Source organism: Engystomops pustulosus, chromosome 2, assembly GCF_040894005.1.
Source record: "Engystomops pustulosus chromosome 2, aEngPut4.maternal, whole genome shotgun sequence".
NCBI lineage: Eukaryota > Metazoa > Chordata > Amphibia > Anura > Leptodactylidae > Engystomops > Engystomops pustulosus.
In genome coordinates, this window is record NC_092412.1 from 123854728 (window position 1) to 123919661 (window position 64934).

General features: G+C 41.8%; 1 protein-coding gene and 1 long non-coding RNA gene across 2 annotated transcripts; both read right to left on the reverse strand.

Moving 5' to 3' along the window:
* Positions 1–30371: 30371 nt before the first annotated feature.
* Positions 30372–37605, reverse strand: LOC140116593 (uncharacterized). Its single transcript, XR_011852838.1, has 3 exons — positions 37579–37605; positions 33298–33370; positions 30372–30492 (listed from the first exon to the last, which is right to left on the reverse strand). It is a non-coding gene; the product is annotated as an uncharacterized lncRNA (long non-coding RNA).
* A 7629-nt stretch (positions 37606–45234) lies between these two features.
* On the reverse strand, positions 45235–59663 carry KCTD7 (potassium channel tetramerization domain containing 7). The gene is made up of 4 exons (XM_072136233.1): positions 59254–59663; positions 54241–54410; positions 47310–47488; positions 45235–46188 (listed from the first exon to the last, which is right to left on the reverse strand). Exons 1-4 carry the CDS (start codon positions 59401–59403, stop codon positions 45812–45814), a joined length of 876 nt encoding a protein of 291 aa, XP_071992334.1. The 5' UTR covers positions 59404–59663; the 3' UTR covers positions 45235–45811.
* Positions 59664–64934: the final 5271 nt, after the last annotated feature.

Genomic DNA, 64934 nt, shown 5'->3' on the forward strand with positions numbered 1-64934 from the left:
GACAGGTAATTGTCTTTTGTTGTTGACAAGAACCTGCTGCCTTTGAAGGACCCCGGGCGATATCTGGGTAATTGAAGTCTCCCATGATAAGCACCTTGCTTTGAAGCCGCATCCATTTCACTTATCAGCATTTCCTCTGCTGCCTCCATTATATTTGGAGCCTTATAACAAACCCCTAGTAATATTTTATTATTCTTTTTCCCTCCTCTTAGCTCAACCCATAGGGACTCCACATTTGCGTTACTGATGTCATCTCGCAGGACGGGCTTGAGGCAAGAATTCACATATAAACAAACCCCTCCACCTTTTTTATTTATACGATCCTTTCTAAAAAAGACTATAACCATCTATAGTAACAGCCCAGTCATAGCTACTGTCCAGTCATGTGTCGCTGATACCCACTATATCATATTTCCGCTCCAACATCAAGAGTTCCAGTTCCTCCATTTTGTTTGTGAGGCTTCTGGCATTTGTGTACATACACTTTATATGGTTTTCCCTGTCTGTATTCCTTTTGTCCTTATTCCCCAATCTCATTCCAGCCCCCCTTCCTCCCCCATGGACTATGACTCTTCCCAGCTTTCTATGTACACTGTCTATTTGCCCTGCACAAGTGTAGTTGCCCTCCCCCCAGGTCTCTAGTTTAAACACTCCTCCAACCTTCTAGCCATTTTTTCCCCTAAAACAGCGGCCCCCTCCCCATTGAGGTGCAGCCCATCCCTACTGTAGAGCCTGTAGCCGACAGAAAGTCAGTCCAGTTCTCCATGAACCCAAAACCCTCCTTCCTACACCAACTTTTGAGCCACTTATTTACCTCCTTGATCTCCCACTGCCTTTCTGGTGTGGCACGTGGTACAGGCAGTATTTCGGAGAAAATTACCTTTGAGGTCCTTGCCCTGGGCTTATGGCCTAAATCTCTGAAATCATTTTTAAGGACCTTCCACCTACCTTTTACTTTGTCATTAGTGCCAATGTGGACCATGACCGCTGGTTCCTCACCAGCCCCTCCCAGTAATCCGTCAACCCGATCCGCAACATGCCGAACCCGAGCACCCGGCAAACAACACACTGTTCGGTATGCACCGTCTTTGTGACAGATTGCCCTGTGTGTTCCCCTAATAATCGAATCTCCCACTACCAGCACCTGTCTGACCTTGCCTGTGCTCCCATTACCCTTCTTACTGGAGCAGACATTCCCCTGGTTGCTAGCGGCCACGTCTTTCTGCAGCATTGCTACCCCAGAGCTGATATCCCCCTCATTCGCCAGCCTGGCAAACTTATTGGGGTGCACCAGATCAGGACTAGACTCCCTACAACTCTTACCTCTACCCCGCCTTCTACATGTTACCCAACTAGCTGCTCCCTCACTCTGCACCTCCATACTTCCCTCCCCACACCCATCTTCCCCAGAGAGTTTGTGCTCCAGGAGCAGCAAACTTCGTTCCATATTATCAATTGCCCGCAGCCTTGAAACTTGCTCATTTAGATCCAAAATCTGAGCTTCCAGATGAGCAATTTTCACACACCCCACACTGCAGTATTCCCCCTCGAACGGCTGTTCAAGGAAAGCATACATGGCACAGGATGTACACCGTGTAGCAATGCCACTTATGGAGTCCATTATTCAAATGGGGATTACAATAGAAATATGCACAGAAAGACCATCAGTGATGGTCAGTATAAAATTCCAGAGTGTGGGTGGGAACTTCATGAGACCTCTAGCTCTGTGAGGGCCATGAAAGGGGAGAATCTCTTCTTTCAAATGAATCTAGAATTGTGTCTCTAGGTGCCATGGATCCAGAGATAGTCAGGTTTAAAGTGAGAATATCAGGTGTGATTCTTATATATAAAAATCACTCCTGACACGATTTTAACAGTTAATATCTCCGTTTTCCTGAAACTTAGAAACACAACTTTAGATTCATATAAAAGAGAAGACTCTCTTCCTTCATAGGAAAAGGGAAGTGATGTTCTATGTGTCAGAGAGCCAGAGATATAGCCCTCTGAAGTGTCCCCCCCTCCACATTCTTAGCCGGTGGCTACAGGGAGAATTTGCTGCACACAGGAGCTGCTGCACCTCACAGATAATGGAAATATTCACTTTATATGTTACTACATTCTGATAAGGGATAATATCAACTAATATCACTATTCATGTTTTCAACCCTCTCCTATCCAGAACTATATAAGAACAAACTTTCTCTCTTATTGCCTTTTATTTGTTTTGTTTTTTTTGCGAAAATTGACTGATACAATGAACATTCAATCCTCTTGTGGCAACATATTAAGACCGCGACCCAGGACATGTCCATAAAGCTATATGTAACACCAAAAACACACATGTTCTGGAATAATGTTTTTCACACCATCCTCCATTATTTACACCTATGTTATGACGCTCTCACTTAAATTCTTATGAAACGCTGAGGGTTTCCGTTATTGTGCGGCTAATACAATGGCGCACATCTAAAAGTGACTTTTATTATCTCGTTAGCTTGGTTTATGGATATATAGTTATTATTTGGGTTACCATTGTGTAAGGAGCATACAATAATAGATCTGTGTGATTTCTGCAAAAATAGTTTGGTGTCCCCTGTGGATTTAACATACCTTTGCAGCATATTTTGGTGAATATACACATGTGGGGTCTGTATGATCTCCTCACATCTTACTGTTTTAGGAAAGTATATTTTCTTTATATAAGTATTCTGGATTTGTACATATTTTAGAGGAAATTTTGAATTATCATGCAATTTTTGCATTTTACTACCGTTTGCTGCAAAGTTTTATTGCTATATTTTGCAGGTTGTGACTGTCTTAAAATTTCTAGCTGAAAAGCAAATATTTAGTTATTTCAGTTTTAGTAATATTATGATGATTTATTTATGTGAACATATCAATATGAGGCATTTGTGAACTCATGTCCATCTATTACATTTCGCAGATGTGAAGGTAAATATTTTCAGTTTGGAGCACATTTTTTGTCATCAAAGTCATATTTTAAGTATTTTTTATAAAATGTTTCAGTTTGAATCAAAATTGCATGAAGGCGCCTATGTCTAGAAACTCTTTAATGCAATTTTGAAATGGGGCAAGTGTCTGCTTTCAGAAAATATGTGCTTTGCTGCAGTTTACTTTAATTATTTTTGCTGTAATTTTGATTTTATTTGTAAAAGTCAAAATTATAAAAATTGCTCTGGCCAATAACGCGACAAAATATACAGAAATGTCTGGCAGGGAAAGGGTTAATACCCCTTCGTTGAATTCCCAGGTAAAGATGCGTATCATCTATCTCTCTATATTTCTCTTCTACTGTATTTATCTCGCATATCCATCTACTGTATATATCATCTACTTTATAGTTCTGCATCCCTTATTTATCTTCTATCATACTTAATATAATTAATAATTCATTTATTTTTATAGCGCACACTGATTACACAGCACTGCTCAGAGCTTGCCAGATCAGTCACTGTCCCCATGGGGCTCACAATCTATTCAACCTACTGGTATGTTTTGGAGTTTGGGAGGAAACTGGTGGAGCCGGAGGAAACCCACACAAACACAGAGAGAACATACAAACTCTTTGCAGATGTTGATCAGTGCTGCAAGGCTGTAGTGCTAACCACTGAGCCACCGTGTTGATACAGGTGGCACACACCAGAATGCAAGAGGGCTTGGTTTACAATCCTTGATCCTGATGGTAGATGTCCTTTACCACTAGACTATGCAGCTACCTATTGTCATCAGAAGGATTTTATCTAGCTAAGAGCTTCACTAGAACGTTTACACTATTACACAAGCTTAATGCACAGGTATAAATATCTATCTTCTCAGATATCTCTCCATATATGACTACATTATCATTTTCATTTTAAAGCATTAAAACATTTAAGGCAAAAATAAATTGTATATTTTATATCAATGCTACAAGTAAAACCTTTACAATACATATTATAATTTCTCATAAACTAAAGCTCTTCTCACAAAACATGTGATGCACTTTAGCGATTGCATGCATTTCAATGGAAGCACATTAGCGATAAGGCTGAGCCCCACTCATTTGCATTGCGTTGCTAAACATGCCCCATATAATCATACTCTTGAACCTTTTCTTGAAAATATTGGGGGACATTTACTTACCTGGCTGCTGGAGATCCCCAAAATTGCATTGCTCAGGTCCGCCAGAATTCACAATCTTCTTTCCGGTGTATGTAAGTGCATTGGATGTGCCAAAATTTGAATATTAAAACTCGCGCTCAGTCCGACAGCCCGCGCCCCCCCCCCCCATGAGAGCCTGCTAAAATTCAATCACTTGCGACACAATACCGAAAACCATGAACAGTCCGACAGAACTGCATTTCACTAGTGGGGCGAGGCTGCCCGAAATTTAATTGGTGAGAAGTGACTGCTGGGGATGTGCCTTTACTGCCTTAATAATAATCACTGAATGCTCACCAATCAATGTATCATCTCGGATGCTTGCATTATTGCTTTGTGGAGACTCTGTTTACATGTCTATGCAGAGTGCACATAAAGCTCCTATACTGATAAATAAGAGAGACTTGTAGAAGGTTATTGTGACTCATCCCGCTATCCCAGCTCCCTGTGTATTTCAGTGAGACAGAGGGGGAGAAAATAGACACACTGGAGGCTGCCATGACAGCTGTAATGAAGGAGTGAGAAACAGAAAGATGCAAAGTGCAGCATGTGGATAACAGGGAAATGCTAAAGCTCTCACAGCAGCGGGAGTGGTTAGGATGTCTTCGGCCGCAATAGGCCCAGGAACTGGCTCCAGAGGAAGAGTCCCGTGAAGGGTCTTTGGGCCGGCTGGGCAGAGACCACTATTACGGTCTCTAAGGCTTAAAAGAACTCCGGTTCCTCAGCAGGGGGTAAAGGTCTAGGACCAGACATAGTGTTGATGACCTCTCTGCACAAAGTCCACTGAAGCTCTGGCCTTGCGATGATGTTTGACAGGAAGTCCACTTCGCGCCAGAGAGTGGAGTCAATGTTCTTCCCGCCAAGAGCTGTGGCGGGCTCTATTTCTATTTCTATTTTGAGGACATTCTGGCACCATTCTTTCATGGATGTGTTTTTGGGCAAGACTGTGAGTGAGACGATTCCCTTGAGAAGAAACCCCACACATGAATGGTTGCAGGATGCTTTACAGTTGGCATGAGACAGGGGATTCATCAGAGAAAATGACTTTACCCCAGTCCTCAGCAGTCCACTCCCTGTACCTTTTGCAGAATATCTGTCTGTCCCTGATGTTTTTTCTGGAGAGAAGTGGCTTCTTTGCTGCCCTCCTTGACACCAGGCCTTGCTCCAAGAGTCTCTGCCTCACAGTGCATGCAGATGCACTCACACCTGCCTGCTGCCATTCCTGAGCAAGCTCTGCACTGCTGGTAGCCCGATCCTGAAGCTGAAACACTTTTAAAGAGAACCCGTCATGCAAAATAACCCCCTAAACTAAATATATTTTCATAAACTGCCATTAGAGAGCATTGCCTCTATCCCTTCATTGTCCCTCTACATGCCTGTAAACCTAAGCAATGAGGTCCTAAAGCTGTATGCAAATGACCTGTGAAATGTCCAATGAAGCATTAGCATATTCAAGCTGTCCACCTTATTCATGAGTGGGCGGCACAGACACACCCCCAGTGCATGACTGACAGCCTGTATAATGATGTGAGGCTGTATAATGATATGCTTCCTGGTGCTGGTGGCCACTCCCCCTGCAGCCTGCTTTACTATACATTACACACAGACATGAGCAGGGGGAGGAGAGGGGAGGGGTAACAGGGGTGCCTCTGACCATGTGACCAGCCTCATTTATTTGATAAAAAATAGATGATTCTACAATGAATAATGTATGAAATAACTAGATAAAGGCTGGGATGGGATCCGTGTGAGCTGCTCCAACAGGTAGTAGTGACAGGACAAGTGACACAGACCTGATGACAGGTGTCCTTTAAGAGACGGTCCTGGCGCTTGCTGATCCTTCTTGGGTGCCCTGGAGCCTTTTTGGCAGCAATGGATCCTCTCTCCTTGAATTCCTTGATGATGGGATAGATTGTTTTGTGCAATGCAATGATGACTGCACGTGTTTCTTTAGAGATAACCATGGTTAACAGAAGAGAAACAATGATGCCAAGCACCAGCCTCCTTTTAAAGTGTCCAGTGGTGTGATTCTTACTTAATCATAATAATCATAGACAGATTATTCTCCAGCCCTGTCCTTATCAACACCCACACTTAATGTTAATGGAGCAATCACTGAAACGATGTTAGCTGCTCCTTTTAAGGCAGGCTGGCAATGAAGTTGAAATGTGTTTTGGGGGTAAAAGTTCACTTTTTAGGCAAATATTGAATTTGCAGTTTATTGCTGTTAAGCTAATCACTCTTTATAAAATTCTGGAGTATATGCAAATTGCCATTATAAAACCTGATGCAGTAGACTTTGTAAAAATCAACATTTGTATCATTCTCAAAACTTATGGCCATAACTGTACTTGGTGGAATACAATTGGTTAGAATTCACATACCATTAAGGATCTACAGCTGCTAATACCTAGTGCTCAGGTTCTGGAACCTTCCTGGAGGGTTCGCGACTCCCTCTGTCAGCTCCTATCCTGGAGAGGGCGCTGTTCGCAACTACTCCCTTGCCCATGTATTGGCAGGGGTTTTGCATATGCATATATAAATTAATGAATAAAATCATAAACATGCTAGGTACTGCCACCTCTCAAAATGTCTGATGTATTAAAATATAAAAATAATAACTCCATACAGTGAACACCAAATCGCTTTTTACAACATACCATGTGCCAAAGTATAGAAAAGTTTTGTGTCTACAAATATGGTAAAACAAAAACAAGTGTTTTGGGGCAGCATTGTGGCTGGGTGGTTAGCTTTACAGCCTTGTAGCACTGGGGTCCTGGGTTCAAGTCCCGTCCAGGTCAACATCTGCAAAAAGTTTGTATGTTCTCTCCATGTTTGCGTGGGTTCCCTCCAGTTTCCTCCCACCCTCCAAAACATACTGGTAGGTTGAATAGATTGAGACAGAATATGTTGCCGCTATATAAATAAAGGAATTAAAATTACAAAAAAATATATTATTTATTATATATAATTCCTACTACCTGATTCCCGGCCAGCAGTGTGTGGTGAGTCCTGGGGAGGGGCAACTACAGCATGTGTGTGCCTGTGTCTCCTCATGCATTCTTACTCTTCTTCACACCATTCCTATCCCTCCATTGTATCTGTGCAATGCACGTGACAGGAAGTGGGGAAGAGTGAGAGAGCTAATGGGTGTGGAGAGGAGGAGAAACAGGCACACAAGGCTGCAGCTGCCCCTTCCCGGGGACTCACCACACACTGGTGGCAAAATTGAATTCAACCAATATAATCTAATTCACAATGCTGACAAAGGCATTTGTAGAGTAGACTATTGGAACCTGTCAGCAGCTTAAAATTACATTCATGGTGACAGGTTCACTTTAAGTACAAAAAAAATCACACTCAGAATAAATTTAGATTTTTTTTATAATTATTCCAATGTTTCAGGTAGTTTTCAAAATTGTACTTCATGACATTACAATAATCAGTTCAAGGATCAACTAAGATCACGAAAACAGCAACATTATGAGAAAATATTCTATTTTTTCTGCCATGGAAATTTACACTTTAACCCGAGGTTTATTTTATTTATAGTAAAACTTCTTGTTTCTGTATTCCTGATGACCCTTTGTTAATCTTAAAAACACAGACTTCTACCATCTCTGGGTGGTAATCTCTATTTACAAAAATTCATCTCATCATATACAAAATGTCAGACTGCCACCTAGTGATCTCATACAGACACAGCTGCGTTTTCTGACCGTGAAGTAAATATTATAGTGGGAGACATGAACAGCATGTAAGCATTTAATCCAAACATGTTCCTAATCAATTTTTAATACAAATCAGGGAAATGAAGGTGATGTTTGCATTGGCTTAATAGTTTCAGGGCTGACTTTGCTTTAGATATCCACCATGAAATAATCTTCTATTCTTTTCTACCAGGTATACAAAAAAATGAAAAGCCTGACAGACTTTATGGGGCTTATTCACTAAGGGTCCGCGGCCGCACTTTGTTGGATTTTTCGACTTTTTGGGGAATTGCGCCGCTGTGACAGGTATTTAAGTAGGGATTGCGCTGCACGTGGTCGGATTGTGGCGCGGCTTTGGTAGCTTTCATGCGACAGAAATCAGGGGAGGAGCATGCCATATGACGATCTGACTGATTTGGATTGAGCGCAGGATTTAACTTTCAGATTGTGTTGCAAGATCAAGCACTTACATGGACCAGGAAGAAGAAGGTGAACTCTAGCGGACCTGAGCGGGGAAGTGACACATGCAGGATATCAGGCACAAGATAGTAGTAAATTGTGGCAGAGTGCATTCCGGACAGACAATGCACTTTCAGGGAACGCGTCAGAACGGTTAAGTAAAATGGGATCTAAGAGGAATTGATATGTCTTGTGGTCTATGTTTTTTCTTAATTATTTTTCCAGTACATGATTTTGGTGGCAGTACCTATGCATTTATAGCTTACAGAAGCTATAGTGACCTTAGACATAATAGCCTGGTGATGTCCTCTACTATCTATAAAAGACATCACTTTCACATTGTGCACAGGTAATTGTGCAGGAATGGCAGCAGATATACTGGGATCATTACTAGTGATGAGCGGACCTTAAATGCAAGTCAGAAGTTCATGTTCAGGATGAGGTTCACCCGCGGCGCAGATTTAGCACCCGTGTGCTAAATTTATGGGAAAAAAATCTATATAACATAACCAACAATGTTATTTAATTGTAAAAAGGCATCTAGACCCTTCTTGAAGCTCTCTGCTGTCCCTGCTGTGACCACTGCCTGAGGCAGGCTATTCCAGAGATTTACAGTTCTCATAGTAACTTCTGGTGATTAAACCTTTCTCCAGACGGAGACAGTGCCCCCTCATCTTTTGATTTGATTTAATCTGCAACAACTTCCCACCATATTTTTTGTATGGACCATTCATATATTTGCAACATCCCCCACCGGGGCCTAGCCCTTGAGGTGAGGCCTGGAGACAGCCGGGGCCCGCGGTACCGGAGTGGCTGGCGGTTGCGGCCTAAGCACGCTATTGTCACGGTGCTTGGTACGGGGGAACCGGAGGGCTGTCCTACAGCCTGGCAGGTCTCCAGCAGGGTGGTGTTGGCAAGAAAAGATGAGGGAGAGGCTGCTATAGCGGATCTCCCTGGGGCAACCCCTTAGTGTCCCGAGTGTGAGTCTCTGGGTGATGGACAGGGTGCCGGTGATGAGGGTAGTTGTAGTAGCAGGGACCAGACGGAGACAGAGGTTGAAGGAAACAACTTACAGTTCGTTTATTGCAACCGGCAGGAACTGCAGAAAACGTGTCTTTAACAGGTGGAGTACTGGAGAGGTATTTGGAGGGAGCCACAGGATGTAGTTCACCAGCCTGGATGTGGAGGGCAGGCTGGGAGGCAGCTGTGTCCTAGAGGATGCTTCAGCTCGGTCCTGGATCTCTTCAGGTATCACCCTTGAAGGTAGGATGATACCCCTTTCCTCACTACACTAACTCTAGTCTAATCTTCCACTTCAGGCAGGGGCTAGGCTCTTCCTGCACTGGTCTGGTATGCTAGAGTCTCTGAGCTGCTGCTCAGCTAACTACACTCTGCTTGCGTCCTGCAGACCCAGAGGGCCTGACTAGGACCGGTCTCTTCTCCCTTCTGGGAGAGACTGCTCTCTTCTCTCTCTCTGGGGAGAGACTCCTCTAGAACATTCTGCGCTAGGGGGTTTTGTTACCTCCCTTTGGTCAGGTGGTGGCTGCTCCTCCAATTACCTCTCAGTGCACAATCACAGGATGTAACACAGACATTGGTCAATAGCATCTTGCATTATACAAAATACTTAACCTCTGCCTTGCCAGGCAGGATTAACCACTGCAATTTCCCCTTGATCCTATAAGGACCATGTAGTGTAATGTGGTGTTACCTACAGATGGGACGTATTCGCAAGCACTACCTCGCCATTGCATCGGCGAGGGTGTTGCATACCCCGGGGGCAATTGAAAGAGCCGCCCTCGGCTCGACTACAGTTGTTTTGGGGCACAGAGGGGGCTAAGGGCACTTCTGGGAAGTGCAGGCTATGTGAGGTGTAGGGACAAACCGCCCATGGTCCTGGAGACAGGCACCTGGGTTGGTGTCGGACTAAGACAAAAATATAGCTGTATGACAGTTGGTCGCTGACGCCATTAAACCGAACTGTACAGTAGGAAAGGTGTGGTGTCATGTCCTGTAATCCACTCCTTGCACCAAGGCCTGTGTATTTGTTGTATCAACGCTTCTTCCCTGGCGGCAATTATATGGTGTCTATCTGCATTGCATGAGCATATGCGACACGAGTACCTCCTGACTGACAACCTTACCCAGGTATGAGTGGCATCCAGGTGCTAGCTGTGTAACACCCCCGGTCCCCTAAAGACCCGCAGTTTACGGACTACCCCCATGTGCAAACCTCAGTTTGAGGGATCAGGTAGCGGTCAGTGTTTTACATAAAAGGCGGTCCGACACAGCCACACTACAACCTGAAAAGCCTATGAAAGGGTTAATGCAGACTACTGGCAGATATGACAGTGTGCAAAGATTTTTTGTAAACTCACATTGGCTTAGCAGCCCAATGGGTACACATCTTATAACATAACGTTACAGATAGATAGGCTACTCAGAGTAGCACGGTAGCAAATGTCTCTTTTCCTGCAAAGGAAAGGCATAAAAAGTGCATGCAGAATGTCCATACCTAAAAAGGAAGGCATTAAGTGCAAAATGATAATAAATTACATTGCAACTTTTCCTGGAGGTTGGCAAAAGTCTCTCAGAAGGTCTCTACTGACAAAGTCCATCTTCTGGGTACAGCCCTTGATGTGGGGAAAAGTGCAATGAAGACGCAAAGGGTCTCCTCTATGGGTAGAGGGACAGGGTCCTTTGAAGAAATCTCTGCTGTGGCAGAGGAAGGGTGCTATCATAGCACATAATCTCTTGACTGAGATAAATAAGGGTAAGAGTCTCAGGACTGTCTCTGGCTCTTTGGGGAAAATGGAGTTATATACACACAATATGTACAATGGACAAAGTACCTGGAGAGGGCGACAGCCCTTCAGGGATTAGTCAGTATCGCTGGGTTCAGCAAAGACAGGATCCAGCTCCTGCAGGGAATCCTGTGCATCCTCAGCGGGAGTAGGTGCCGGCTGGGGACACCCGGTGGCAGCAGTGGGTACTGCAGGTGCAGCGACATCCTCCGGACCTTCAGGGGGAGGAGCGCTGTCGCCCGGGGTGTCGGCTGTTCCAGCCGGAGGCTCAACTGAGCCAGGGACCACAGAGGGGTCCAGGAAAAAGTAAACGGAGTCCAGCGGCCGCGCCGCGGCTCCTTCCAGCTCCGGTTCTTCCGGGGCCGGGTCATCACCCCATTGGTAACCGGCAAGGGGAGATGCGGGCCTAGATGGAACCTCCGGACAAGGTCCACTAGCCGGGATGTCCTCTCCCACAGAGGAGCCGCGGGACCTGACAATGCTCCCAGCAGGGGAGCCGGTGGGGGTGGCGCCCTGTATCATGCCCGGCCCATGGATGGCAATGGGACCCGTACTCACGATTACCGTGGATGGGGCATTCACATGGGTCACCGCCCGGGGACTCGCAGCCGAGGAAGAGGAGGTGTTCGGGGACTCCGGCCACTCGTCGTCCTCATACCAGTCATCCTGCGGGTAGTAGCGGTCCTCATCGGAGTCGGGGATCCGGATCACACCAGCCGCCCAGGGTCCTCGGGGTCCTTCCTGCAGGGAGAACTCGATACACTCGCCTGGCTTGAGGTTGTGCAGGCTCTCCGGCAGATCAGGCCTCTTGACGGACCGGCGGGGTATAAATACTTCCCGTCCGGTATAGTCCTGGGTAGCGAAGCCATAGCCCTTCCGCTTGTCGAAGAACCGGACCATGCCGGTGGTGCGATTCTTCTCGACCCAAGCTCCAGCTGTAGATCGACCGGCCATGTACCGCTGGGCCTCCTTTTCTCGGCGTCGCTGGTCCGAGACAGCGTCTCGGAGTCGCCGGCGGGCGGCCTCACCTCGGCCTTGAGGCTGCGGAGGTTTCGGTGCTGGGGCTCGTGGCTCCGGTTCGGGTTCGGATCTCCTCTGACGACAGGTAGGTGCCGGAACAGGAGCAGGAACCACCGGAGGATCAGGAACCACTACAGCGGGGCTAGCAGGCCGCGCAGCAGGAGGAGCAGGCCTCGGAGCAGGTGGAGCGGCAACACTAGGCCCAGGCGTTGGCTCCGCAGGAGTCGGGGCCTCCCCACGTGGCGCCTCCCCGTGGACCCGCGGTACCGGGATGGTAGCCGGGATAGGGACGAGGAACCGCCCGGGTGGAATTTGATACTGCGTCACCGTTTGGTAGCATGTCCTGGTGACGAAGGCCCGAGTCAATCCTCGGTGCAGCCGATGTCCAGCGGAGGGTCTTCGGACAGGCTGCGCAGAGACCACCACCATAGTCTCCAATACCTCATAAAACTCTGGACGCTCCACAGGAGGGAAAGGCGGAGGACCCCACATGGCGTTGTCCTCGCTGCTCAACATCCACTTGAGATCTGGCGCTTCTCTGAGGCAGGGCAGGAAGTCCGCCTCGAGCCAGTGGGAGGAGTCCGAGTCCTTCCCGCCAAGAGCTGTGGCGGGCTCTAATTTTTCCTGCGCCACAGGAGGCGGGGTTCGCGCTCTTCGCGCGTGGGTGGAGCTTGATGCGTCATCTGGGTTTCCCGCCAGTGAAGGTTTTGGCGGGCTGGAATTATTTGCTGCGCCACAGTTTCTGAGGTAAAAATCTTTAGGCGCAGCAGCGCCGGATGTAGCAGAGCTGGTACAGTTCTTGCCAGGATTAACCTCTGGAGTGCGGGAGCAGCGCTCGACCGCACGTGGCAGCAGTATAACACAGTTCATTCCAGAAACGTACAAGTCCTTAGGCCTAAACCCGGATGGCAGCAGGGTTAGGCAGCACAGTCTTTTAATAAAGGAAAGTCTTTAATGCCGTAATAAGGCACAGAAGTCTATATCCTGTTCGTGACGCCACTTGCAACATCCCCCACCGGGGCCTAGCCCTTGAGGTGAGGCCTGGAGACAGCCGGGGCCCGCGGTACCGGAGTGGCTGGCGGTTGCGGCCTAAGCACGCTATTGTCACGGTGCTTGGTACGGGGGAACCGGAGGGCTGTCCTACAGCCTGGCAGGTCTCCAGCAGGGTGGTGTTGGCAAGAAAAGATGAGGGAGAGGCTGCTATAGCGGATCTCCCTGGGGCAACCCCTTAGTGTCCCGAGTGTGAGTCTCTGGGTGATGGACAGGGTGCCGGTGATGAGGGTAGTTGTAGTAGCAGGGACCAGACGGAGACAGAGGTTGAAGGAAACAACTTACAGTTCGTTTATTGCAACCGGCAGGAACTGCAGAAAACGTGTCTTTAACAGGTGGAGTACTGGAGAGGTATTTGGAGGGAGCCACAGGATGTAGTTCACCAGCCTGGATGTGGAGGGCAGGCTGGGAGGCAGCTGTGTCCTAGAGGATGCTTCAGCTCGGTCCTGGATCTCTTCAGGTATCACCCTTGAAGGTAGGATGATACCCCTTTCCTCACTACACTAACTCTAGTCTAATCTTCCACTTCAGGCAGGGGCTAGGCTCTTCCTGCACTGGTCTGGTATGCTAGAGTCTCTGAGCTGCTGCTCAGCTAACTACACTCTGCTTGCGTCCTGCAGACCCAGAGGGCCTGACTAGGACCGGTCTCTTCTCCCTTCTGGGAGAGACTGCTCTCTTCTCTCTCTCTGGGGAGAGACTCCTCTAGAACATTCTGGGCTAGGGGGTTTTGTTACCTCCCTTTGGTCAGGTGGTGGCTGCTCCTCCAATTACCTCTCAGTGCACAATCACAGGATGTAACACAGACATTGGTCAATAGCATCTTGCATTATACAAAATACTTAACCTCTGCCTTGCCAGGCAGGATTAACCACTGCAATTTCCCCTTGATCCTATAAGGACCATGTAGTGTAATGTGGTGTTACCTACAGATGGGACGTATTCGCAAGCACTACCTCGCCATTGCATCGGCGAGGGTGTTGCATATTTATATAAATTAATCATGTCCCCTCGTAGATCGTCTCTTTTCCAGACTAAATAAATCTAGTTGTTTTAATCTTTCCTCATGACTGAGACCCTCCATACACCTTATCAGTTTTGTGGCTCTTTGTTGAAACCTCTCCAGCTCCAGGGAATCCTTTTTATGGACCGGTGCCCAGAACTGGACAGCATATTCCAGGTGAGGCCGAACCCATGCCTTGGTAATATTACATCCTTATCCTGAGCGTCCATATCACTTTTGATACATGACAAGACCCTACTGGCTTTAGAGGCAACTGATTGACATTGCATGCTGTTATTCAATTTATGATATACTAGTACCCCCAGGTCCTTCTCAACAAGGGACTCTCCCAGATTTACTCCACCAAGGACATATGTTGACTGTGGATTATTTGCCCTCAGGTGTATAACCTTATATTTATCCTCATTGAACCTAATTTGCCAAGTAGATGACCGAACACTCAGTTTTTCCAAGTCACCCTGCAGCCTATGAACATCCTCCATAGACTGTATTACACTACACAGCTTGGTGTCATCTGCAAAAATAGACACCGTGCTATTAATTCATTTTAGGAGATAAAATGGGGCTTTGCCTTGTAGGAAAAAGTCTGTGCACCAGAAAATTAAGCCTGTGCGCCATGAAATTCAATATTTTGGTGCGACAAATTAGACCAACTAATAGCAAGTGCAAAGTAAAACTTGCAGGTCTTATACAGCAGCAGCTTATTCATCCAGCATCAGACACAATGGGGCAGATTTATCAAGTGTCTGAAAGTCAGAATATTTCCAGTTGCCCATGGCAACCAATCATAGCTCAGCTTTCATCTTACCAGTGCTCATGAATATTTTAAAGGGGAGCTGTGATTGGTTGCCATGGGCAACTAGAAATATTCTGACTTTCAGACACCTTGATAAATCTGCCCCAATGATTTATCTGGTTCAGCAGACAACTGTCTAGTTCTATTTTGAACTGGTCTAAAAACTGACACATTAATACATCTGCCCCATTGTATTAAAATTCTCAGTCTGACATTTTGTAATACAACATTTTGTATAACCTTAGAAACATAATTGCACAATACATGAGCAAAATCATGAAAACATACAGAACTACATACTGCACTTTGCAAAATATTTAGGAAGGTGGGGGAAAATACTGCATAGAAAGAATGCTTTTATTTGATTTCGATTTTAATTAATTTTCCTTTTTTTAATGGATTTAAAAATTGTTCACTTCTATTTTTTTAAATTATACTTTGCAGCATTTTGTACCTAAAATCTTTTCACAGTACTTTACATATTTCTTCCTCAGAGTTTATGAAAACTCTGGCTTTTTTCATAAAATCTGGCTTTTATGAAAAATACTATATTCAACTAATGGAAAAATACTTATGAATCGGAAGAATCTTCATAATTGTAAGTAGTTCTGAAACCATTTCTATATTTTTCAAGGCTCTGCATCTAGTTTCATAACAAAAATGTGTGAATTGCCAGTTATCCATTTTCAGATGGATAACTAATATGTAAATCTAAGTATATATGTATGTGTGTGTATGTCCGCTAAAGGAATCTTTACAATCAAGAAATTTTGCAAAGCCACCTCCTCTTACTCAGGGAACATCGTAGACTATGTTTTGAGTGGAAGTTTTCACAGTGCGCTTTCCAAAAAACTTAGTAACCTAACCGCCAAACTACAGTAGCCATTGTCTGTTGTGGTAGTTAGGCTGTCCGCTAAAGGAATCTTTACAATCAAGAAATTTTGCAAAGCCACCTCCTCTTACTCAGGGAACATCGTAGACTATGTTTTGAGTGGAAGTTTTCACAGTGCGCTTTCCAAAAAACTTAGTAACCTAACCGCCAAACTACAGTAGCCATTGTCTGTTGTGGTAGTTAGGCTGAATAGCAACCAATCACAGCTTAGCTCATATTAAAGGCAATGTGCACAGTAACACCATATCGAGTCCTAACAGATAATCCCTCTAAATTTTGTCAAATTAAAGTACAAAATTTAAATGAAGGGGTTTACCTGAGAGTCATCACAATATAAAAAAAGAATATATGTATGTTGACTGTCCCATTACTACAGTCTTTCACTCACTGCCCAAGGTCCACATAGGGCCCCCCCCCCCCCCCTCCAGACCTGATGTGGCTGGGATTGCCAGTCTGGGTGAAATACCAGGGGAAAGCTTTTATTCAAGATGCAAAACAGTTGCTCAAAATTATGTAAATATCTTAGAGGTAGGAATATGGGTGGGCCACATGTGATATGGAAGCCCGTTATTCCTCCATACCACACAATTTTTTTAATACATATTGAGCATATAATATAGCACATATAGTGAAGCTTTATTTTGACAGTCACAGAATTTTTGCTAAAACATTTTTATTCACAGTCAGATAAAATGTGTCTTTATACTTTGAACAACCCATGTCCCTTTTCGCCTTGTACATTGATATGTGAAGTTGACTGAAAGGGACATGCATAATTTTAAACTGTCTCTTCCCCTTCCTTAGACTTATAAAAGAAGCTAACCTAATCAAATTTCCAATTAGGCCTTTAACAGCCCATATCTATTTTTTTTTATCAGAACAATAAGATCCTTATCTTTAATATAATTATAATAATAATTCCTTTATTTATAAAGCGCCTACAGATTACGCAGCACTGCACATAATATGCCAAATTGGTCCTTATGACACCAAAAGCATGTTTCTAGATACTACAAAACCAAATATCGGGGCATCTGAAGTGACACACTTCCAGTAGCCTCTAAACTTAATCTCTGGCAAAATATTCTAATATTCACATGACTCTGTAGGAATTGACCTATTGGTAAACAGGAGATTTCACATTAAAAATGGGAATTCTAGAAGGACATTTTATAAACTGTATAAATCGGTGTAAACAGATGCATTTTGCCTTCTTCCATGTTCCTCTTTCCTACCCTACGGCTTGGTTGACTTACTTTAGGTCATTGGGGCAGATTTACTTACCCGGTCCTGTCACAATCCCCGAGGTGCGTTCTCCGACAAGGATGAAGTCCAGTGCGATTCTTCAAGATCGTGCGTCCATTTTCCTGCATGTGTCGCTTCCCCACTGAGGTCCTTCTTCCCGGTGTATGTGAGTGCATTGTCTTGCGACATAATTTGAATTGTAAATCCCAAATCCCGCGCTTAGTCCAAATCAGTCGGATTGTCCGTCGGCCACGCCCCCCGACTTGTGTCGCATGGAAGTCGGCTTGATTGTGCCAAAATCTGATCGTGTGCGCCAAAAACCCCACTTAAATGTGGCGCAAATCAGAAATAGTTGGGAAACCCGATGAAAATGCGCTGTGCAGACTCTTAGTAAATGTGCCCCATTGTGTTGAGCCAAACTTTGAATGTTTTTGACGCAGATAAGACAAACCTGTTTCACTAACTTACACCTCCCTCTGTAGACACATTCAAAGTTTGACACAAAGCATGTCTCATATGATTAATCTGCCACATAACGAATTGAGACAAATTCTAGCATAAATGTCAGCCAAGCAAATCTCTCGTATTATGTTAAATAAATAATAATACACAAGTATTAATTGCAAAGGTCATTTAACACCCCTCTCCTCCTTCGCCTTTATTCATTTGTCACTAAAAAGTACATTCAAAGCTTCAACTTCTGTTTTATCTTCATAGAAAGGAAACCACACTCTAGATCTTATCTCTAGCTATCCTTCCTGAATATCATTTCTAAGATTAGAGATTGGTCTAAGTGGGCACTACAAACATGACTCACAGGAAACATTTACAAATGTCAAAATGCTTGACAGCTATTTTAACACTAGCATATATCACACTCAAATGGAATTTAGCAAATTTTCTATCTACCTCTAACAAACTGGGGGAGGGGGGGTTACAAACTTAAATTTGATTAACATAGATCTAGAGGTTGAGATAAAATAAATAAGATTTCAAGGCAAAATGGATAAAAGTGGCTTTGTGGTGTTTTACAAATAGACAGCGTACGCATTTTACATTTTAGCAAGATGTCATCAGCACATTAAAGGAGTAAGGGTGCATTCATTTGGCCGTTATGGGGGCCGTGATCTGGTTGCATGATTTGTGACCATATCATATCCCCCATATACTTGTATGGCTCCTGATTATGGTGCGGTGAGCACACAGTGGGGCACATTTACTTACCCGGTCCAGTCGCGATCCAGCGGCGCGTTCTCTGCTCTGCATTCGGGTCCGGCCGGGATTTATGAATGTAGTTCTTCCGCCGTCCACCAGGTGGCGCTGCTGCGCTGAAAGTCATCTCATCGCGCCGGAATTCACCACCTCGGACCAAGTGAAGGTAAGCGCTCCCCAAGCGACACTTTTTCGGTTTTTAAATGCGGCGGTTTTTCCGAATACGTCGGGTTTTCGTTCGGCCACGCCCCCCGATTTCCGTCGCGCGCATGCCGGCGCCGATGCGCCACAATCCGATCGCGTGCGCCACAATCCCGGGGCAATTCAGGTACAATCGGCGCAAATCGGAAATATTCGCGTAACACGTCGGGAAAACGCGAATCGGGCCTTTAGTAAATGACCCCCAGTGTGTCACGCCACTCCACATCCTCGGGTGGCTCATCTGCTGCCGGTCTGCCAATGATGGAAGGAGGGGTGAAGAGCGATCACCTTCACCTCCTCCTCCTTGCCCGGTGCTCGTCCGGGATGCAGTCCAGGCAAGCACGTGGCCGTCTAAATGAACCCTAAGTTAGAAGACTCCTGTAAGACAATGTACACTGGAGATCAAACAATTCCGTTAATGTCAAAGTCATTGTGGAGTCCTAAGTGAATATATGAAACAGATCCTTACAGTGGCCCACATTTATCAAAACTAGTGCAAACTGCACCACGCGCAGACACTTTATAAATACATGTGCAAGCTGTTTGCACCTTCTTTTCTGTGCAAAGTCAGGCAGAAACCCCTATAATAAATGTGAGCCAGTGGTCCACAGTTCATTTTAGTGAGTAAATCAAGTTTTATTTATTTGGGTCTGATCTTGTCTTATTTGGGTTATTTATTTTCTAGTGTACTCTAGTGTATTTTTTTCTAGTTTAACGGGCATGCGCCACAATTATGTTGGACTTGCGAAATCTAAACGAGATGCACTGTGTGAATGCACACTGGAACACCTCTTTAGGTGCACAGTATTGTGTCAAACACTTCATAAATACATGTGCAAGCAGTTTGCACATTATTTTAAAGTGTTGAATGCTCTTAATTCATCCGTTTAGTTTTCAGGATGTGCACATAGCTGCACCAATTACTTGGTGCAGTTTACTTTATGCTGTTGCAACAGAATTGTGTCCCATATCAGTTACAAATATTTTGCAAACTATAAACACATACTACCACACCCCTTTAAGTGCACAGTATTAAAAGTGTAGGAAAAATGCATCCGCAACACAATTATGGCACATTGGCATAACAAATAACTTTGCAAGCTGCAAAATCACTTTTGATATGAAAACGTGGACAAAAAACATGCACAGACACAATAATATTTCTGGCCTACGTTTGTCAACAAACTAGGGAAAGACTGAACCAAAAGTATGTAAAGAAGTCAGCAAAAGGTGGTGGAGGAAGTGTCATGGTTTGGGGAATGTTTTCTGCTGCAAGAGTTGGACATACATACAACTACATTGCAAGTGAGTCCATGCAAGTGTGTATCAGAATCTTCAACAATACTTCTTCAGCAATTTTCATGCACAACACCCTTTGTAGCACAGCAAAATGAGTAAAGCAGTTCCTTAGACCAGAAAACATTGAAATGGCCAGCCCAGAGTCCTGATCTAAACTCAATAGTGCCACAACAGTCACAAAACTGTGTAAGAGACTGGAAGAAGAGTGGATCAGAATCCCAGCAGAGCAGAGTGAGAGACTAGTGATGTCCTGTGGCCGCAGATGTGCTGAAGTCATTCAGAGCAAAGGCCTGTGCACTTCCTACTGATTGGGGAGTATTGTAACATGCAGAAAAAATGTCCTTTAATCTTTGTGCTGGAGCCATTGCTGTTCTCTAATTATGATCATCTCGTTGTTTTCAAAATAAAAATTTTATGTTGATATACGCATGGTTTACAAAATTAATGGCATGGTTTACATTTTAATTAGCCATTGTTCTGGACTACATTTTTAATGTGTTATGAACGAAGAAGATTGATTTTATTACTTTGTGGTGCTAAACTATTTAATGACTCAGTGGGGGGGATTAATCAGAAGTGTCTGAGAGCAGAACTGTTCTAGTTGCCCATGGCAAACAATAAGAGCTCAGCTTTCATTTTCCTTGGGACACTGTGGCCCCACTCACTAACCATGGGTTGGGGCTTGAGGGAAAAACATTCTTCCGAGTGTAGCTCGGTGTGTTGTAATCTAAATACAATAATGATCACAAGACAATCTAAGGCATCTACGTATATATGTGGGCCAATAGAGGTGGCCTTGATACATAATACTTGATACATAACCATAGTAGGCAAAGCAGAAGTCAAAACACAGAATAGCAAACAAAATAGAAAGAGCACTAGATACACAGGTAACTGAAATAACCAGCATGGTATGATGGGAGTAGGCAGGTATATAAGGCAGTTCCCAGACATGCCTCCAGCAGCACACTGGAGGAACTGTCAATCAGGCTAGTAACCCTTGCTGGGCAGGGCTGAAATGCAAGGAGCAGGGTGTGGCTCAGTTAATCCAAGCCACAGTTCACGCACAAATTAACACCACCTATTCTGCCGACTGGGGATAGTGTAATGTTTTGGCATGAATGTTACACATGGTCAGCCCCCTTTGGTCAGTATTGAGTAGAAGCACCTTTTGAGCTCATACAGCCATGAGTCTTCTTGGGAATGATGCAACAAGTTTTTCATACCTGGATTTGGGAATCCTCTGCCATTCTTCCTTGCAGATCCTCTCCAGTTCCCTCAGGTTGGGTGGTTGTTCTGAAGCCACTGCTTTGTTATTTTAGCTGTGTGCTTAGTGTCATTTATTGTGTCATTATTTGTCTTCTTGTTTTTTCTTTTTTGAAACATTTTTGTGGCGCATTACAATTTTTGGCACCACCGGACATTTGTCTTTCGTCATTAAGATACGTTTAGCTTCTATTCCAGATGTGCTTAATGTCAGAAATGACATTTATCATTTCAAATAGTTGCAACATTTTTTGGCGCAAAAAACTCCAGACGAAACCATACTTAAGGAAAACTTAGAAAGTGGAAAGAAGTGACTTAAGACATGTGTGCAACATTTGTAACACAAGGAAAAAGTGAGATGAGACAGAAAAAGACAGGCAAAAATAAGCCACAACTAACAAAGATAAGATAATGACCCCCATTGTGTTGTTCGCAGTTAACCTTCGGCCCAGTCTGAGGTCCAGAGCACTCTGGAAGAGGTTTTTATCCAGGATATCTCTGTACTTGGCCACATTCATCTTTCCTTTAATTGCAACCATCGGGCCTGTCTCTGCAGCTGAAAAACACCTCCTTAGCATGATGCTGCCAAAACCATGTTTTACTGTTGGGATTGTATTTGGCAGGTGATGAATTTTCTCCACACATACTGCTTAGAATTAACACCAAAAAGTTCAATGTTCATCTTATCAGACCATATAACCTTATTTTTCATAGTCTGGGAGTCTTTCAGGCTTTTATATGTCTTGCACTGAGAAGAGGCTTCCGCCGTCAGATGCTGCTATAAAGCCCCTACTGGTGGAAGGCTGCAGGGATTGACTTTGTTGAAATTTCTCCTACCTTTCTACTGCATCTCTGGAGCTCCACCACAGTGATCTTGGGGTTATTCCTTACCTCTCTCACCAAGACTCTCTCCCACAAATGCTTTGTTTGGCTGGATGGTCAGGTCGAGGAAGAGTTGCGGTCATCTTAAACTTCTTCCATTTAAGAATTATGGAGGCTGCTGTGCTCTTAGGAACCTTGACCAGATATGTGCCTTCTTACAATTCCATCTCCAAGCTACTTGGTCAGTTCCTGGTGTTTGTCTTTCCTTATCAATTCCAATCAGTTTAATTAAACACAACTGGACTCTAATGAAGGAGTAGAATCATCTCAAGGAGGATCAGAAGGAAATGTATAGTATGTGAGTTAAATATGTCTGAATACTTATGACCATATGATATTTCAGTTTTAATAAATTAACAAAAATATCTATATTTCTATTTTTTCTGTCAACATGGGGTGTAGAGCAAAAAAAATGACTTTCTGGAATTTAACAATTGGCTTCAATGAAACAAAGAGTAAAAAAATTTAAAGGCATACCCATAACTTTCATACCATACTCTCCATACCCACTGTATTTTAAAAAGAAAATTGTCCAGTTTCTGGGTCTGACCTTAAACAATAGGACAGTCCCCTCGACTAGTTCAGCAGAATTACAAAGACAGTTGTATAGAAATAGAAAATAGGGAAGGTTGGTTATTTATTTTTCAACTTCAATGTATTTCACATTTGAGCTGCATGAGTTATAATGTGGTGAGTTTCTGTCTACATACAGAGGAAGCTAATTTTCTAATCTAATTTTAGTTATACAAAGTTTCAAGGATTAAAGCACTGTGAGAAACAATTTAGACAGCTTGTTTAATTTAATATTGAACTGCAGCTTCCATAAGATTTTCTTCAGAAATATTTTCATTTACATGCATATTTCACCAAATCAGTAAGTGATGTACTCATAGTATTGTAGTAAAAAAAGGTTAGAATAAGACACCAGTCCATCAAGTCCAGCCTTAACATTATACTACATCGATCCAGAATTAGGTAAAATCCCTGCAAGGCTGATGCCAATTGACCCAAAGCAGGGAAAAATTTCTTCCCGACCACTAATATAGCAGTCAGGATAACTCTATGGATCAACAGAGACCACTAATATTGCAGTCAGGATAACTCTATGGATCAACAGAGACTACTAACAAAAAGTTTTATTCCCATACAATGTGATATTATTCCATCCAGGGGGACACTCTTGAACATGTTCCAATTATCAGCTATTACAACTTCTTGTGACAGAGAATTCAAAAGTCTGACTGCTCTTACAGTAAAGAATCCCTATCTATATCGATGGTAGAACCGCCTCTCCTCTAGGCAGATAGAATGCCCCCTTGTCCTGGTCACAGGTCTAGATATAAAGTGATCTTTGGAGAGATCTCTGTACAATTCAGGTATTTGTACATTGTAATGAGTTCTACCTTCAGCCGTCTTTTTTTTTAAGCTGAATAGCCCTGAATAAGTTCTGTCATCTATCATTGTATTCTAGGCCTGTGGATAGGGTCTAACCTGTTTGATGGGAAAACCCCTTTCCCCATGTAATGTACAGGATAGGTTCTTTAGGTTTATTGAAATTGTATGTAAATTGTAACAGGTATATTTTGTAAGTATAATTATTTTTGTAGCTGTGTTTTTGTTGTCATGGGCAGCAATGGATTATAAAATAGGTGGTTTGGGTGGTAGCCTGGGGCCCAAGCCTTCGGGGTGGCCATGGCCACCAAAGCTAACCAACAAATCTGCCACTCAGGATGATAGAGGATCTGCTCTATCTTTTGCTTCTCAGCTCATGTACGGGACCGTGGAATCCATGGCCTTGTGTATGATCCCATAGAAGAGAATGAGTAATTGTACTAGCTGTTAAAATAACCTCTGCTCCATCCTGGGAAATAATAATTAGGTGTAATAATATATTTTTTTAGGTTCTTTATATTCATTATTAAGTTCCTTTTTGTGTTCATCTAACAAAGTTCCCCATCAGGTGAGCTGGAGTTTCTCTTCTGGTTATGCCCAGGAGAGTTCCCTATTATGTCCGCTATGAAATATGAGTTTGTTGAAAGAGTTTGTAAGTTCATTAAAATTTATACAGGTTTTAGAATGTTTTAGAAAATTTTTAAACATTTTAATCTGTTGTACAGTAAAAAAAATCTTGCCAAATTCATTTTTTCGCAAATAACTTTTCATACGCGCGCTGATGTTCTGAGATTTAAATGGCCAGCGTGCTGATAATTGGTGCTGGCCGGCTGCCCATTTTGTTAAATTTCCGGCCCCTTCTTGTGTCCCCTGACGGATCTTTGTGCTCTTATGCCTCAGAGAAAGCTATATTCCAAACCCTGTGCACTTATCCTGATTTCCCGCTGTGACCTCGGTTCTCTTCCTGACCTCAATTCTCTGCTGCCTGCCCTGACCTTCTGCTCCGCTACTGACTACTATTCCATGCTACCTGCCCTGACCTCTTGCCTAGGATGCACCTAGAGTTCTTGGGAGAACATCACTAGGTGAGAACAAAGCTGCTCCATACCTGAACATACCCGTCCTACTCAGCTCTAGGACAGGTTATCATTTTCAAGTCTCTGCCTTCCTGGATTCCAGCCGCCGGGCACATCTACTACACGGGGTCGGGTATGCACTCTGTCTGTGTCTGAAACCGCATCGCTTTCGGCCTAAATCAAGGAGAATTTGCAGAAAGGGTTCATTCACAAGTCTTCGTCTCCTGCCGATGCTGGTTTCTTCCTTGTGCCTGTTGAGGGGTGAATGGTGAACTGTTTGTCTGTCTGTTTGTATCTTTTCTTCTTTTTCTCCTCCTGCTGGCCAGCAAACCTTTGTCTCTGTCCACTATTGTTTCAACAGACAAACCAGTTTAGCAGTCACCACTCAGCATTACCTGATCTTACCTGTGTGTGTAAAACCTGAGCAGAGGGTGAGCTGGGGTTATATAGCTGCACCTGATTACTGCCAGGTGATGCAGAGCTGAAGCCATGCGGTTTATGTTTGTATTTCTTACTTTGGTTACTTGTGTATAGTGTAAACTCCCCTTTATTTTTAGATTGTGTATTATACTGTATTGTGATGTTATATATATTAAGTAAGAAATGTATCTTTGTGTGATGTTTGTTGTTAAAGGTGCAACCCAGGGGTGTATTCCTTTAAGAATCAAGGGAAATAGTTGGGTATTTAATGACACCTGTGTGTACATGGATTGTTTCTAGGTCAGAGTGTCTGATCTGACCACAGGGGAGCTGCTTGTTCCGAGGTAGCTGCAACCTGACCCCTGAATTATCTGCATTTTTGTTCATTTTATTTTTGTGCAAATAAATACAAGCCTTTTCTTTGGACCTGAAGCCTGAGTAAAGATTTTTTTTTTAACGGCCAGAAGACCCCACATCTCAACAGTGTCCAAGAAAGATGGTTCTCTCTGCCTGGTATTAATAAGGTTACGATGAAGAACCAGTGCCCACTACCCCTCCCTGATCATGGAACTCTTTGACCGCCTCCGTGGAGCCAAGGTCTTCTCTAAATTGGACCTTCGGGGGGCATATAATATTATCCCTGAGCGTGATGAGTGAAAGCTGAAAGACTGCCTTTAACACTCGAGTATCTGGTTATGTCCTTTGGACTGTGCAATGCACCTGCAGTATTTCAAGAATTTGTCAATGACATCTTTAGAAACCTACAGTACACTTGTGTCATTGTCAACTTAGATAATATCCTCGTGTTCTCTTCTAACCTAGAGTCTCATCAGGTCCACGTGCGACAAAGGCTAACCATCTATATTCCTAAACTAGAGAAATGCCAGTTCCACCAAAAGCATCTACCATTACTTGTATACATCATCTCTGACAAGGGACTGCAGATGGATCCTGCCAAGTTGTCTGTGGTACTTCAGTGGCCTTGTCCAGCAGGACTTCGTGCTTTCCAAAGATTCCTAGGCTTCACATATTACTATCGGCAGTTCATCGGTAGTAGGGGATCGGGAGCTCCGGGCCGTAAAACTTGCCTTAGAAGAATGGAGTTATCTTCTGGAGAGAGCTCATCATCCAGTCAGTATCTATACTGATCACAAGAACCTCCTGTACCTCCAGACTGCTCAGCGTCTCAACCCATGACAGTCTCATTGGTCCCTCTTCTTCTCCTGTTTCAATTTCCTAATACATTTTTGTCCTGCAGAGAAGAATGTTAAGGCCGATGCTCTCTCTTGTGCCTCAGATGTCATTGGGGAAGATCCTGTTCCTTAACATATTGTTCCACCTGAACGCCTCGTTCTCGCAGGTCCTTTAGATCTGCGGCAGCTTCCTCCTGGCAAGACTTGTGTCTAACCTGCGCTGTGGAAGAGGATACAGACTTGGGGACAGCGCTCTGTCGCCCTCATTTCCTTTTTCTACTGGTGGCCAGACCTGGTCAAGGATGTACTGGATTCTGCTGGCTAATTGTGTTATCTGCTGTAAGGTTTATAAAAGATTATCACTACAAATTACCTTCCACTATGAATGAATGAATTCCACAAGTCCACCTCCAAATAGGAAGAGGAAGTCAAACCCAGGATATTAGGCTTCAAGTAACTTCTTCTGGAATCTTTTATATCCAGCTATATTCATTTCTACCCCATAGCGGCGGCGATCATCTTCTCAAAAATAGATAAGCCAATCCATTTAATTTGTAGACCTCTTTCTGATTGTGTTAGAAAATGAAGGTTCTGATGGGTTATTTCTTGTGTTCAATAAAGATGGTGGGTTATTTTTGTATCATAAAAATGCATGTGTTTCTTTCTGAAGGTTCCTCTACCTCTTGATTCATGGGCACATAAAGGCAGATAACACCAAAAGAGAACCTCAGCAACCACAGAACGTATGATGATATTTGTTTCTTCCTTTGTTTACTTATCTTTGAGTCTTTGACTCAGTTGGTGAACTCTGAGGAATTCTTACTTCATTAAGGTATTCTCTAGGTTCATGAAAACAACCAATTATGTTGAGAAGATCATTATGGATGAGACTATCGTGTAATAGAAAGCCCCTTCATAATGCTTTTTTCAACATTATATACTTACTTGGAAGAACTTGATTCTGCTTTTTAAGGTATTGTATACACTGAAGAACTAAACAATAACAATGTTTTGAATTATGAACTTCAGGTTGCATATCTCCATTACAGATTTTAAAGTCAGATTACCATAATTTTATAGACAATCATCTTAGCTTATACATAAATTTGACTTGCAATTATTTTTATATTTATGCAAATTCATGCCATGTAACTGCATTATTATTATTTTGCTCCTTTTTCTTAGTGTAAAATACTAATAACGACCTTTGCTCACATTCCCTAGTACAGTGGTGGCGAACCTATGGCACGGGTGCCAGAGGTGGCACTCAGAGCCATTTCTGTGGGCACTCAGGTTATCACCCCAGGACAGAGTTCACCAGACAGGAACAAATCCACCAAATCTTTCTGCAGTCCCAGGCAACTTTAGAGATGTTGCTCTAAGCGCTATTTTTAAGCGACACTTCATTGGCTGTTTGGAACTGTTGGAAAAGTGAGAAGGTGTGGACAGGGCTGTGGTATCTTTTTGAGGTCCCCCTGCTGGACCCTTCATTCTTCCTCTACAGACAGACTCTGGAGAGAAGCTACAATGAGAGTCTGAATTTGCACTCTTTCTTTCAACTGAATTGGTGTCCCCAGGGGGCCGATACGATTGAAAGATGTTGAAGAACAGGTAGCTAGCTATACGTTACTGCTTAAAATGCCATGTTGGCACTTCACGGTAAATAAGCGGATTTTGGTTGTAGCTTGGGCACTCGGTCTCTAAAAGGTTCGCCATCACTGCCCTAGTACCTCAAGTGTGTTATTAGGTTGATTCTCAAGCAAAAGGTCATTGATCGAATCAAGAAGAAATTTCCTGAGCAAAGATAAACGGCATTATCCTCCTCATCGATATTGGTCTCTCAGCTAAGAAAACTGCCAAACTGCTGAGTGCCATAAGAGATGGAAGGCAAGAGGTGCATCTTCAGGCAAAATATTGAAGTCAAAAGTTTGTCTCATCACAAGGTCTATAGTTTCTGGCAGAAAAACAGCAGTGGAAGTATAATGACATCACACAGTGTTGTATGCTCCTGGGCTGGTCATCCAGAGTGTCATAGTGTCAGTCAGTGTGCAGGAGCTGACAGCTTCGTGCTCTGCCTTTACCATCTCATGGCCTGCAAGAAGCCTGCAGCTTGTTGATAAATCCTGTGCATGCAGCTTAATCATAACCCATCCATCTGCGCCAGGTCCCTGCTTCACAGGCCTTAGAATTGTGATGTATGTGACTCTGCATAAGTGGACTTGATGTAGTCATTGTGCTTTGTTGGGACTGACTCAGAATGAGGATGGCAGCTTCAGAGATGTGAGCATTAATTTTTTTGGCCACTGGGTCCATGTAACTATTGGCTACTGTGGGTGACAATATGAGTATGGGCAACTGTGGGGCTATTGTGGTGGGAACACTGACTACCTGCAACTATGGGGCACTATAGTTATGGGCTACTGCGGGCACTGTGACTGGATTCTGTGGAAAGGAAAGTCAATATGGGTTACTATTGGCTACTGTGAAAGGCCCTGTGACTATAGACTTCTATTGGGGACACTTTGTTTATGAGAAACTGTGGGGGACAGTGTGACTGGGCTATTGTGGGTGGGCACTGTGGAGAGCTACTGTGAGGGGCAATGTGACTATGGGCTACTTGGGTACTGTGTAAGGCCCTGTGACTAGAGACTTCTGGTGTCACAAAGACACAAAGACACTGTGACTATGGGTTTCTGTTAGGGGCACTGTGACTATGTGTTACAAGGGACACTGTGACTATGGGCTACTATGGAAACACTGTTACTATGATGGCAACTGTGGGGTAACTGTTACTAAAATTGGGGGTACTGTTACCATACTTGCTACTGTGCAGGACATATGATTACATTGGCTACTGTGACTATATTCCAGTGACTATATTGACTACTGTGCGGGCCCAGCAATTATATTGGCTACTGGGGGGGACCTCAGTGACTATATTTGCCTGTGTGGGAGCCCTGTGACTATATAGGCTACTGTGGGGGCCACCATTTTGGCTTCTTCGTTATTATATTGGCTGCTGTGGTGACATAATATTGATCAAAATCCCTAAAAGAAGGAAATTATAGAGACATTTTTACTTAATGTCTTCTCTAGGTTCATGAAAACGCCTATAATGTTGAAAAGATCATTATGTGTAAGACTATGATGTAATAGGAAGCCCCTTCATACTGCTAGAGGTGCAAGAGAACAATATTATGAGTCGAGAAGTGACTGAAAGAATCTCACATGGTGGACAGGTAGAAGATCAAAATGACAGAGAACTCCTTAAAAAACATCATCTGTTAGATATTATATTTACAAACTGACGGTATTACCCATAAGACCACAATGTGCTTCTATGTACTGTAACTCAATCTTACATGGAGACAGGCTAACACTACAACTGATTTATCATCCTGCATCGGACACTGTGATAAATTTGGTGCAGTATTTATAGTGACCTTGATTCCAATGCTTTTTCTATGTAGCAAGCTTGGTTTTGGTTATCTATCTATGTAGAAATCTTAGTTTTTTTGACTTGTTAGTTTTTATTGGTAATATAAATCTTTTGTCATGGTAGAGCAAGGGGGTGCAGGTCCTAATCTCACCCACAACCCCTATCACCTACCTAACAAGCCTTGCAAACCCTAAAAGTCAGGGACTTTTGTTTGACTTTCTCTACTCTGACTTTTGGGGAACAAACAAAGGATCGAAGTGACTCCAAAATGGGTTTTCGAAGAGGAAGAGTGTTCCACAAAAAGGCAGGAGTACAGACAGGATTAAGAGTCAGGTACAGGTTCGGGGTAAGCAGGGTTCTGGCTGAGGCTGTGGTTACACAGGGTTCCAGCTCATGCAAAGGGTGAACTGGGTGCAGGAAAACAGTCTCAGCTGCCTGTCCCCAGCTATGTGGCTAGCTGTCCATAACAAATATATAAACTCCCCAGACTTTTTCCCAAATCCTGCAAAAGATAATAAGGTTGTGTTCCTAAATCAGGCTCTATTTATAGTGTATGTTTATTCATGTTAGGAACTGTTGCATGGAAAAAACAGACATTATGGATTTTATCAAGAAATATTTTTGTCTATATGTCTCTACTCCAACTAATATAAATTTTTCAACCCTAAGACATGGTTTGGAAATAATCACTATAGAAGTGGCTTTATCCTCTTACTTCAGAACGAGGAAGTGATATGGTGATATGTGTAAAATGCATCCTTTAACAAAAGGATATGACCCCCTAAGAATTGAAGACACACTATAGAAAGAATATATTTATTGAGCCAAGTGAAGGGCACTCGCCTCTTTTTCTTCCGTCTTCTGAAGAGTGGGAAGCCAGACGCTGTTGACTCATCCAGACAACAATCTTTCTAGAAATCTTTGCAATGATTCATTTCCATGTCCATATGTGAACTGTACTTGAGGGAAATACAGGTTATATCAGTATTATAAGAATTGTCTTTTCTGATTAGTTATGGTGCCCCCTTATATTTAAATTTATGCAAATATCATTTCATTTTACTTCATGATAAAGCAATAGAACTCTTTAATTAGCAGATTACCATACAGTATCACCTTAATGATTAATACTACATACATATGTAATGTCTAATGTGTGTTAGTATATTTTTACCACTCCTTATGCAAAAACACAACAAATTAAAAATTATCTATATATTTTTACTGAAACACAAGATATTAGCTAGAGGTGCTTAACCTTTATAATGTTTCAATCACTCTTTAAATATAATATATAGATGGAAAATATGTATACATAGTGGAAATATGTTATATATATATTTATATATATAAATATATATTCTATATATACCGTACAGATATCAGCCACAGGAAACCGACCATTTCCTGAGGGGATGTGAAAAGGTGCTTTGCTAGGTGAATTTAGAATTTATGAGATTGTCAATTGTATTCGGAAACTTGGTTTTATAATAACATAAATAGTATCTTAAAAAAAAATCTTAAACAAAACACTTAATTTACTATTTGTCATAAAGTAACAGTGGTCTCTCCTTGATCAATTTTTATCTCCTTTTAAATGAAGAAAAAACCTTAAAGGGGTTTTCCAGGAATACACATAATTCCAATTCAACGGTGTCATTAAAATACAAGCTAATATTTTAATTAGATGTTATTTATGGAGAATTAAAATCCTATTGGCCCTTTTATCAGTTTGTGATTTTGTCCATGTGGAGGAGACACTGGACAGAAGATGGCCACTGGTCACATGTCCACATCACATGTCCTGCACCTGCCTGGGTCAAGTGAGCAGCACTATGTTTGGCTGTAGTCAGTTTCTTGCAGTGCATTCAGTATGGCTAGTGATGTGGGGCAATGTGCAGTGATGGCAGTTACATACATTGTTACTATGGTAACTGAGCAGGACAGTCTGTTACATCATCATTAGGAGAGCATAAGAGGGAGAAGCTGTTACTGAGAACTGAGGGATCATGGGAGATGTAGTTGTAGATGGCAGACATCTGTTATGACATTAATGTTTTAGTTTTGTTGTATTCATTTATTTATAACATTATATAGACCTGTGTAAGGTATAATTTTTGTGGTATGAGCTACCCAATCAATTTGGGACCTATTTGACTGTTTTTTATATTTAGTTTAAACTTTTGCATTTTAAATTTTCATATTTTTTTTTTATATTATTTCAGACTCCCAAGGCTACTTTAACCCTGGAGGGTTGGATCACTCATATACTGCAATTGCAGTACAGGCAGTCCCCGGGTTACATACAAGATAGGGTCTGTAGGTTTGTTCTTAAGTTGAATTTTTATGTAAGTCGGAACTGTATATTTTATCATTGTAATCCCAGCCAGAACTTTTTTGGTCTCTGTGACAATTGGATTTTAAAAATGTTGGGTTGTCATAAGAATCAGGATTAACACTAAAGCTTCATTACAGACGCCTTTGATAACTCTTACAGCTGATCATTGTAGCCTAGGACTAAAGTACAATAAATTACCAATATCCAGAGGTCCGTTTGTAACTAGGGGTCGTATGTAAGTCGAGTGTTTTTAAGTAGGGGACCGCCTGAATATAGTAATGTTAATGCTGATCTCTAATAGACTGTGAGATGAGTATACATGACAGACCTACAAGTCTTTATGAGCTAGTAGGCTCGCAGGGCAAACGATGACATCCGAGGGGCAAGTCGATTGGCCATCCAAGATGGTGGCGCCCACCAACAATGCTGCTGGGTGCCTTGGTTGGTTTCAAAAGTGGCACTTAACAGGTTAATTGATGCAATCAGTGCCAGCACCAACCGTGGCAGTTAGAGACAGCAAGCGCTGCAGTTAGCTGGTGACATCTGGTCGGCAAAAGAGAATATCAATGAGGGGGCTTGCAAATTTTAATTTTGGAGGGAGGCGCTCTATTTTTTTCGGTGTAGCAGACGTGCTGGAACGTGACAAAAGGCCTCCCACATAAACTCTAACAAGGTAACAAGCATTCATTTAGTGGCAGTCTACTACCCCTAAATGTGGTGGTACATGTCTTTTAAAGGAAACCTACCACTTGAAGTGGTAGGTGTAAGATTGAAATACCGAGCACCAGCTCAGGGTGAGCTGGTGCCGGTGCTTACTTTCATTAGTGTCCTAAACTGCTGTATCGCAGTTTAAACAATTTTTAATCTTTACAGCCGAAGTAGCTTAGGCACACCATGCGTGCGACCATGCGCCAAAGCTCCTTCGGCTGTAAAGATTAAAAAGTGCTTAAACTGCAATACAGCGGTTTAGGACACTAATGAAAGTATGCACCGGCACCAACTCACCCTGAGCCAAATAATCATACATTTCCTCAGAGTCTCATAACATAAATTGTACAGATTTTATTTTTGCAACTTTAGCTCAGTCCAGAGGGTTGTGGTTTGTCATCCTGCAAATTTAGACTGAAAACATTCAACATGTCCACCACGTGTTGAGTAGCTACAATCCACAAAGAGGCCATAACTTCAGCCATAACTTGAATATAACTAACCCACTAATATCTTGATAAACATGTTAGACACTTTCCTCTTCTTGGCTTGCTTAAAGGGAACCTGTCACCAGATTTTACCCCAATAAACCAGCAGCACCTTAAGCTAGGGTAGAAACTGTCCTTTTTAGAATTCCCTCTTTAATGTGAAATCTTGTCCATAAATCTCCTCCAAAATCATGTGAAAATGAGCAGAGAAGAGTCATATTTTACCTAACATTATTCAAGTTTAAAGCCTGCAGGAGGAATGTTACTTCAGACTCCCCGATCTTCGGTTCCATATTACCTAGAAACATTGGGTCATATTAAAGATAAGAGTCTCATCTTTTAGATCACATCAGGCTTTGATTTACAGATAGACTTGGTACTCCAAAATTGATGCACAAAATCGATTATTCTTATATTTTTACAAAGATAGGATAATCCAAAAATTGTAACGTTTTGGTCCGTTCTGGACCTTCATTAGACACTGTAGAAGAATAAACAAAAATACTGAGTACTATGTCTAAGTACAAAAAATGAATATAAATGATAGTTGTCGCTGATTTACATTGGGGCACATTTATTAAGGGCCGTGTGCCAATTTTCCGTCAGACTTTGCACATACTTTTAGGTACAAACTGCTTGTACAGATATTTAAGAAGTGTCTGCATCACAACTGTGTCGCATATGACCCTTTTGTGGTGCAGTTGCACTAGGCATCATGCAACACAAATTAGGGGGTGTTCCGGTGATATGTTAGACTGTGCGCCAGATTGATCATGCAAAGTCAAACAGAAATGTGTCGCAAGCCCTATGTTAAATTAGCACCAAAAAAAGTTGGTGCACTCTGTTTGGGCGGTGCAGGGAACTCCGGATTCATGAAGAATGGGCACCAGAAATCCATAATCTGGCGCACCCTGCACTATACACAGGCAAACTGCATTTACTGCAGTTTGCCATGTGCTTAGTAAATGTGTCCCATTGTCTTTTGCAGGTTCAGAATATTCAAGCACACATGGGTCATATCTGCTCAGTTATGTTGTCATTTATATATTTTTTTTGTATTTAGACATTGTACTCAAAATATATATATATATATATATATATATATATATATATATATATATACACTCACCGGCCACTTTATTAGGTACACCTGTCCAACTGCTCGTTAACACTTAAATTCTAATCAGCCAATCACATGGCGGCAACTCAGTGCATTTAGGCATGTAGACATGGTCAAGACAATCTCCTGCAGTTCAAACCAAGCATCAGTATGGGGAAGAAAGGTGATTTGAGTGCCTTTGAACGTGGCATGGTTGTTGGTGCCAGAAGGGCTGGTCTGAGTATTTCAGAAACTGCTGATCTACTGGGATTTTCACGCACAACCATCTCTAGGGTTTACAGAGAGTGGTCCGAAAAAGAAAAAACATCCAGTGAGTGGCAGTTCTGTGGGCGGAAATGCCTTGTTGATGCCAGAGTTTAGAGGAGAATAGGCAGACTGGTTCGAGCTGATAGAAAGGCAACAGTGACTCAAATCGCCACCCGTTACAACCAAGGTAGGCAGAAGAGCATCTCTGAACGCACAGTACGTCGAACTTTGAGGCAGATGGGCTACAGCAGCAGAAGACCACACCGGGTGCCACTCCTTTCAGCTAAGAACAGGAAACTGAGGCTACAATTTGCACAAGCTCATCGAAATTGGACAGTAGAAGATTGGAAAAACATTACCTGGTCTGATGAGTCTCGATTTCTGCTGCGACATTCGGATGGTAGGGTCAGAATTTGGCGTCAACAACACGAAAGCATGGATCCATCCTGCCTTGTATCAACGGTTCAGGCTGGTGGTGGTGGTGTCATGGTGTGGGGAATATTTTCTTGGCACTCTTTGGGCCCCTTGGTACTAATTGAGCATCGTTGCAACGCCACAGCCTACCTGAGTATTGTTGCTGACCATGTCCATCCCTTTATGACCACAATGTACCCAACATCTGATGGCTACGTTCAGCAGGATAATGCGCCATGTCATAAAGCTGGAAACATCTCAGACTGGTTTCTTGAACATGACAATGAGTTCACTGTACTCAAATGGCCTCCACAGTCACCAGATCTCAATCCAATAGAGCATCTTTGGGATGTGGTGGAACAGGAGATTCGCATCATGGATGTGCAGCCGACAAATCTGCGACAACTATGTGATGCCATCATGTCAATATGGACCAAAATCTCTGAGGAATGCTTCCAGCACCTTGTTGAATCTATGCCACGAAGAATTGCGGCAGTTCTGAAGGCAAAAGGGAGTCCAACCTGTTACTAGCATGGTGTACCTAATAAAGTGGCCGGCGAGTGTATATATAGTAGTAAATTTTGTTTATTCTTTCACAGTATCTGATAAAGGTCCATTGTGGACCGAAACATTATAATATTTAGATTTCCCTATCTTTATGAGAATAAAAGAACAACCGATTTTGTGCCTCAATTTTGCAGTGCCAAGACTTTTCTGTAAATATTATCACTGTATAGTGGGCACCTGCTCTATTCCAAAACAGAGTGACGTGTAGTTATCTCTAGTGATCTAGAGAATACAGGCAGCTAAATGCGTAAACCGCACTTGAGTGCTTTTTTGGGCTTGGCTCATGTCCTTTTTTGCATACAGTTTTTTGTATACCTGGCCTTGTGGCAAAAATTTGCAGAGCTTTTTTTTGCCTGGTCAAACATGTGGTGCCCACCAAATACCTCTTTAAGCCATGCTATACAAATCTGTCCAAGACACAAAACGTGTTCAATAAACCTAAAGAAGTTTAGCACATTTATATTATGTGTCTGACTTCTGTTTATGTCTTTAAGACAATGTAAGATGTCTCCTATTTACAGTACATGAAGTTTTTATTTTCTATTCGATGTCAATGACATAATGTGTTTTTAGCATTTCCTGTGACAGGAAAGAAATTATGTGTCGATTGTCAGTACTATAGATAAACTTGTGATGTTACAAGCTTCCAGACTTACTTCCTGTGGGTCCACTCTATATTCCTACTTCCTTTTACAAATATTTAAGTAAAATTATTCACCTACGTATTAGGGGACTTTCCCCTACAGTTCCTCCTACACTCAAAATAAAAAATAGCCTCCACAATAAGTTCATTATTTGTCAATGCTACAAAAATTCCATGACAAACAGCCCACACCCTGAGGAATAGTATAAAATCTAAAGAGAACATCATAGAATGTATCCTCAAAGCCAAAGTCTCAAGAAAAGAAGTAATCATGAGAGCTGCCTGTCTTATTGTGCTTGTGGCTTTATTACAGCCAATCACACCTTCAATCTGTAAGTATTATTACACGCTATTATACATGTCACTTTCTAGACTGTAGAAAAATGTTTTATGTTATTCGTTTTTTAAATTGTTGATGATTTATTTTAGTTTCAGAAGGAACCAGAATTTGTGTTACTGAGCAGTAGTTCAGTACTCAACTTACAGCCATCTACATATGTATGCTCAGAGAAGACAGTCATTGTGTAGGACCACCCACTTGAGTCTTAGGATATCGGGAGGATTTCAATCAATTTTAAATATCTAAGCTCTAAATGAATCATCCAGCTTAGGTGTACATTAACCAGTATAAACATTTAACAATTTACACGTCCAAATCATCAGCATTAGCCACATTTAGACACATTTTCATTGAATGGCACATCCAAACAGTAGCCACCTTAGTTTTCTGGTGTTGCTTTTCTGGTGTATTCTTTTGTTCCATACACTGAATGCTTTATTATGTATCCAACAATGTCACTCCCAGAGTCCCCTAAGAGTTGTCACCCATTGTTTGTAAACTCCTGAATGGCAAAGCTCTGTTCCAATCTAATGTTCCACATATCATATTCCTATGTCATATCCCATCTATGCAAATATGGCATTTTCAAGCTATTTCTTCTTTTCATTAATGAAAATGGAACAATACAGTATGAGTACGGTAGGGGGCACATGCTTATGCCAGTACTTTTAGACTGTCCCTACTGTTCATTGTTGAATTTTTATTTACCTTTAAACCTTGATGTTCTTGTAATTTTTTATTTCAGATGGTAAAAGCAAAATCCTACCATGCTGTGACAAACCACAGAACCGTGTAGACAGCCAGAAAATAATGAGCTGCAATAGGACTGATGATAGTGTCTGTAAAAAGCCTTCTTATATGTAAGTACAGTATGATCTACATTTGCATATATTATGCACTTTGCCTTTAAACAACTAAGGTTAAATGCACGTTGCTGTTGTTTTTGTCCATGTGCCATCCATTCATTCAACGGATAACACATGGATAAATTAATTACTATGGGTGCATGCACTTGTATGTGGATTCTATGCTGTGTATGAGACAACTGCCTAGGCTACAAATTATAGAGCAGGACCTATTCCTGCCCATGTTTGTGCCTTTGGTAGCCTTTGTCTGCTTTAACAACGTTGGCAGTAGAAATTCGTGTGCAGGTAGGCTCATATTTAAGAATTTTACCCATGCTTTGGCTGCTCATTAACCGCTTCACGACTGCTATATACATCCTATTTTGGACATGCCCCATATATACATGTCAGGACAATGTGGCACCTAGAAACACCATTCTTGCATCATATTATTGTAGAACCCCCTGTGTTTCTAGGTGACACAGAACAGGAGTTATCCACTGTTAAAGTTACATAACAAAATGCGATTTTTAAAGGAAGATCTCAATTCCCATCTGTAACTTTAACAGTGGATATTATGAGTTCTGTGACACCTAGAAACACAATCCTGATATTATATTAAAGGGGAAATTCCCAATGTCTCTGAATCTGGAAAATGGAAATGGATTAACACTGTATATATTTATAACATTTTTAGGTAAAAGTTTATTCAATTTTACCAGGAATGACAAATAAACAATTATATAATGTTAATTCTATTAAAAAAAACATTACTTATAAAATTATTCAATTTTATCAAGTGTCACATGTCATGAAAAAAAGGCTAGCACTTGCGATTATTTAGCCCAATCCGTCACCTTCACGCCAGTAGGGTGTGAAGGGACGTGTGAAGAGGGGGCACACCGGGGGGCGCTTGTGGCAGGGCCTGGCATAGAAATAAACGCTGTACAAGACCCGCACAAGCGCCAGCATATGATAAATATGCCCCAAAGTCTCTAAGTTTTATAAACTGTCCAGAATGTATGGAGTTGACAACTCTGCCTTCTATCCACGTCTTGATAACAGTTGTTAACTGATCAAAAAGGATAAAGTTATAGAGCATGTGACAGGACATACTTTCTTTTCAGATGTATCGTTGGTTCACTACAAAATCATATTGATGATTATTTTACTAGTTCTGTCTCTTAGAGATTGTCTTTAAATGAAATTCCTTGTCATGTTTCTTATGATCTTTCCCCTCTCCTTCTTTTAGTGTACAACTCAAGACAGGCAAAACAATTTGTGTTAATGCATTGTCCAAGCAAGTTCAGTCAGCTATTAAGAAATTTGAATCCAACATAAAGAAATGAAATGAAGTGGTCTGAGAACTCCATGGCGTGACATTAACTCTATGGATAGCATTTCACCCTGCACTTCTGCCACTGTGACTGCATGTGTTCCTATTTTTTCATTTTAGAAAATTAAGCTAAAACCTGCATGTCGCACTTTGTAAATCAGCACAGAAAGCTATAATGTTTAGAGAGTAATAGAAAGCTATTAATTTAAAGGGATCATTGGGAAATTCTATCAATGACTTATCCATAGGATAGGAGGGTATTAATAGGTGATTGGTGTAAGCGTAACTACCTGCAATTTTTCTGATCAACTGTTTCACTCTAAGGACAGAGACAGACATCTGTATGGGTGTAGTAACTGCCGTGCCAGGACAGCAGCTACACTTCCTCTTCCATCCGTTTTGAGAAACAGCTGATTGGTTAGAACTATTAGTTGTAGATTTGCATTTGCAGTTTAGCCATACTTTGTTGTCACTTTGCTCTAAATAAATAATAATGTCTATTGTTCAATTGCCAAATCTCTGTGATTTCTTTATTATTATTATTATTATTATTATCATATCATCTTTTTTAAATAAAAACCTTTGTCTACAGCATGATCTTGGTTTCTGAATAATTAAGGCAGTGTGTTTTTCTACGCACATTACGTTATGTTCTGATCATGGCCTTCAGCAATAAGGATTTTAAAAATACTGCCCGACATTTGTCAAAAACAGTGTAAACTAATCCTTTTAGTGCACATTTTTTCTGTCTTGTGGGACAAAGTGCAGCCGCAACACAAAACTGGCACAAACACTGTAGAAATATATGTGCCCGTTCTTTCTAGGGCAAAGTCAGACAGAAAACTGGTGTAAACACTTTAATAAATGCGGGTCGCTATATTTTGATTAATCATGCTGCTATAAAAATTGTTAGAGTAAATATAATTAGTATTCACATATAAATGTATACAGGACATTGCTATGTACCAGCTGTAGACAGTGTACAGCTCTCACAAGACTTGAACCAAGGTGACAGGGATATTTGCTCCACTCTGGTATATGGCCCATACAAAATGTTTTTTGTTTTTTTGTCCTGAAAAAGGAACCCATATGTAAAGCAGATGCAATTCTGGCATCTGATATAAATACTCGGAAACAGTATGTATTCTAGATTTATGCTGTCAATTGTGGAAATACAATAGGTGAATTCAGTCTTAGCTCATCTTTCTCTTGTCACTAACTGTCACTAATTGAAAAACACTGAATGCCTCATTTTCTAGATTTCTAGTTTTCCCATCCACCCATTTAGAAGATATTGCCACTTGAATATTATATCGGCTCCTTGTAGCCAAGTGGACGTCAAGCTTATATAAACTGCTCAAAAAAAATTAATGGAGCGCTAATATACCACATCCTAAATCTCAATCTATGAAATATTGCAATTGCAATTCTTTAATGAAATTCAAATTGGATTTGGAATGATACTCCAAATCAAGGTGGAAAATCTAATTTCAGACCTCAAGGCAAGGAAATGAGGCTCCACATGCCTGTATCTCCTTACAATGCTCCTGGTGAATTGACAGATGTTCTCCTGAGGGATATCCTCCTCGACCAGGTCCTTTTTTGTTTTTGCCTTTCCATTTTTCACTCCCACCTTCAAAAATCGTTAACTTTTTAAATTTTCCATGTAAAGAGCTCTGTATTGGCTTGTTTTCTGCGTAACAAATTGCACTTAATAGTAACGTTATTTAATATTCCGTGCCATATACTGGAAAGCAGGAAAAAATTCCAAATGCATTTTCTTGTGGGCTTGTATTTTACGGCTTTTACTGTGTGCCCCAAACGTCATGTCTCCTATATTCTTTAGGTTTGTACCATCACAGGGATACTACATTTACATTTAATTTTTTTTTTTAAATACACTTTGTCAGAAAAGAGGCAAACCAGAAGCAGGAAGCAGTCCTAATCACTTAACATTCAGATAGGAAAAGTATACAATAGCAAGAACAAACATCTATCATCATTTATAATAGCAGGTCCAAAACACATACAAGATGGCAACCTCCTCTTCGCCACATATCCAGCACATAGAAATGGTTTTAATCTGGTGGGCACCCCGTAGCAGCTAGATAATAACTTATAGCCTGATTCCTGGTAGTGAGAGCTGATGAATGTGCTGTGGCAATGTTCAAATAGCATAGTTTAGTGTTCAGGTGTCAAGGTAATGTTCAGATCAGATTCCCAATGGGTCAGATATAAAGGACCAGGGTCGTCTGGGAGCAAGAGTAAGCAGAAGATAGAGTGCAGCGAAAGTGGATCAGAGGCTTTCAAAGGCTGTCTTACTCCTGGAGAATTGACATCCAGGGGGTAAAGATGTCAATTAATGCCTCAGGTGACGGGCTCTCCACTCACCAAGGGGAAGAGGGTCCGTAATGTGCACTAGAGACTGTGTACTGAGCCTGTTCCAATTCTCCAGGAACTGTTCAACTTTGAACTTGCCAGCCCTTCTCCGATGTCTGAAGACTAGATCTTTACACCCTTCAGTCTGGGTGCCTGAGGATTGGGAAAAGAGGCGATTTTAAGGACAGGTGACGTTTCTTTACCCTGTCCATTTGACAACTAAGGGTCGGGTCAACCATGGGGTGACCCTTGAGAGATTTTGGTCGAGTCAAGCCACAGTCCTCCCTGTAGACGCAGAGGGGTGAAGGACTGCTCCAGACTGGCCCAGGCTTTCAGGTTAGTATTGCAACACCAGTCAAGGACCGTGGGTAACCTAGTAGGCATAGCTTGAAATATGTACACAAATTGTGCGAGAATTAACCACAAGAAAATACCTTTAGACCATCTGGAGCAGTCCTCCTGAATGCCCTTAAATACAGGGAAATTCAGGGCAATGAGCTAAAAGAGGTCAGCAAGCAGGTTGCTCCTCCAGTATTTAACCCCTTCACGCTCTTCGGCAGATATATCTCCGCCTCAGATCTATGAAGGGTGTATGAAGAGGGCTCACCCATCGCTATCACCCGCGGTCGTTGCTTGCACCGATCGCGTGTGTTAACCTCTTCTTTGTCGCCATGCAAAGTCGCATGGGCGCCGCCTTGTTACTTCCGATCGTCGTTCCCCCGAACGTCATCAGGGGGCGGCGATCGGTTGCCATGACAGCTTTGGGTCTTCTTCTGACCCGAGGCTGAATGGATTCTGCATATTCGTTACAATGAGCCAGTGGCTCATTGTAACGTATACTGTGCAGAAATGCCATATACTGCAATACAGTAGCATTGCAGTATATGGTAGGAACGATCTGACCCTAGAGTGTCTAAGAAATAGTGAAAAAAAACTATGGTGACCTCCGAGATGGGAAATGGCGGCCAAATGTCCGGAACATGACTTTTACACCTTTTTACATGACATAAAAAATGTCGCACTGACCTCAAAATTGTTGCAATGAAACGTCGGCTCATTTTGGAAAAAATTACAAATCGAACAGCTTCATACACCAAAGTATGAAAAAGTTATTAGCGTCAGAAAATGGCAAATTATTTTTTCCTTTTTCGTACGCATTCTTTTAATTTTTGAAAATGTATTAAAACGCAATAAAACCTGTATAAATTTGGTATCACCACGATCGTATCAAACCAAAGAATAAAGTAGAGGTGTTATTTGGAGAGCAGAGTGAAAGTCATAAAAAACCGAGCCCACAAGAATGTGACGCAGATGCGTTTTTTTCAATTTTTCCACATTTGGAATATTTTTCCTGCTTCCCAGTACACAGCATGTTATAATAAATAACATCACGGGAAATTTGTTATGCACAAAATAAGCCCTCACACAGCTCTGTCCACGGAAAAATGAAAAAGTTATGGATTTTTGAAGGTGGAGATCAATAAATGAGCGAAAAAACCCTGCGTCATTAAGGGGTTAATGCTTTGTGAAGGAAGACTCCAACTATACATGGCATTGAGTAAGCAAAGAGAAGTTCAGGGCCTCAGATTTAGACCAGTTGATTCGACAATGAGACAATTGTGAAAAGGAGTGAATTTCTTGCATCATTAGGTAAGGATATAGGTGGCTTGGTCAGAAAAAAAGAGCAGGTCACCCACATACACAGCATGGTGCCCCGAATCTCAATGCCCATAAGCCCTAACAACTTTTTCATACTTCAGTTTATGGAGCTGTGTGACATGTTATTTTTTGCGTGATGAGATGACACTTTCATTGCTACGATTTTGAGGAATGGACAGCCTTTTGATCACTTATTAAATTTTTTATGGCGAAAAAGTGTTGTTTTGGACTTTTGGGCACTATTTTCCAGTTCAGTTCTAGTGAATGGGGATGATATAAATTTTTAGGTTTTTTAATAATTTTTTTGCTTAGTTTTGTTCATTACTCTTTTTCAGAGCACCAAGGGTACTTTAACCCTAGGTTGTCTGATTGATCCTACCATATTCTGCCATACTGCAGTGCGATGTGTACACATTGTAAGAAATGATCAGAAAATGTGTACACATTGTAACAAAGACCTGAGACTGTCATGCAGACAGATCGTTGCTCCCCGATTATGTCAAGGGGAGCAACGATCTAAGCCAAGATGGTGCCGCCCACACGCTGCAAACTTTTTAGTGCGGCAAGCGGCGATTAAAGCGTTTAAACACCCGTGGTCAGTGCTAGTATCAACCACCTTATCATGGAAGAACTGCTGTCACTCTAAAGCCACATGCTCCAGAGGGAACCCAAGGTCCACTGCATCTGTATATGGTCTCACAATGGTTCTTATCCAAAGATCTAATGCCAGTCAAGTTACCTTTGGCTAGCAAATGGAGAGCTGTGCAGCTCTCCCAAGAAATACTCCCCACATTACTGACCCACAACCAAACCAATCATGTGGGAGGATGCTGCAGGCAGCAGAATGTTCTCCATGGCATCTTCAGAATCAGAATGTCTGTCTCATGTGCTCAGGGTAAATCTGCTCTAACAGGGCGCCAATGTTGAATTTACCAATCCTGCTGTTGTCCGGCAAATGCCAGTTGCCAGGCACAATATAGTGCACAACACGAATTGTGGTCATTGGATCCTCATAACACCCTCATAGTCTGTTAATGACAGTTGCTGACAGATACAGCAAACCTTCTTACCACAGAACGCATTGATGTGCCATCCGAAATGAGCTGCACTACCTGACCAACTTCTGTGGTATGTAGATTCCACCTCATGCAGCCTTAAAGGGCGAGTGCAATGACAAAATGCAAAACAAAAATGCAATGACAAAAACAACATCCAAAAAGGTTGAAATGGTCTGTCTATCACCTACAGAACCACATTTCTACAAGTTGTCAGCTCCATTTGCACAACAGCAGAATTAATTTACAGTGTTGATTCGTATCTAGGGTGATTTCAAAGAAGTGGGAATGATTTTAAGTTTCATTGCTTTGTGTCAGCTGCGATCACAGATGTCCCAGGCAACATGACCAAACCATAAAAATAACTTTTTTGGGGTTCAACCCCCACCTGCAGCAAATACCTCCCCTTCTAGACCACTAATCTCAGAGTGGCATGTATCATTTGTATTGGAACCTTGGGGTCTTATTGTTGATTAACAACTTGATACATTTATTAAGGAGTGTAGTTTCCAAATTGGGGGTTGGGGTTTAGGGTTTCTCTCTGTTCTGGTATTTCAGGGGCTCTGCAAATGTTACATAGCACCAAAATGCTATGACAATACATTAGGCCTCAGTGCTTTCTGCTGTGTGCCCATACAACAGGTGACATCTACATTCAGGAGAACTTGCACTCCAAATTTTAAGATGTGTTTTCTCATTTTATTCTTTGTGAATGTGTAAATTTTAGATATAAGTGAAATCAAGATTGTGAAGATGGATTGTAAGCTCTTGCAAGCAGGGCCATCATTCCTTTTCTTCCATCTGCAAGTGTTATTACTCTGTATGGTTTTATTTTGTCTGTATATGTACCCTGTGATCTGTAAAGTTAAAGTTACGGTTATAAATGTCATATAAATGATTCATTTGTCATTTTAAACTATTCCTCTTAATATTTGCAAAATCAACCCCATGAATGCATCTGATCACGGGAAGTCACAGCAGCCGCCATGGACTTCGAGTTCCCCCGTCCTCCATGGAGGCATGGAGGATGGAATATATATGGAAAATGTTATGGGGAATAGGACCTTACAAGGCACTGTGTAAAAACATTTGCCACAGCATTTTCTACCCCCAATGATAAATAGAGGTTTATATGTTTGTAGTTGAATATTGGCAGATGGTCCCTAAGTACTAGTTACATACAGCAGCAAGTCCTAGCAGTGAGACCTGTCGATCAGTAACAAGGTGGTGGAGATGTGTAGAGACACAGAAACGTCAGTCAAAATAAGGGGGCATAGTTCACTGGAAACCTGGATAGAATCAAGAGTCATATTTTGAAATAAAACAGTTGTAATTAAGGTATGGTGCTTCACTGGCAGATCATTTTAGGTGATATGGGGTGTACCAGCAGACATTGTTGGGGGGTAAAAATCTGGTGACAGGTCTTTAACTCAATAAAACATGGTCACTGTAATGTACTACTTACCCACTAGGTGGCAGCAGTTTCCTGTTCTGTACTTTGATGCACAAGCAGGAAATTTCCTGATCTGATTATATAGTAATTCACGCAGACTACACATTTATAGCAAATCACAGTATATTTATATTTTGACATAAATAATCAATTACTGCAGACAAAAATAGTCATGACATTAATATAATGCAAAAAAATAGAACACTATTCAAATGTAAAATCATTTTTTTAAATAATTATAAATATAGATATTAAAAGAGAAAAAGGTCCCAGAAAAACAATTAGTAATACATAGTTATTAATTGGGGGAAAGCAAGTATTCTGGGTATTTCTTCATTGTATCTCAATCAGTTTAAGGGCCTAGATATTCCTGTATTACTTTTATAACTATACATTTAGCTATTTATGTGCTGCAATGAAGTGAGAACTCTTTGTGTGGATGATGACAATTTATTGCAACTTACCCCACAGAAATGGTTACAATATTCTATCATAGCATTGTCCCATATTATGGTATATAAGTGCAGCTTTGGCTTAGGATATTGCAGCTACAGGTGTATTTTTGACCTTGTTCTTATGCCGTTTCTAACAGTCTACGTCACATTTGCTGTGCTATTTGTTAGCTATTTGGTCAGGCAACCACTGTCATAAGATTTGGTCCTATGCTTTGGCTGATAAGACCTCACCACCAAGTAATTTTGAATTCATAGATAGGTCGCTTGCAATAATAGTGGTTAACAAGGTGCTTATCGCACACCCCAATGCACTGGTGCTCTACAGCAATGCCTCTGTCTGAGAGATCACTGACTATGCAATGGAGAAGGTCATACACATCAGCCACTGCTTCCCAGGGTCCAAAAGACACATCTACATCACACTGATGCTCAAAGTGCTTTGATTCACTTTCACTCCTTTCAAAACGTAATGTGTTGAATTGTGGACACTCGTAAGGCGTAATGGGCATTTCTTCCTTGAAGACACACACCTTCAGTTTCGCAAACCTGGCCTTTCTCTGTATGGCTCGAAGTTTCCCAATCTCGATAATACGTTCTAAGTGATCTGTAAAAGACAACAGTCTGTAAACGTGCAACTACAAATGTGGCCGTTTTCATTATTCTTATACCACAGTTCAAGAACTTCTGCTTTTCTTCAGGAACAGACACAATTGTATGTTTTCTGCATGTGTGCTTTTAATGTCCCTGACTTTTTCATATTTGGACCAATGATGGGGAAAAAGAGGAATTATTTTTTGTCTCGATTTTTAATGTGAAGTTAGTTTGTGAAGTTAGATGTGAAGTTAGTTTCGGTGTGAGAGAGTATATATATACTGCTACTTTCATATGGGGGTAAAAAATATTTGCTTTCATGATTGGTGAGGGTGCTAGCAGTGGGAACCCTACTCCTAGACATAGGTAGTGAAAACAATGGTCCTTGTGAGACAATACTTTTCAGCTAAGGTTTTCTTTAACTTAGTTTTTCTCATAAAGAAGTTTTGAGAAATTCCTTACAAATTCTTAACTATTTGTAGATAAATATATTGATGGGTTAGTAAATATCATGTACTTTATTGCGGTCTAAAGAATGTACGCGTAGCAGATTAAGTATTTGCATTTTTCATAAATGTTTTAAGAATTTAAAGAAAATCTACCATTTGATTTGATGCATTATGAGCCAAACATACCTTGGGAATGCTGTAGCTACACTGATGCAGGATCATATCTTGTTGAATCTTTGAGCTGATTGTTTTTACTAAAAAAAAAAAATAATAATAAAATTCAGGATGATGAGTCTCTGTCGATCCTTTGCTTTACTCAGTGCTTCTCTTCTTAGACTCCAGTAGACAGCTCCAGTAATGTGTTATGTACTGCAAGAAGCATGCAATCCAGCTTTCCCAAGGTGCTGAATTGCATAATTGTTTTTTCAGCAAAACCACTCATCACAGGGATTAAACAAGATATGATTCCGCATCAGTGTAACTACAGCATTCTCAAGGTATGTTTGGTTCATAATGCATCAAATCTAATGGTAGATTTCCTTTAAGCTAAATAACTTGAGATGGAGAATACTCTACAAAGTTCTCTTAATAAAATCATTGAAATACTGCGGTATTTCTATGTGGAATTTCCGTGCAAAAAAAATTAAAGCACTAATATACAATAGAAAAAAAAATATTTCTCTACCTTTATAATAAGGCATTAAGTCCAGAAACGCTTGCCTCACTTTCTCACCAGTAAGTGGCTGCATCTTGTCCAAAAGGTCAAGCAGGGGCCCAATTGAATAGTACTGAGCCTCTTTGTATACCATTTTGATCCGCTTTTGTGAAGGCAGTTCACCACAGCGTAAGAAGTTCAATATGTCTCTAAAACAGAAACTTTCAGTTACACTAATGAAGAAAACAATCTAAAAAACTAATTTTCATCTGGTTTCATGCATGGTCAAAATTGCAGCCGAAGTCCTGGCCAATTATGTGGGCCTCTCAGCAGCTTTTGGCCCCGGCACTTGCACAGGCATGTCCAATGCTGGCACCGGCCCTGCCACACATATAGAAAGAACCTGGAAGGAATATACACACCATCTATTACCTTCCCAGCCACTGTACCACAAATCATATTGATATACATTGGCTGTACTCTGCAGACATAATAATGAGGAATCTAAAGTCTTCATGCAATGACAACACTAAGGGTGCGGTCACATCTACCACTAGCATTGCTTTTACAAATGCAACGCTAGCGCACAGGGGTGTGCCTCTGCCTGATTGCATGTTGATTTGTAAACACAGCGCTAGAGACACAGGTGACTGCGAACTTAAAGCTTACATAAAATCTATTATCAAAATCAATCTTGATAAACCAGGAACAATTACTGATAGATCCAGGCACTGTAACTGTGGTAATATTATATTAACTTCTTAAATTAACTTTGAAAATTATGCTAATTAACCTGAGGGGCTACCTTAGCCCCTCTGTAATCTGGCTTTACAGATCGTGACACTGTTTCACCCTCCCCCCTGCTACCTCAGCACTTGTGCAGTGAGCACTTCCTGGATAGCAAATACAAGAAGATTACCAGAGTTACAGTGCCTGTAAGTGTCCCTGGTAGGTATCATGCTTAATTTTGATGGTAAAACTCATTTAACCTTTTAACGCTCCATTATATATATGTATATATACACGTCATGGAGCACTAAAAGAATATGAACAAAGCTCACGGAGTGAGCCATCTTCATAGAGACATGTGGGGAGATTTATAATTAGTTTTGCTGGGCTTTTTTGACGTATAAAAGTTGCATACAGAGTTTTTGCAACTTTTCATTGCATAAAAGTCGCACAGCACTATTCCGGCCACTTAAATATACTGGCGTGAACATTGAACTACTGCTAGTGCATACTGTGCAAACCAAGATTCATGACTTGTTCCTTTATTAAAAAGTCATAAAAAGGGACCTCCAGAGCATAAGAACATTTATTAACCCCTCATTTCTCGCTCTCCACCTTCAAAAATCCATAACTTTTTCTTTTTCTATGTACAGAGCTGTGTGAGGGCTTATTTTGTGCGTAACAAATTTTACTTTTCCGTGATGTTATTTATTATTCCATGCCATGTACTGGGAAGCAGGGAAAAAAATTCCAAATGTGGAAAAATTGAAAAAAAAAAACACATGTGCATCACGTTCTTGTGGGCTCAGTTTTTACGACTTTCACTCTTCGCTTCAAAAGTTAAACGAATGGGTACGAAAAAAAAATATATATATTTTCGCCATCTTCTGACGCTAATAACTTTTTCATACTTTGCGAAATGAGCCAACGTTTGAGGACTGTTTTCATTACATTTTTTATGTCATGTAAAAAGGTGTAAAATTTTGGACATCTGGGTGCCATTTCCCATCTCGGAGGTCACCGCCGGTTAAAACCGGTTTTATTTTGATAGATTGGGCATTTTGAGATGTGGCGATACCTGATGTGTTTGTGATTTTTACTGTTGATTATATTTTATATGAGTTCTCGGGAAAGGGGGGTGATTTGACCTTTTAATATTTTATACATTTTTTTTCTTTTTTTTTTTCACTATGTCTTAGACCATCTAGGGTGCAGATCGTTCCTACCATATACTGCGATACAACTGTATCGCTGTATATTGCATTTCTGCACACTATACATTACAATGAGCCACTGGTTGTAATGGATAGGCAGAAGCCATGCAGCCTCGGGTCAAACGAAGACCTGAGGCTGCCATGGCAACCGATCGCCGCTCCCCGATGACGTTCGGGGGAGCGACGATCGGAGGTAAGATGGCGGCGCAGACGCACCGCTATGCTTTCAGTGCCGCTGGCGATTTTGCCAGAAGCAAAGAAAAGGTTAACAGCCGACCGCGGGTGTGAGCGATGGGTCTTTGCTGCGATATGCAGCAAAGCCCATCTCTGTATGAAGAGGTCTCAGCCCGTGAGCCCTCTTCATACACCCTTCATAGCTCTGTGGCGGATATATCCGTCACAGAGCGTGAAGGGGTTAAGGGGCAAAGGCCACTTTAATGAATCTGATGAGCAGTGGGGATCCAAAGACTGGCATAGAACTGTCCCAACTGTCTGCAACACCCGCCGGCAACATTTAAAAGATGGTGGTATGTGGGCGTTTCGATCCTGGGGAGTGACATTCTGTTGCCATTACAGCCTTGGGTCTTTGTAAGCGGTCTTGTTTTAGCAGATCAATTAAAATGTGTGATTTGCACAATAAAATAAATGATGTGAAAAATCCACATATACTGCCATACTGTAAACATAATAGGTATCACCAAGTCCCAAAATGTAAACATATAAGGTATCACCAAGCCCTTAAAATATAATAACGGTTATTCCCAGCATCTAACCCTGTAAAGGAAAATAATGTCCAAATGTTCGAAACACCACTTTTTCGCCATTTTGCAACATAAAAATTTTTTTCCAAATGTGATCAAAAGGTTGTAAAGTCCTCAAAATGGTAGCAATGAAATACCAATGAATAAAGTACAGGTGTTATTTAGGGCACATTGTAAAAGTTGTAAAACTGAGCCCACCAGAAAATGTGCGAATGCACAGCATTTGGAATTTTTTCCCGCTTCCCAGTACAAAGCATGGAATAATTAATAACATCACTAAAAAGTACAATTTGTTAAGCATAAATAAGCTCTCATACAGCTCTGTACACAGAAAAATAAAAAGTGTTATAGATTTTTGAAGGTGGGGAGCGAAAAATGAATGAAAAAAGGTTGTATCCTTAAGGGGCCAAAGGGGGCATCCTAAGTTTTCATGTATCCCCTATCCTTAGAATAGGGGAAGATAAGGTGACTCCCACCTATCCCCACCAATCAAGAGAACAGGGGTCCATTTCTCACTAATAATGGAGCAGCAGATCGAGCATTAGTCCTGATGCTCTATTCAATAGTATATAGGAGTGTCGGAAATTGCTGTGCACAGCATACTATCTTAAGTACTCTTATTCGCAATTTTAGAAACTACCATACATCTAGATGGGGTGCAGGACAAGTGTTAAATGTTTGCGGATCACCCGAGGTCCAATTCTTGTGAATGGTGGCAGGGCTGGCTCCAGCTTGGTGCATACCTGGGCAAGTGCCGGGGCCCAGAGCTGCTGGGGGGCCCACATAAGGCTGTACAAAAGGAACCCATAGGGGTGAGCTGGGCTGTATGTAATGAATCCATATGGTGTGAGGGGAACTTATATAAAATAACCATGAAAGGGCTGTGTGGTATGATAAACTAGGGATTTTTAATACCGCCACGTGGGTTCACTGCAAAGGGGCCCACTGAGGCTCTGCCACCCAGGGAGCCACTGAAACCTGGAGCCAACTCTGATCAGTAGACTAGACATCCTTGCAGTAAAACCCCATACAAATCACTTTTTTATTTCCTATCCTGTGGACAGAGAATAACTTGGAACAGCCACTTTAATGTAATATTCAGAATAACTCCAAGCATACAACTGTAGGACTATTTGTTTTTAGTTGTTTATTGATCTTTTGTCTACTAAAAATGAGCAGGAAGTCTGTGTGGGGAAAGTTCACAAGCTGTGCTCTGAATAAGATTCCTCCTGACTTCCCTTCTCCTGTTTGTTTGTATTGGTTGCGGAAAGCATTAATATGAATAAGGACTCTCTACAAAGGCGAAATGTGCTGGAATCACATAATTAATAATGTGTTAGGAAGTAACAGAGCCAAGTGTTCTATGCATAATACCTTTAACCCTCAACATCTCTAGAGATTGACATGCTTGTCCCTTAGGCTTCAGAGATTAGGAGCAGCTAAACAAACGTCTACAAGTCCTGACAGGCCTGTTTATCCTTGTAGCTTTGTAACAGCTATGACAAGGGGCCTGCAGAAATAATAGCAATACTCTGCATATATAGTGGGCACAGAAAGAATGCATATCCCTTTACATTTTTAACTCTTTGTTTTATTGCAGCCATTTGGTAAGATCAAAAAAGTTATCGTTTAGGTACATTCCACACCTCATCTTGACAAGAAAAAAAACTAAAATGTAGATATATTTTAGATAATTTATTAAAAAAAAAACTGAAATATTCCATGGTCATAAGTATTCAAACGCTTTGCTGTGACAATCATATTTAACTCACATGCAATTTATTTCCTTCTGATCCGCCTTGAGATGGTTCTACTCCTTCATTGGAGTCCAGCTGTGTTTAATCAAACTAATTGGATTCAATTAGTAGATATAGGGCCTCACATCTCGCAGTGCGTGTCAGAACACATGAGAATTATGAGGTTGAAGGAACTGCAAAAACAGCCCAGAGACCGAATTGTGGCAAGGCATAGATCTGGCCAAGGTTACAAAATGTGGTACATTGTAAAAAATGGTTAGTAAAATCCCCATATACTGCCATATTGTATTATAGCATTATATGGTAGAATCAGAAAACCTAGGGAATCTGAAAAATAGTAAAAAAAATAAAGGAAGAGGGGGTGGTTTAAATAGAGGGAAAGGTTGTTGTTTTGTTGTAAAAACTGTTAATAAAAAATTATTTGATTTAAAAAAAATAAGTAAATTAAAAAGTTAATAAAAATTTTTAAAAAACATCAACGTTCTTTTCCTAGAACTGATATAAAAAAAGCAGCACAAATCATGAACATGTTAGTTATCTCTGTGTCCCAAAATGTCCGATCTTTCAAAATATAATAACAGTTATTCCCGGCCCTGTGAAGGAAAATAGTGTCCAAAGTAGAAAATGCCACTTTTTCGCCATTTTTCAACACATAACATTTTTTATAAAAAGTGTTCAAAAGGCCTTACAGTCCTCAAAAAGGTAGCATTGAACAAGTCACCACATCTCACAAAAATGACCACCCAAAGCTACATACACTGAAGTATGAAAAAGTTATTAGCGCCAGAAGATGACAAAATGAATGATTTTTTTTTTGTACAGGAGTTTTTAATTTTTGAAAATGTATAAAAACATTATAAAACCTATAGAAATTTAGTATTCCCATGATCGTACCGACCCAAAGAAAATATCATTTGGGGGACACAATCAAAGCCGTAGGAAACATACAAAAGCCTTTTTTCACCAATTTCACTGCATTTCATTTTTTTTCCCACTGCCCAGTACAGGGTATGGAATATTAAATACTGTCACTATGAAGTTCAATTTGTTTCAAAGAAAAAAAGCCCTCATACATACCTCTTTACTTTGAAAAATAAAAATGTTATAGATTTTTGAAGGTCAGGAGCGAAAAATGGAAATGCAAAAACAAAAAGGGGTTTGGTCGTTGAGGGGTTAACTTCTGAAGGCTCTACTAATATCTGACACATAGTAGAAGAGAGAGGTAACAGATCAGAGTTGTGAGATGGATGTAAGTGCCCTAATAACAAACTCAGCCTTACCTAATCAATCAAACACACACTGAGTACTGCTATGTCTTATTTGTAGAGCTGCTCCCCTCTTTACATTGCTGGACAGTAAGTGATCTAGTGATCACTCTAATGATCTCTGCCTCCTCCTCCGCCTTCTCCTGCAATACAGTGTTTATGTGAGAGGAATCTGACCATACAGGAAGACCTGCCCGGCCATAGTCAGGACTGAGTTTATGGTCCAATCCAATGCCAGTACTGATAGAGACAGTTTAGAATTATATCTGTGAAATGCTGTATTTTTGTTAATAACATTAAATTAGAGAATGTGGTATTTTGGCACTTTAAATGTAAAAAAAAGTGTATTGTAAAAAAAAAAATCATAAGAAACAAAGACTCTTGTAGCAAATGACTGAATCCAGAAGTATACGCAAATACAGAATTCTGGGGCCAATTTTTATGTGGGAATATGAGCCTGCTGGAGAATTAACTGGCACTCAGGTGGGTCAGTATAACCCTGCACAAACATGCTTATAGTAAACCTGATACCATGAAATTGAAGTGCAATCTGCTGGTAGCATGTTATAGAGCAGAAGGAGCTAAGAAGTTTGTATTTACAGTTTTGATATTAAAGGAAACATACCACCACGGATCTACCTATACAGGTAGATCGGGTGGTAGGTGCATCTATAGGACGTGAGGATAGCCCTAATCCTCACGACCCCGCAATCTTTTAATAACTTTCAATTCCCTTATATGCAGATTTCGTAAAGAGATCATTGGTGGTAGGTTCCCTTTAATATTCAAAAAACCTATAAAGTATGGCTTGCATTTTCTGCATTTTTTTCTCTTTTAATGCTAAGAAGTGAATGAGGTGTTGCTATGAGTGATGGACAGATATCTCTGTATAAACAATGCTAAATGAAAAGCTGACAGTCACCTCATGACCTTAAAGGACATCTACAACCAGGATGAAGGACAGCATGCAAATGAGCCTTAGGGGCTCCATTAACACCTATGAAGCCTGAAGCCCCTCAGGCTGATTTGCATACAGTCCTTCATCCTGGTGGTTGATGCCTTTTAAAGCAAGTGTATAGATATAAAGGTAATGTTATGACAAAGTTTCCTAACTAGCCTTTTATGACTCCAAAAATTAAATAATTACATTGTAACATACAGTGTACAGTGACAACATGAAGTAAGGTACTAACTCCGCTAAAAGAAAGCTGGTTATTAGCTATCCTCTTACTTACCCAAAGTATGTCCCATCTCTGTCAATGAAGTATCTGCCCTCGGCATCTGTTGGAATGTGATGTCGTCCACTAAACATGGCGGCCAACATGGTGTCTTCATACCTCCTAAGTGTAGACAGCCTGGTGGTGAAGCACATCCCTCCCACGCTAAGCGGAACCACTTCCGGAAGCTGCAGAAGCATAAAGAACAACGTACTTCTTCCAGCAATTTAGGCTGAGGGTTATGTTATAGCATTTTCATGAGGAAATATTTTCAACCTAAATAACAATAATATCATTATTGGATTGTTGCTTCTGGATTATGTAAAGTAGAATTTGTTACCATTACTTTGTACAAGGCACAAAAGAACAATTCACAGATCAGCCAACAATACACTGCATTGTCAAGGTTTTGCCAGGAAAGAGAAGGGACATTTTTGACGCTTGATGTAATGCAATGATATGAAAAGTCATTTTAGTTTCCTCAGATTTCATCAGATAGAAAAATTCCATCTTCGATGGTGCCTCATCCGATGAGGGGGCAGACTTATCAGAAAACAGACATGGCTTAAGACGCATAAAAAAGTTAACATTTTGGAAGCCATGCCAAGTAATTGATAATGTAAGCTTACAAAGACAGTCTACCAATGTGCAGGCTTGTCAACCAGCATTGGTCATGGTGAAACTTAGTATTAATGTTAAATCTGCCCCAATAAGTTTATCAGTAGCGGATCTTCATATTGGCGGCATCGGCCTTCGGCGTCCCAGGGGCCTACACCCGGGCCCTATATGAAGATCAGGTTAAAAAAAAACTCTACACTCACCTCCAGCAGGGGCGCATACACTATGATGCGGCAGTGTCACGACCACGTGACTTCATAGTGCTGGGTCGGAAGAGGAGAAGAGGGAGCCACAGGGAGAAGAAGCTGGAGGTGAGCATAGAATTTTTTTTTCAAGGGGTTCTAATATGGACATTTATGTAAAGGGGGAAAGGGGGGAGGCCTGCTGTGAAACTCATTTATGGGGGGGGGGGGGTCTCTGCTGTGGCCATTGCATTATAGGGGTCTCTGCTGTGGTCATTTCATTAAAGGTGGTTCTGCAGCAAAAATTTCATTAAAGTGGGGCTCTGCAGAGGACATTTCCGTAAAGGGGGGGCAGTACAGGCTGCATTGGTGTCATTGGGAAAAGAAGATTAGGCCTTGGGGCACAAGGTAGGTTTGGATGCTGGGGGGGGGGGGGGGGGCTAGTTGTGTGAACAGTCCAGGACACTTAATCCGCCACTGACATTTACTATTATTTCATTTCACCTAAATTTGCCACACTAAACAACCAACAGTTCCCTCTGGACCAGTGGTTCAACATCCCAAATATCCTTATATAAAGCCTGTTCACCTTGGGGTTTGAAAAAGGCTTTATACCTAGAGATATGCCCAACAAGTACCTATCAGACTCATCATTGCACAGCTTTTTCCTGAAAAAAGGGGTAGTACAAATAATTTACACTATGAATACGCTTGACATCTGCTGCTGTCCAGTGATCCTGGATGTCAGTGTAAGGCCAGAGGCATTGTTCCCAATTATTTTCATTGGAATGTATTCCACAGGCAGAGCTTCCAGGACATCCTGAGAATATGCATCTGGCAGTGCTGGAGGGAAAGGGATGGGGGTAGTGTATACTATTCCATCTAGGCTACAACTGCTAAAACAATTATCATGTCATCCCACAAATGCAGTATCAGAGATTTCTGATCAGGGCATGCGCCTAGGTGTGTACAAAGAAATCACGACTTTCATTAGATAAAACAACTTCTAGATGTCCCCAAATTTAGGACTCCCGACTTACAAACTACCCCTGTTTACAGATGGACCTCCCTGTCCACAGTGACCTTAGCTGAAGCTCTCTGGATACTTTACTGTAGTCCAAGGCTGTAATGATAAGTTTTAAGATGTTTGTAATGAAGCTTTATTGATAATCCTTGCTCCCATGACAGCATGAAATGTTGAAAAAGCAATTGTCACAGGGACCAAAAATTTACTGGTGCGGACTTACATAAAAATTCAACTTAAGTACAAATCTAAAGAGCCTATCTTGTACATACCCCTGGGACTGACTGTGGTACGGCATATACTTGAGTATAAGCCGACCTGAGTATCAGCCGTGGTACCTAATTTTACCCCCAAAAATTGGGAAAACGTATTGACTCAAGTATAAGCCTAGAGTTAGAAATGCAACCGTTACTCTCTAATAAAATCTAATAGTCTCCCCTCATTAACAAGATAATACAAAAAAAAGTTTCTTTTAGCTCACCGGTCACTCCTTGTCAAGTGTGCAGGAAGCCTACCCTGGACTGAAGGGTTGAAAGGCAAAACATGGAGAAAGATTTTGGCATTCCGCACTAAATGGAAGTTAAAAACGTAGTCTTTATTTATGATCCATGATAAAAATACGATGAAAAATGTAATTAACAAATGTAAAAAAAAATGTTTTAGTCATGTTTCCGATTAAAATATCAGAATATAAAATATTTCCTGCAGGTAGATCGGGTGGTAGATCGGGTGGTAGGTGCATCTATTGGACCTGAGGATAGCCCTTTTAAGGGCTAATCCTCACGTCCCCGCAATCTTTTTATAACTTTTATTTCCCTCTTTGACCCTCCTACCAGATATCTTCAGCGCGCAACTATGTAAAGCTGCCCGCCCTCGTCCTCAAAGCGTGCCGTCTGAACATGCGCAGATGGCAGGCTTCAAAGACAAGGGCGCGCAGCTATGAGGAGATACCTGGTAGGAGGATCAAAGAGGCTAATGGGGCGTGGAGTGGGCCCGGGAGGAATTGGCCCCCCTGCTCTGCACTTCCCGTCTCAGCGGATACAGAAGCTGCCAGCCTCCCCCCTCCCCGTGTAGGTGATGCAATCTAATTGCATGGACGTCCTTGTTTCACAGGTCAGAGGCCTGAATAGGCCTCTGACCTGTGAGGCATCTGACCCCATGCAGTGACATCATTGTGGCGTTGCACGGGAAGGGACCGAAGAAGACAGCATTGGAGAAGAAAGGCGATTATTAATTATTTTTTAAATCTACACAGTGGGGACTTTAATACTACTAGGGGCATGGCTTATGGCTACCAGGGGCACGGCAGCTGGCTACGGGGCATGGTGACTGGGGGCATGGCTACTAGGAGCATGACTACTAGGGTCATGACTGCTGGTTGCATGGCCACTGGGTGGCTACTGGGGGAATGGCTACTAGTGATATGACTGCTGGTAGCATGGCTACTGGGTGCATGGCTACTAGGGGTATGACTGCTGGCTACTGGGGGCATGGCTACTAAGGGCGTGACTACTGGCTACTGGGGGCATGACTACTGTGGGTAAACTGCTGGCTATTAGGGGCATGACTGCTCGCTACTGGGGGCATAAATTCTGGCTACTGGAGGCATGGCTACTAGGAGCATTACTGCTGACTACAAGGGGCATGACTGCTGGCTACTGGGAGCATGGCTTCTAGGGGCATGACTCTTGGCTACTAGGGGCTTTTTGTGGATACAGCGGGCATCACTGTGACTTATACCTACTGGGGACATCACTGTGACTGGGGCAGGCACTGTGAATGCTAGCTACTGGGGGCATTATTGTGGCTACAGTGGGCATTACTGTGACTAATAGCTACTGGGGGCTTCACTGTGACTAATGGCTATTGGGTGACTTCTGGCTACTAGCGACATCACTGTGACTTCTGGCTACTAGGGACATCACTGTGACTTCTGGCTACTAGGGGTCTTTTTGTGGGTACTGGGGGCATCTCTGCATGAAGTCTTAACGCCTGCATGCAGCTTAACCTCACCACGTATCCACATATGACTACAAAGCCATCAGAAAAACCATGCAGCACCAGAAGTCACTTTTTTTTCTTTTTTTTTGGGTTTCATTTTTCACACCCCAACAAAAATCTATAACTTATTTATTTTTCCATGTAAAGAGCTGTGTGAGGGCTTGTTTTCTGAGTAACAAATTGCACTTTACAGTGTTGGTTTTTAATATTCCATGTCGTGTATACAAAAGCAGAAAAAAAAAAATTCCAAATGCAGCGAAATTGGTAAAAAAAATGCATTTGTACCGTTTTCTTGTGGGCTTGCATTTTACAGCTTTCACTGTGCGCCCCAAATTACATGTCTACTTTATTCTTTGGGACGATCACAGGGATACCAAATGTATATAGGTTTTCTAATGTTTTCATACATTTAAAAAAAATTAAAACCTCCTGTACTGAAATAAAAAAAATCTTCATTTTGCCATCTTCTGGAGCTAATAACTTCATACTTCAGCGTACAGAGCTGTTTGTGGTGTCAGTTTTTGCGACTTTTGATGATGTGTTCAATGCTATCATTTCAACGAGGACCTTACTAAAGCTGTGAGCTTGGTCCTGCATTCTGAGGTAATGGTGCTGTAGTGTTTGCTAGCTTTATCAGCCCGGGTTAAAGGATAACTTTGGAGAGGTCATATACGGGCAGCTCCCTGGTTGGTTTCCAATGAGCAGTGTATCATACAGGGGAGAAACTTTAATGGGTTTCATCTGTTTACAGGTCACTGAGGGAGTCACAGTAAGGTGTTTCCCCTAAAAAAGCTAAAAGGAGGACACTCTACAGTAAATATCATTCTTTGATGTTTTAGTAAAAGCAGCTCTGTGTAGGGCACAAGCTGACATATGTATTTCAATAATGGATAAGTGAAGGGCATTGAGTATTCTGGGCCTGAATAAGACCAGGAGCCTGTATGTTCTGTCCATGATTATAGGGGTGTCCTCTGGCCACTCCAGTACCCCCCAACAATGTGTAAGTCACAAGGTGACCCCCAGCGCCTTGTGCCAAGGACTGATGTGAGAACATGAAATATGGCAGCTACAGGTGGCACATGAATACACACTGCCACCCACCCAGAAGATGGCCATGTGAGTGCACCAATCCTTGCAGGAGGCAGAGCCGAGCAGCCAATATAATGGGGAGATGGGCTTCACCCTCCTCCTCCTCACAGTACCTACCTGCAGCGGGGGCAGCTTTCCGTGCAGGGAGAAGGTGGCACTGCCCGGGGTGGGTGTGGCTGGCTCGATCAGCTCATCTTCAGCATCAGAGCTCGACATGGCATCATCCGCGGTCCCTCTGTCTACAAACTGCCCCGAAACTACCACCATCCCTCTGGGCTTGTCTGCCGGGGCCTGACTTGTCAGAGCGGAGGAGGGAGGGAAGGAGGGCTGTGCACTGATGCGGGCACCGGCGGCTCACAGCTGCCAGACACTCATGCTGTGCCCGTGTGCGTGCAGGACAATGGATGGCAGAACTGTGCGTGTTGTCTGTGCCCGGGTAGTGACCTGTCTGCTGTCACATCAGCCCGCCGCCTGCCACGCGCGTGACGTCACGGGGAGGGCCCTGCCTGCGGCGTCACTGTGACCGAGGCCCCCGGCTTATAACGGAGACATGCAGGGCGAGGAGGGCGGCCCACTAAGCATTATCACATCTGATATATGAGCTGAGTGTGCACTGTACACACAAAGGAGACATGAACATTGCCCTTAATCCTACCTGGCTGCCTCTAAAATGTGATGTCCCTTCATCACCATTGCAACCCAATGTGTGTCCAGAGGATTAGAGCAGTGGTTCTCAACCTGTGATTCGTGACCCCAGCAGGGGTCGAACGACCAAAACAATGGGGTCGCCTAAAGCCTTCGGAGACACGATTTTATTGTGTTTTTACTGCAAATCGCATGGTTTGGGGGTCACCGCAACATGAGTAACTGTATTGCGGGGTCACAGCATTACAAAGGTTGAGGACCACTGGATTAGAGGGAACCTGTCTGCCGAAATTGATCTAATAATAGTCATGGGAATTCCGGCTCTTCTTAGTGAGCTAGAAGAAGAGCCGGCTCTTCTGACTCCTGAACGGCTCCCTATTAAATATATAATAGGAAGCCGCAGGCCAGTCCGTCACCCCACACCATTCCACTTTTAACCCGATATTATTGGGTAAAAGGGGGCATGTTGAGCCGTTTAGGGGCGGGGTTTAGTGAGCCGGCTCATGTTGTTCATGCGAATGAGCCTGCTCTTTGTGCTGGCTCGTTCGCGATTGACCCATCACTATCTAATAATCCTTTAGCAGTATGTTGTCAAGCAGCTGTACACCGTCCATCTTTCATTACCCAGTGTGGTGGCATCCAGAAAATCTACATTGAAGTAGGATGTAAAGTCATTATATAAAGTCAAGGAGGCTGAGATTTTAACACTGAAGTCTCTCTGTTCCTCAGAAAGCCCGCTTCACTGTAATTGTTGGTCCAGCATCTGGAGACATCACTAACCAGATCTCCTGATGTCAGATGCATCATGTCAATCATTAAGGACGAAGCACTAAGAGCTCTCCACCTTGACTTCAGTGCTAAACTCTCTTCCTCCCTGACTTTAAACAACCAATTTTCAGCTCACTCCTCCACAAGACGAGATAGATCGTCCTAATTAGCAGGCCGATACTGCATTAATTTATTAGCATAGGAGTGCTGAGTGCCCTGTGTGACGTGCACAAGAGTGACTGGTGCTAATTAGCACAAAGTATTATGCCAATTTCTGCAGACATTACAAAGGTTTATGGATAAGGAATAGAAGTGCCTGAATCAGTGTGCAAACAGCAGGTGGAGCCTGAAGTGCCCTGGGGGTGTTTCCAGAGCCCCTCAGTGATGTCTAATTAACTTAGAGGGGATAGTCTCCTGTTTAATATGACACCAGAATTGTGTTCCTAAGAGCAGAGACTCAGGCGATTTAGGCATTTGAAATGTTTCCCCCCTCCAGCCTGTCAGCTGAAGGCAGAATGTAGAAGAAGATGCAGAAAAGAATTAGTTACACTTTGCATAAGTACATTCATCCTCTGCATCTGTAGGGGGATGGAAGAACACTGTATATATTAATAACATATTTTGATAAAAGTTTATACCGTTTTACTACTTATTAAAAGAAACTTTAATCAGATAAATGACAAAATAAGTGTATTTTTTAACATTTATAGTCATTTATCGGCTGATTTATAAAGAAAAAAAATATGTAATTAATAAAATTATCCTATAAAGTTAAAGTCTCACCTGTCATGAAAAAAACAAACTTAAATTGTTATGATATGTAATGCTTTTCAAAGAAGCGCATAGCAGAACGTCAAAAATTCACCTGAACATTAAAGCACCATGACCCTCGGTCATAAAGGGATTAAGCACTAGTCTATTTTAGTTTCTTTTTCGTTCTAATTTTTCATTCCCGTCTTTAATAATCCACAGATATTTATATTCCATGCTGTGTGTTCCTTGCCGGGTGTCAGGGTTCGGGGTCAGTGGACCCACTGGACCACCTCGGGATATGGTACTAGCCGACACCTGGGACCAAAATCTAAGTGCCACCTGGTCTTCACCAGAGCCGGCCGCAAAGCAGAATGGTCTTGCTGCGGCGGGGTGCACCACAGGTGCGACTAACCTGCGGTGGCAGCCAAGGTTGAGGTACAGATACTGGAGAGATGCAAGGTCAAAGTCGAGAAACAGGAAAACACGCAGGAAAAGGAACAGCACACAGGACGACCAAGGAAGCTTTCTCTTCTCACCATAAAGTTCAAAGATCCAGCGGGGAGTGATGGGAGCCGTCGGATTAAATAGAAACCCGGAAGTGGCCAGCACCAATCAGCGGTGCACTGGCCCTTTAAATCTCTGAGTGCCGGCATGCGTGCACCCTAGCGCGGCCTATCAGGGTGGGAGCAGGAGCATGGAAAGATGAGTGCAGGCCAGGGGACGGGGCAGTGGAGGTACAGATCGTAGGTACATCCATGACAACGGGGAAGCTTGTTTATAATTTTATTTGTAATTTATTTTTAAATGAGTTCTAGGGAAAGAGGGGTGAGCAACAATCATGGGTGTCAGTAATATTTTTTGCATCTGAAATGTGCTTTTCTACTTTTAAAGCCCATGTTGTGCAACCAACGTATTGAACATTGCACTCTGTACATGTAATTAAATAAACAACAAATGAGGTGTTGCAATTGATAAAACAGGATACATCATATGTCTTTTGTGTACTTACAGATTTAAAGATTTTAGAAGGAAAGGCATGTTGACAACAAATGCATTTTCTATGGCAACATTTGTAAAAACCTTTCATTTAAGGAACTTAATGTAAACTGATGATAGATGTCCTTTAAATAAATTTAGAGTTGATGTAATGTCTAATATCCGCTTTTCTAGACACAAAGTGAATCTTTTTATATCTCATAAAGACCGCTATTCATATATAGTAATGGTACATGATTTTTAATTGTTGACTACATGTTTTAGAAAAAAAAATAGAAAAACGTGATGTGTTTTTTCTCACACCAGGAGCAGATTGATAATATAGCAGCCATACATCCTGATGTGGGAGAAGAATGGATTGTCAGAATTAAGAAGACATATTTCTTCCCATATGCCTTGTATATATTAATTTCCCCCCATGGCTGCACCACATTTTCAAATAAACTCCTTGTCAAAAGAAAACACTTTTTTAACAAAAAATCAACAGAAAGTAAAGGAAACTTGGCAGTAGGATTTCCTGTCCCATGTCCTGCTGCCTTCAGGTGGATGGAGAGGGGCGTGAAAACATTTATGTCATACCCTCCCATCACTCCCATAGCAAATATTGCAACCACTGATATGGGAGTGGTTATGACACAGGGGTGTGCAGACAGTAATGACTGCATAGCCCCCTTCATGTGGCAGAAGCCACCAAACCAAATGATCAGCACACTATGAAAAAATAACATATGTTTTGACCAAAAATTTTTAACTTGAACCCACTCCACTTACAGCTCAATATCTCTTAACAACCGCATGAGTGAAACTCGGTCCTTATACAGTCCATGACTACATAGTTAAAAATATAATTCATTTTATTAAAGAATTTTTTAAAAAGTAAAGAAATTACAACATTAGGATATAGTATGAAAATCGATCCCGGTATTCCATCTAGTGCCTCTGCACATCACAAAAACATACAATACACAATTTCATTGGGCATCATCAAATGGGTAAACTGCTACAGTCTCAGAATAAAGTGCCAGTGCATATATAGCTTCATAGCAGCTCACCGTATAGTCTCATAAGGTGCAAAGTGCAAAATCAATTGCCCATACAATACACATAGAATTTAGAGCAAGTTAAATGTTCGGTTACCCATACATTCAGGTTATATTAGGTTAACTTACCCATAATGTATGCTAATGATGAGTGCAGGTGCAAGTACCCCGACGCGCGTTTCGTGTATCCCCGCTTCCTCAGAGGGCCATTTGATGATGCCCAATGAAATTGTGTATTGTATGTTTTTGTGATGTGCAGAGGCACTAGATGGAATACCGGGATCGATTTTCATACTATATCCTCATGTTGTAATTTCTTTACTTTTTAAAAAATTCTTTAATAAAATGAATTATATTTTTAACTATGTAGTCATGGACTGTATAAGGACCAAGTTTCACGCATGCGGTTGTTAAGAGATATGTGGCAGAAGCCAGTAGGGCATAGAAGATCACAGGAAGTCCCGATTCCTGCTGCTGGCGAGTCTTGTTACCTGCCAGTTCCAGCGGCATTACAAAAAATTTTACTAGGTAAATAATATATGGGTGACAATAGGGTGATATTAGTATCTTGTACTTACCCCAGTAAAGTTTTGTATTAGTGACCTACCCCTTTAATAGTAAATCTTAAGTTTCTCTGATATATAAATTTATTCGCTTACATATATTTGTCCCAGTATCTGCTGACTACATGGGGAAAGTAGGCGGCAGGAATTAGAGATGAGAGATACATAGTCCTGCCATTCTGCTCTCCCCTCCATCTTTCCCTACATTTCTTATCTGAGCTGTACTGTGAAGGATGTGCATATTTTTCTGAACAATGCAGTGTGAACTGTATCTAAGGTTGCTGCTATGTTGGGATTGATTGGTGGTGCACATCCTCCATTCTTTAGTGTGTCAGATCGGATGCAGGGGCCCCCTGACACTGCGGGCCCCATAGCAGCTTCTATTGCTGCTACCGCTGAGGTTATGCCCCTTGTGTCTTTTATTACATTTCCTATGCATCAATAAAATTATATATAATGTTATGCATGTCATCATCATCATTATTGTATACAGATGGGTACTTTGTTTATTTTTTTCCCTCTCTTGTAGAAGACAGCAGTGGAATATATTTCTTTTTTTTTTTAATGACTACACAAAGTTTAATTGAAAATCTTAGTTAAGACTTTTAAAAATGTATATTGTGTATGGATCTATGGTAAAATGAGGAACACTTAGATGCCTGTCGATTGTCTCATTTCAGGCACGGGCTTGTGTTTTACGGTACATATAGTATACGGTATATTTTATTTGGCGTAATGTAAAAGCATTGATTTATGAACTAACCCATTCAGATATAAAACGCTCCTATTATTCTAATTCAGTCACTAGATGGCGCCTATATCACATAGGACTGAATAAATACACTATCCACACGTATGTAGACAAGAAACACCAGCTCACCCCACCTCAGGACCTCCTTTAGGCACTGCAATTCCTGGACATCTCCCGATGCATGGAAAACGATCCACCCATAGCCGTCTGGTAACAACGTAAAGTATAATGAGGGCCAGCAATTCACGAAGGAAATCCAACATGAGTCTTGCCAAACAAATT

What these genes read in the sequence shown, in the direction of transcription:
- KCTD7 (XM_072136233.1), bottom strand. Translation starts at nt 59,403, where the DNA reads ATGGTGGTAGTTTCGGGGCAGTTTGTAGACAGAGGGACCGCGGATGAT. An exon ending in GAAAGCTGCCCCCGCTGCAG is followed by an intron (nt 54,411 to 59,253) that starts GTAGGTACTGTG and finishes ATGCTTCTGCAG; the next exon opens with CTTCCGGAAGTGGTTCCGCT. An exon ending in CTTAATGCCTTATTATAAAG is followed by an intron (nt 46,189 to 47,309) that starts GTAGAGAAATAT and finishes TGTCTTTTACAG; the next exon opens with ATCACTTAGAACGTATTATC.